General features: G+C 37.8%; 6 protein-coding genes and 1 pseudogene across 7 annotated transcripts; 3 read left to right on the plus strand and 4 right to left on the minus strand.

Moving 5' to 3' along the window:
- Positions 1–515: 515 nt before the first annotated feature.
- LOC115979081 (myb-like protein A) lies at positions 516–4901 on the minus strand. Of its 2 annotated transcripts, none has more exons than XM_031101053.1 (2): positions 4044–4901; positions 516–1224 (listed from the first exon to the last, which is right to left on the minus strand). In XM_031101053.1, exons 1-2 carry the CDS (start codon positions 4768–4770, stop codon positions 1205–1207), a joined length of 747 nt encoding a protein of 248 aa, XP_030956913.1. In that variant the 5' UTR covers positions 4771–4901; the 3' UTR covers positions 516–1204. The 2 variants fall into 2 exon arrangements, with proteins under 2 accessions (XP_030956913.1, XP_030956917.1); XM_031101057.1 differs by lacking the exon at positions 516–1224 and adding an exon at positions 2422–3433.
- A 15636-nt stretch (positions 4902–20537) lies between these two features.
- Positions 20538–24054, plus strand: LOC115979096 (40S ribosomal protein S14-3-like). The gene is made up of 6 exons (XM_031101064.1): positions 20538–20672; positions 21446–21565; positions 21667–21712; positions 22997–23082; positions 23237–23366; positions 23750–24054. The coding sequence occupies exons 1-6, from the start codon at positions 20670–20672 to the stop codon at positions 23815–23817; spliced, it is 453 nt and encodes a 150-aa protein (XP_030956924.1). The 5' UTR covers positions 20538–20669; the 3' UTR covers positions 23818–24054.
- A 2484-nt stretch (positions 24055–26538) lies between these two features.
- On the plus strand, positions 26539–27168 carry LOC115983482 (germin-like protein 9-3). Its single transcript, XM_031106213.1, has one exon. It carries the CDS (start codon positions 26539–26541, stop codon positions 27166–27168), a length of 630 nt encoding a protein of 209 aa, XP_030962073.1.
- A 1899-nt stretch (positions 27169–29067) lies between these two features.
- LOC115986153 lies at positions 29068–29669 on the minus strand (annotated as a pseudogene).
- An 8469-nt stretch (positions 29670–38138) lies between these two features.
- Positions 38139–39551, minus strand: LOC115995123. Its single transcript, XM_031119563.1, has one exon. It carries the CDS (start codon positions 39549–39551, stop codon positions 38139–38141), a length of 1413 nt encoding a protein of 470 aa, XP_030975423.1.
- Positions 39552–48783: 9232 nt separating this feature from the next.
- Positions 48784–50890, minus strand: LOC115995132 (peroxidase 60). Its single transcript, XM_031119573.1, has 4 exons — positions 50669–50890; positions 49900–50079; positions 49484–49646; positions 48784–49363 (listed from the first exon to the last, which is right to left on the minus strand). Exons 1-4 carry the CDS (start codon positions 50888–50890, stop codon positions 48951–48953), a joined length of 978 nt encoding a protein of 325 aa, XP_030975433.1. The 3' UTR covers positions 48784–48950.
- Positions 50891–53689: 2799 nt separating this feature from the next.
- Positions 53690–54437, plus strand: LOC115978787. Its single transcript, XM_031100697.1, has one exon. The coding sequence runs from the start codon at positions 53798–53800 to the stop codon at positions 54350–54352; it is 555 nt and encodes a 184-aa protein (XP_030956557.1). The 5' UTR covers positions 53690–53797; the 3' UTR covers positions 54353–54437.
- Positions 54438–60817: the final 6380 nt, after the last annotated feature.

Genomic DNA, 60817 nt, shown 5'->3' on the forward strand with positions numbered 1-60817 from the left:
ACGCCCTCTATGTAAATACATGATTTCGAGTTTTATTGAAGATTTGTGGTTGATCATAGTAGACAATTAGTATACCAATAAAAAGAGTAGACAATTAAAAGTTATTGTTATTTATGCTTATTGAAAATTTATTCCTCTATATATATATATATATATAGACAAATGATTGATATATGTGTGTGTGTACGTATATTACTGTCTATATATATATATGAGCAAGATGAGTAGTAGAGATCATGAAAATTTGACAACTAATTAATTTTGATTGTATCTGTTGTCAAAATTTTAGTGTGAAAACCAAATTCATTCTTGGTTTTTTATTTATAATGATTACATTAGTTAGTTTACATAATATACATGTTTTAAATTATACAGGAAATATTTTTTAAAAATTGAATACTAAATACCAGAAAACATTCTCAAACTCATTTTCAAGATCGTTACCAAACACTGGAAAATGAGACAGTTTTCTAGAAAATTCTTTGGAAAATGAATAATTTTTCAAAAAACGCTAATACTGAAACAAACAGAGCATTCAACCAAAACTTTAACATGCTGAACAATAGCCTCCTCACTGCAAGTACAACTACTATGGCTACTGGCATTTCTTTCACTATGAACTGCATATAGCTGATCAGGAAGCTTCAAAATAATAGCTTGTGCACTTCTCTCTTATACAATCAATATCCCATTGCAGCTCTTCATTCCAATCTCCAATCTGTCCAACTAAGCAAAGAGATCTCTGTAGTTCCTTCCAAATTATTCTTCAAAACACAAACAAATGGTCCCTACATTCCAACACCCCACCACATATGGTATCTACATTATAACACTTGTGTTACAGGATTATTGATCCCCGGAGTAAATGAATTCAAATCAACAATCTTCCAACAGTGCAAATCCTCAAACATTGTTTGTAGACATATGATTCAAAAAAGGACACCTAAAAAATATAAATAAAAATAGTGGGAAAACAAAATAAAAACTTTACCATCCCCCCTTTAGCAGTACCAACTATGCCGGGAGATTTCATTCAAAACAAGTTATCATATTCGCCCTTCCTGGTATACTAAATCTCAGAGTTAACCAATTCAGCCTGAACCTTATCACCTCAATGAATACGATAATAAGTTTTCTCTGGTATGTTCTTTTCCCATTTTAGTATAACAACAATCCAACGTTCTGCCAAGTGCCAACTGTTCCATTATATTTTGTATTGCAGACCTGAAAGGGATAAAGACCTTAATCAATAATTACAAGTACTCTCATACTTTCAAAAAAAAAATGAATTTCTCTTTCTTCCACTTAGGATTAAAAGCTTTTGCATCAAATGCAAAAGGAATGAGCATAAAGAAACATATAACCACTATCCATGGGAAAGGAGAACACAGCCACCATCACATTCATTTTACTTTTAAAAGAAATCATCCCAGTCACAAATGAAGGTCCAGGCTCCACAAAAAGACTACCGATTAGTCCACAAATTCTATTTCACCAATCCCAGTCTGTGATTAATAACTAAAATGCAATCTCAACTCTATATGAGGTTGAAACGCAAATCCAGAATGCAACCACACGATACAGCCAAATACAAGATTGAAGTCCATAACATCTTGAAAGCTATATGAGCAAAAATGCAGCCCAAATCCCCCACCCTTCCTTCTCCCATTGACTCAACTGCAAGAAGACATCAACTGCAAACTTTATTTTGGGGGGACCAGCAGCAGCCATGGGCCACCAGACAATTTACAAAAATTGTCAGCCTACCAGACACCAAGAACTCTTCAAGAAGACCCCTGTTGCAAACGGAACTGCAGTGCAGAATCATTGGGTGGAATATTAAGAAACAAAAAGATCCTTTGGTGAACCATCTCCCAAACAACAGTGACATGCGAAAATGGATAAATAACTAAACCCCCCATCCCAGTACGTTCTTTCGGTTATTCTTCTAAGCAGTCCCTTACCCCAAAAATTACTGTTCTTCACTGAATGCCTGAAACTCTCAGTGGAGTTTGTATAACTAGTTCAATTCCTGTCAAGCTAACCTGAGTTATACGTATTCAGTAAAAACCATAAACATGAAATGAACACATGGAAGATTGGTCATGCATTACCAGAACTGCATATCTGCTTTAAAGTTGGCAAAACACAACTGAAGTAATTAAGGATACACAACACATCAGTTGAAGTGTACATTGTTATCTCTCAAGCATTTGCACAATTAGGTATAATGAACAAACTAAAATCCAACTTCAGTTCAAATTGAAGCAAAGTAAACCGCAAGCATATGTGACTATAATGAGTCCTGCACTTGAGTTGGCCATTGATAAACTTCTGTATTTCATACTTTTGAGACTAGAAATTACATGATAACCCCTTGCAAAAATAAAAGATTAGGGGAAAAGATTAAAACAAAAGGCATAACAAATATAAGGTCTGTGTAACATTACATACTTGTTTTTTAAGTTAGGAGATTACACACAAGTAATTGACATCTTCATCTACATCTAAGAAGATAAATACTAATATATTATAGGTCGATATACGTTAAACCTAAATCTTTACATGCTACAATAAAAGGAGTAGCGTAGAAAGAAAAAAAGAATTGTAACTGTAGCTCATCAACAAGGCCATATTCTTACTACTAAAGTTTGAATAAGGCCAAATTCTTATGGCTAAACTTTGAACATTCAAATTTCCAATGGAACTGAGATGTAGGTATGATTTGAAGGGGATGGAACCACAGCAAAGTTGTCTGGTGATACCAAACAAGGATGGCTCAAGCTGAGGATCTAGCTTCCTACTAAGGAAAGAAAAGCCTTCAGCACAACCAAGGCCAACTGGTGGGGTTGAGTTGACTATAGGTGCTCTCTGATGGTTAAGTCAACACACTAACCCAAAGTGGATTCCAGCCCACACTCCATGAGACCTCCCAGATCACCTCAACGAGTGTACTACCACTAGACATTGTCCACCGTCAATCAGTACGGATTCACTCAAAAGGAGAGCGCTCTGAATGCCACTGACTCCTCATGTTAGCTTTTAGTGAGCCTCACCAACTTTCAATCATGTTTAGTGCTATTGAACTTGTCCCCCCCATGCTTAGGGCTTTAAGAAAGCCATCCTAGCACATGTCCCCCAGCCAACCAAAGAAGTCGCCTAACAAACCCAAAAGCCTACTTTTGGGAGATTATTCCCGCCAAATCCAGAGAGCTCCCCCATTCCACTGACTAAGTTATGTCATATCTAGCTACTGTTACTCTGCTACTCTAAAAACCAAATCAAAGCACCTTTGATCAACTCCACCAATTGGCCATAGTTGCACTAAAGGTTTTTCTTTCCTTGGCAAGAAGCTAGATCCTCGACTCGAGCCATCCTTGTTCTGTCTCACCGTTAAAATTTTCTCCGGTTCCATCCCCTTCAAATCACCCACCTACATGAAGGCATATTAATCATATGTAAGCAAAGGGCTCCACACTCTTCCACCAAAAAATATTGGAACAAAACTTATAGGCCTATCGCCACTGAACCACTTTTGTTTCTTTGTCATAGTTCAAATTAACAAAATGTAACTTATGTTTCTCGCATATGCTGTAGCTTTGCTCACCTAAAATTATCTCAATAAGAAAAAATGTCACTTCATCCTCTCTATCCAAGTCATTTAAACTACAGATTGAAATCCAAACTCTCCACATCAAATTCCTTTATCCAAAAAACTATTGGTCAAATTTCCATCTTTATCCCAATTGGCAAACATTGTTTAAAAAATAACATTCAAAAGCATAGTTTTCTCACCTACCAAACAAAACAAAAGGAACAAACAGATTTAAAGCCATTCACAACTGAAAGTGAAAGCAACAAGTACCTAAATTTCCATCTAAAATCGAATACTTCTTCATGCTTAATTAAACCAAACACTTACACTTTGCACAAAGAAATTGTCAATGAGCCCAAAAAAATATTAAATAAAAAAATAAAAAGACAAATTTTCTTCATTTCCCCAGAGAAATTGGAGGGAAAGCGAAGTCATCAGTCGAGAAAACCTGTTCGGCGCCACACTGCATTGCGAACCCGCCGGAGATCCCTTCCTTTGAGGGTCCTCCCGGCGCCTTCGAGCACCGAACAGGCCAGCATCGGCGACTGAGCTCTCGCCACAATCTCGTGCGGCGGCAACATCTCGCCGTCCACGCCGTCATCGTCGTCGTTCACGTCGTCGAATTCGTGCGGACTCCGCGTCGCCTGAGACATGACCGGCACGTTCACCGGCGCCGACTGGTACTTGACCGAAGAAGGCAGCGGCATTCGGTCGACCGGAGGTTTAGGAATCGCCGGAATCATGCGCGCGGAAGAGGAGGACGAAGAGGAAGAAGACGACACGGAAGCCTTGTGGTAAAAGTGCGAAACGTTTCGGAGGCTCGGCGAAGACGTTTCGTTCTCGGGAAGCGCGGCGAGGATGCCGAAACCGTTGGCCTCCGGCTGAGCGAAGCTCTTCTGATAGTTGAGCTGGTGGTTGTTGCTGTTGTGGTGGCGAGGTGTGGAAGGAGAGGTCGAGTGGTGTTGGTTGTGGTTCTGGTTTTCGTCCGGTTCGGAATAGCTTCCGGTCCAGAACACATCGTCTTCGTTGAGCTCCACGGCGGCGTTAGATGTGGTCGCGGTGTTCGTCGTGGAGAAGCTAGGGTTTTCGTGAGGCGCGTGGGTAAACGCGCCGAGAAAGCGTTCGCTGGATGTGGATTTACGAGGTCGAAACCGGGTCGGGCCGTTGAGCTCCATGCGGGTCGGCCGGTCGGGTCGTAGAGAAACTGGTAGCTTTTTTTTTGTTTTTTGTTTTGCGCAGAATTTGTAGCTTTGAGATAGCGGTGAAGAGTAAGTGTTGGAAACATATAAATAATCAGCTGATTGGGTAAATTACATCCTACATGAAATGTAGGATATGTGCAGAGATTTTATATAGAAGTGCGTGAGTGACGTGGCGGTAAATGTAGGGATCGGATATGGGAATTGGTAAGCAATGACATAAACGTGACAAGTTTACCAAAAAAAAAAAAAAAGACATAAATGTGACAACAGTGAAGCCTGAGAAAGTCGAGAAATGCTAGAGATACATATTTTTGCGGCGAATTGTGATTAGGTAGAGTGTATTAGTGGACCATGTAGAGACATATTCTAACCAATTACAACTCATCATGTGACGAATTGTAATTAAAGTTGTACAAAAATGTGTGTTCCAAGCATTTCTCGAGAAAGTCGGTTACTTTTTTTGAGGGGAAGTGGGACCATGCAAGGATCTTTGATTTTGTTGATGCTCTCTGGCTGGTTGGCAATTTTGGCATTGTATGATAAAACAATGGAGAAATTTTATTTATGCTAAATTATTTATGGACAATAAAATTGGAATTTCTGGAAACAAATAAAAACTGTTTGGTAGGGCATTTCAAACATCTATTTTCAGTTTTTAAACAGTATTACACATATTTTCATACATTTTTTTCACTCACATGTATTTCAAAAAACTACAAACAACACTACTCAAACTCTTTTATTCAAAACTTCTTTGAATGGAGAGTCTTTAAAATTGTTTTTCTATATTTGTTTTTATTTTTTTATTTTTTATTTTTTTTGCTTCTCCCACATACTTTGATGGGAACAATTTATATTTTCTCCCTCAATCATGGAATTAATGTGACAGCCATATTTAGGAAACTAAAAGGACAGATTGAGAGTGACCAAACAATTATGAGAAGAGATGATTGAACACAAATTATAGATTCCACATGTTGCTTACAAAAATAGGACTATATAATAATATAATACATCTTTTATGTGGAACTTCCAAATCACAATGGGATGGGGTGGGGTCGGATTTGGGGTGTCTCATTTCTTTTTTGGACCATGAAAAAATTGAACAAGACGAAAGCGGGACAAATCAAGATGGGGAAGGTTAAAGGTGATTTTGGTACAATGAAAGAGAAAAATGAGAGATAGTTATGAGAGTAAAAACAATGAAAGATATACAATATGTTTAGAGATAGTAAAAAAATTATCCTTCAATTAAAGCATATTCTTACTTTTTCAAATTCATAGCCCTTTGGTTTCTAAATTATTGTGGAGATTTTTTTTTTTTCTTTTTTGGATAGTTGGTAGAATTATATGTATGATTCTTTCAAACAAATTGATTTTTTGTCACACCCTTTCATGATCATGTAATTTATTGTCATGAAATTTGCATGTGTACTCTCCATTCAAAGAATGTTTTGGGCTATCTTCCAAATTAGAGGTTTAAGCCCTTTATTGACTTTTTAACTTTTGAAGATGTTTCCAATTAACATAGACTAGTCTTCCAATTACAGCAAACATTGAGATGTTATCTTCTTTAAAGAAATCAATTGGAAAATCACAGCCATTGGTTTTTACATATCTAGTCAACATTTGGGTAGTTTTTAACTGCTTTAATAGCTAGCCTAATGGCCTACTTCAAAACGTCCGGAGGAACAAATTATTAGGTAGAGTTGTTGTCCTCCAAGGATTAGGATGTCTTTCTAAATCTGGAAATTCTGCCAGTGCCATTTCTTCCTGTTGGATATAGCTTCTTTCTTCTTCTTTTTTTTCTTTTTTTTTTGATGAAAGATATAGCTTCTTTCAATTCCTTGTTTGGTAGGAGAAGAATCATTCTCTCAAAACTTGCCTTTTTTGCAACTTACAATTTACCTATTTGTGGTTTTGCTGAAATTTAAGTTGCCTACCTATAATTTAAAATTTGACACTTTACCCACTTGAGATTTGACCAAAATTTAAGTTGTCTATATGTGATTTGAAATTCCATGATACAAGTGTTTCAATAGATTTTTTTTTTCTTATTTGATCTTGCTTTTTTATGTATGTTTTTTTGTGTTTTTGAATGAGATAAACATAAAAATGGAGTAAAATTACATATTTGACTTTGTTTTTAATAGAGGAGGGTTATAGAAATCTAACTGAGCTAACCTTAAGTGGATAAAATGTTAAATTTTAAACTAGAGGCAGGCAATTTAAATTTTGACCAAATCACAGTGGATAAATTGTAATTTGCCATATATATATATATATATATATAAGAAAAGACAAAAAAAAAAAAAAAAAACTTTTTTATATATGTATATGTGGGGCCCAATAATTTGTGGCCCTGGCCCATTTTTACATTGGAGCCCAAGGCCCGAGCCGAGAAAGGGTATAGCCGAGGATGGGTAATAAAAGTCCAAACAGTCTTGAGACACAGCCGAGGATGATTCTGTCCTCGGCATATCCGAGGTCCCCCTAGAAGAAAGGGCAAAAACGGTATAGGAACAGTTTGGGAAAAAATCTAAAATATCTATGTCAATAGAAAAGGAGACGCTGGATAGTATAACGACAAGGACAAAAGGAAAGCTGCCATTACTGCCATTCAATACTCTGCACTTGACAGAGCCATACTCTTCAGCTTTTACAACCACCCCCAACCACTCTAGGTATGAGCTGACAGGACATGTCTTAAATCCTAAGAAAGTGAGCTTATACGTGGACGCTGGTGAGAGGATAAATGCCCGTATAAAAGGATAAGAGAGGCAGTGTGAGAAAGCGGGGGGACAACCCGTCCTCCCAGCCATGGTGTCCTAGAAACGAGGAAAATAATAAGAGCATAGAGCTCCCCAAACTCCTCGGATGAGATTCACTGACCGAAACCAACCCGAACTACCGTCCGGTGACCAAGACCTAGCATTTCAAAGCGCTCTATAAATGATATTGTTTGAGCCTTTTTACGTGCGAACCCAACATTATTATGGGTCGTTACAAATTATGTCCTTACAATTGACACCGTCTGTGGGAAAGACTTGTGTCTTGGCACAGGTGATGGGTTAAGAAAATCCCTCACATCATTTCCAACAGCCGGATGTAGTGTTCTAGTGTATAGTTCCACTAGGGGTTACGTTTCTTCACTAAGGACTGCGGTTCGTAGCGTCAGCAGCACGGATGGTTCTAGGGGCTTGGCCGAGGAGCTAATCCCCCTAAACCAAGGTCCCACGCCATAGCCGAGGGGTTAATTCCCCCAACTATTTTAAAAATCAAGTTTTGGACAGAACCAAGGTATTGCATGGTCCTCGGACTCAAACCTATGGGGAAACCAACTACTTAAAAAATCAAGTTTTGGACAGAACCAAGGTATTGCATGGTCCTCGGACTCAAACCTATGGAGAAACCAACTACTTAAAAATCAAGTTTTGGACAGAACCAAAGTATTGCATGGTCCTCGGACTCAAACCTATGGGGAAACCAACTACTTAAAAATCAAGTTTTTGACAGAACCAAAGTATTGCATGGTCCTTGAACTCAAACCTATAGGGAAACCGACTACTTAAAAAATCAAGTTTTGGACAGAACTAAGGTATTGCATGGTCCTCGGACTCAAACCTATGGGAAAACCAACTACTTAAAAATCAAGTTTTGGACAGAACTAAGGTATTGCATGGTCCTCGGACTCAAACCTATGGGGAAACCAACTACTTAAAAATCAAGTTTTGGACAGAATCAAGGTATTGCATGGTCCTCGGACTCAAACCTATGGGGAAACCAACTACTTAAAAATCAAGTTTTGGACAGAACCAAGGTATTGCATGGTCCTCGGACTCAAACCTATGGGGAAACCAACTACTTTAAAAATCAAGTTTTAGACAGAACCAAGGTATTGCATGGTCCTCGGACTCAAACCTATGGGGAAACCAATTACTAAAAAAAAAAAAATCAAGTTTTGGATAGAACCAAGGTATTGCATGGTCCTCGGACTCAAGCTTATGGGGAAACCAACTACTTAAAAAATCAAGTTTTGAACAGAACCAAGATATTGCATGGTCCTCGGACTCAAACCTATGGAAAAGTCAGCTACTTAAGAAGAATTTTAAGTCGCTCAGTCCTCGGACCAAATATCAAAAAAGGCTAAGGCTATAAAGGTCATTAGGCAGATGGCGAAACGCCTTATTTCTCAACGACCTGCAGGGGCTGTTTATTTTGGGTTATATATCCTCGGATGATTACTTCCTACATAGCACCGAGCATTCGGCCATCATCTCGTTCGAGTTTGGGGTATACAACCCATTTTCAGGTCGGTCTTATTGTACACGATAGCTCCAATAAGTTCATAATAACATCTTTTTTCTTGATAAAGGATTTCGGCCCTAAGTATTGTTTTCTCAGGTCGGCGTTATTATACCAGACAACTCTAATGAACTCATCATAATATCTTTTTCTTTTTTCTTAGTAAGGGTTTCTGCCCTAAGTATCATTTGTTCAAATCAGCATTATTATGCCGGATAGTTTCAATAAGCACAGAGCAAGGTCTTTTTATTAACTGGGATTTCGACCCTAAGCATCGTTCGGAATGTAAAAAAAAAAAAAAAAAAAGTCATATGGTAGTACGTCTATTCACGACATAACCATTTCAAAAAGAAGAGGTAGAATATACGAAATAAAGCAATGATGACTTTTATTAATATAAAGAGGTATTGCAGCGTACAATGAAGGGCTTAAACAAGCCTATATAGAAAACGAATTACAAAAACAATAAAAAAAAAAAACAAAAAACAAAAAACAACAAGACAAACAAATAGCCAAAAGTATTTGTAAGTTCTGCTCCGAAGTCTTTCCAAATTCTATCCCAGTAGCACCCATATTGAGAGAAAGGTCTCCTTTGGTGGAAGAGGAAGAAGGAAAAGTATCAGGATGGATCTGGTGACGGGAAAGAAGAAGAGGGGGAGGCAAAAGGAGACACCAGTGAAGGAAGAGAGGAAGAAGCAGGGATACTTTGTCCCTGCGTCAGTCTTGACTCCTAACACGCTGGTGCCATGTTAGCTATGCTCATAAGAGAGCGGCTGGTACTGATAATGGGTGACCCCAGCTCAGTCGCACCAAAATTTTGTCGCGACGAGCCCCTGTTTCGGATTTTGGCTGAAGGGAGGATGAGAGGTATTTTGAGTCTCTGCCATCCCTGTCCTGACCGAGCCATCTTAAGTTTCGGAGGGACAGAACGCTTCTGAGAAGGATGTGATATTTTCATCCCTACTTCTACTTCAAATGTGTCACACTATAAGTTGTGGCTATGCTGATAAGGAAGACTTAGAGCACAGCTTGAAGGTTGAGGCTTTAGGAAGATTAAAGAGTCTTTACGCGAAGGGAATACCCTCTCGTTTGGCTTCTTATATGGAAGGTGAATTCAGTGACATTTAATCCGTACATATTTCCAAGAAGATCTGCAAGTAAGGTAGCGTATGTTCAACTCCCCAATGTCATCTGTAACAGTCATATTTGATTGGCCTCGTAAAAGAAATTTATTAAAGACGCGCCTCGTACACTGAAACGATGGGAGTGCATCATGTGTAAATCTAGAAGAATGTCTTATAACCCGGAGGATGTGATATTTTCATCCCCACTTCTACTTCAAATGTGTCACACTATAAGCTGTGGCTATGCTGATAAGGAAGACTTAGAGCACAGCTTGAAGGTTGAGGCTTTAGGAAGATTAAAGAGTCTTTACGCGAAGGGAATACCCTCTCGTTTGGCTTCTTATATGGAAGGTGAATTCAGTGACATTTAATCCGTACATATTTCCAAGAAGATCTGCAAGTAAGGTAGCGTATGTTCAACTCCCCAATGTCATCTGTAACTGTCAGATTTGATTGGCCTCGTAAAGAAAATTTATTAAAGACACGCTTCGTACACTGAAATGATGGGAGCGCATCGTGTGTAAATCTAGAAGAACGTCTCATAACCCGGCGCATTTCCTAAGCAGATGAAGAGACGCCAACATTAATGAAGGGTAGAGCTAAACGAACCGTAATATAGGCTTGTCATCATCAAAACCCTCCTCTCCGACCAAGTGGTCAGACAGCAGGATTTTGATGGGCTATTGTGGGGCCCAATAATTTGTGGCCCTGACCCATTTTTACATTGGGGCCCAAGGCCTGAGTTGAGGAATGGTATAGCTGAGGATGGGTAATAAAAGTCCAAACAGTCTTGAGACACAGCTGAGGATAATTCTGTCCTCGGCATATCTGAGGTCCCCCTGGAAGAAAGGACAAAAATGGTATAGGAACAGTTTGGAAAAAAATCTAAAATATCTATGTCAATAGAAAAGGAGACGCTAGATAGTATAACAACCAAGGACAAAGGGAAAGCTGCCATTACTGCCATTCAATACTCTGCACCTGACAGAGTCATGCTCTTCAGCTTTTACAACCACCCCCAACCACTCTAGGTATGGGCTGACAGGACAGGTCTTAAGTCCTAGGAATGTAAGCTTATACGTGGACGCTAGTGAGAGGATAAATGCCCATATAAAAGGATAAGAGAGGCAGTGTGAGAGAGCAGGGGGACAACCCGTCCTCCCAGACATGGTGTCCTAGAAACGAGGAAAATAATAAGAGCATAGAGCTCCCCAGACTCCTCGGACGAGATTCACTGACCAGAGCCAACCCGAATTACCGTCCGGTGACCAAGACCTAACTTTTCAAACCCACGCTCTATAAATGATATTGTTTGGGCCTTTTTACGTGCGAACCCAACATTATTATGGGTCGTTACAAATTGTGTCCTTACAGTATATGAATAACTTTGCATTGAGTTACCCTCTGGTAATCGAGATCAAAAAATTGGATGGTCTTCTCAAAGAGACATAAGAAGGTTAGTTTTGAGTATAAAGTTTTGTAGGGCGAAAAATTTGTAGCCCAAGCCCAAATTATATGGAGTCTTGGTCCAATAAGCCCAATACAATTAATTTATAGAGAATGAGTCAAAGAACTAGGTTCTAATGAATTGAACAATGGCTAGAATTGGATTAGAAGACAATCAAACACAAGTAAGAGATATTGACGTCAATAGACTTTCAGTCCGAGGAGACCACAATTATTATATATTGATCAAGTTGGATACTAAGATAGTTTAGATTGTTACAGCGTTTTCTCTTTATTTTTCCGATCCTCTTCTTATGGGGGTTCTTCCACATTTTATAGTTCATAATCTTGACCCTACACTTGTTGATCATCTGAATCCACACTTGAGTGCCCATCCCATCAAACACCCCTTTCAGCCTTCTGTGAGTTGTGGTAGTCATAGCAGCACTGTTCAAAAATCTTCTCTACATAAATGCAGTCAGAAAAGTAGCTGCAATGCATTTAATACGGTGGTAGCAGCTTTTTCTTAGATATTTTGAGTTTCCTTCCTTCTCGTATGTTCACAGGGCACATTTAGCGTATACTTGGACTACACTTGCCATGTCTGAGGAGGTATTCCTCCTCGGATATCCTTCTATGCATACCCCACTTGCGAGATTTCAATTGGGATTCCCTTAGTAGCTATTTGTTCCTCATCGGACTTGTCTATGTCCTCGGACAAGACCTAAGACCCAATACGCAACTTTGGGCCCTAGTCCTTACAAGTTTATTATAGTCTAGTCAAACAATTGAATAACTTTGTCCATATCCCCTTGGTTTGTATTTTGGAAACAAAACTAGCCATCTAACAAAATTTTGCTAGATTATAACTAGAGTTGTCCATCAAAGACTTGGACCTAAGAAATCCATCTAACCCAAAGCCATCTAAATCGAAACTCACTCGATTCGGGTAGTGTGGCAGGGGGTAGTAGGTATGTGTCAAGAACATCTGATATTGGCAAGTCAAGTAAAAAATTTTTATTGTATGAGACCTAGTTGGACAAATTAGATCAAAAAACCTTGTCAGATCTATAATAGATTTATCATATTCGCCAAATATGGTGAAGTTCTCCATCAAAACTAGTGAGATATCGATCATATGAGTTTCCATCGTGTCATGAGGCATTGATAGCCCATCGTGTTTGATAAGATTTCGATTGATCCAATTGTAGGATTTACAAGGTTTTAGTGATTAGTTTTGATGGAATCAGCTATCGGCGATAGGTCTAGAAGTTCAAAACCAGAAGTTATTGGGTTGAGTGGTGGGTTCACCCCAAACCCAAGCTAACTTGACCCATTAACACCCCATAACCAATGGGCACATGACAACATTTTTTGTAGAATTTGAGCCTATAGGTTATTCCATTTATTAATTGAAGAACCATCTTCAATATGGAAACCAAAAATTTTCAATTCATTTTTTTGAATGGAAAAAAACAAACAAACACACATATGAACAACTTTACCAAAAAAAAAAAAAAAAGGAAAAAAACAAAATAAACACTCACAAAGTTCTTTTTGATGACCTATTTGCAATCCCAAATGCATTTCTACACCAGTGACTAACTTTAGCATTAGGGAATTTTAAAAATCTTCTTCCTTTCGAGTATATTATTTTCAATAAAAGCACCCATTCTCTATCGAGGTCCTTCATTCCCCAACAAAAGGCTATGTCAATAAGACTCTAATGAAATTATAATAAGTCCTTCAAATTTCAAGGTCTTCTAGCATTTTAAGTTTACAAATAACCCTTCGTATTATCATTAACTCCTTCAATCCCCAAGAAAAGAAAATGAAAGAAAAGAAGAGAGGGGGAAAAAAACCCTCACTAAGCATTAATGAGCTTTGAACTTTTTTCAATGCTACCACTCATTAACTTTTATTTAGATATTTTTTATATTACTTGTTAGATTTCATTGTCTTCTTTTACCTTTCAAGCTTGCAAAATGTTAACATAATCGAAAGATCAATAGCTATCTAATTTGTAAAAAGTTTAAATTTCTAGATTTGTAAAGACACTAAAAACAAGCATCATGCTATATAGGCAGAGCTTTAGCAAAGCGAGGTAGGTAGCTTTCACTTGGCATTACCTAAATGAAGTATCCAATTGATAGAATGACTCCATAGATTGGCTCCCTTTAAACCCTTTAGTGCCCCAAGATGGGAGTGGGGACAGCCCTACATGCTCTTGTTAGGTACGTGTTCGATCCTTCTAAAGAAACTTCCGGGTAAGTAAAACAACTAAATTATTCACAAAACATAAGTTTATCAATAAAAAACTAAAATAACATATGATTGATACAAAAATTAAAATATTACATACCTATTAAGGTACATATATAACATGCAATCTAATTGTGGATTTTGTTTAAACATTAACCAAATAAAAATTATGGTGTAACATTAAGGAAGAATTATATTGTATCATATAAAACACAATTCATATAATATATTATATGAATTAAGACATTGACTTATTTAACATGTAATTTTATTGTGAATGTTTTGATGGCATATGCCTATTTATTATATAACATTACAACTCACATATAGTGTAGCAAAAGTCTCAAAATTTCATTTAGAAGGATTTATTTATTTATATTTAATTTAGATAAAATTTAGTTACAATTTATATGAGTTTAATTACTTTTGTGGGTCCGGGAAGTTTACAATCTGGCCCAAACTCTATCTGGGCCCATGGCTCGTGCCGAGGAGGTCTCTTGCCGAGGACGAGTGATCGATGGCCAAGGCAAGGGGGAGCGGCTGAGAAGCTACCCTGTCCTCGGCACTCCTGAACTTCGATGGGAAGATCAACGTCCTAATGAAGGTAATCCCTAAACAGCCCCCTGAAGGGGATGTGAGTGGAATGGGGCCCACGGGGAAGCAAAGTGTAAAATTGGATCAGAGAAAATGCGTCCCTCCTTCAGTAAATGCGACTGCCAATACCCAGAGTTGATTAATGGGAAAAGACGTTTGGACGGTGTAAACTTCGATCCCCGCAACTAATAGAAAGTAAGAGGGGACGAGTGATGGGATGGATACAGAAATAAGCACCTGCCTAACCGACAAGTGGAGGGCTAGGATCAATCAAGACAGACTATATAATAAAAAGGTAGGTGCACAAATTGGGGGGCTGGGAAAAATGGCCAAAAACCAGAGCCTCCCAGCCCACCTCTAGGAGAAAGACTCCAGGGGTGAAGGAAACATAATAATATACGAACACCATGAAAAACCCACCGCCTGGTGACTAAGGCCTAGCCTTTCAAACCCACGCTCTACAAATGACATTGTTTGGGCGTTTTCCCGTGCGAACCCAACACTGTTAGGTTCGTCACGAATCGTGGCCTTACAATTGGCGCCGTCTGTGGGGAGGCTTGTGTGTTGGCATAGGCGGTGGGTCGATAGAGTTTCTTTGTTATTTTTAACCGTTGGTTATAGAGTTCTAGTATAAAGTTCTGCTAGGGGCTACGTTTCTTGACTAGGAGCTTGGCTGAGGAGCTAACTCCCTTAAAGCCAAGGTCCCCCGTAAAGAGCAAACTAGGCACTTGGTAGCGTTAATCGTATGGATAAACTCTAGGGGCTTGGCTAAGGAGCTAACTCCCCTAAAGCCAAGATCCCACACAAAGAGAAAACTAGGTTTTGGACAGAACCAAGGCATTGCATGGTCCTCGGACTCAAACCTATGGGAAAACCAACTACCTGGATGAGGAAAACTAGGTTTTGGACAGAACCAAGGCATTGCATGGTCCTTGGACTCAAGCCTATGGGAAAATCAACTACCTGGATGAGGAAAACTAGGTTTTGGACAGAACCAAGACATTGCATGATCCTCGGACTCAAGCCTATGGGAAAACCAACTACCTGGATGAGGAAAACTAGGTTTTGGATAGAACCAAGGCATTGCATAGTCCTCGGACTCAAGCCTATGAAAAAACCAACTACTTGGATGAGGAAAACTAGGTTTTGGACAGAACCAAGGCATTGCATAGTCCTCGGACTCAAGCCTGTGGGAAAACCAACTACTTGGATGAGAAAATTGGGCACTAAACAAGACCTAGCTACTATACGCGACGTCGAAAATGGTTCCTATATCTCCGTTAAACGATGGTTAAAAATGATTCTAAAGCCTCTACGGGTGCAAATAAACTAAAGTGTGGGAAACATGATGATAAATGTATTACATACATAGATATTCGTACGTGTTAAAAATGAATCAGCATAGAATTTATAAACAAAAGTGCGTATCAACGAGGGCAGCTAACGATGTAACCAGAAGGAAAAAAGAAAAGTAAGATTTCATATATACATGCTCAAATGTTTGCACATCATCAATAAATTAGGAAGTTTTCGAAATAAAAAGAAACAAGTTAATCGTTAAAATAGATACGAATACAAAAGCCTAGCCTAGACTTCTACTTTTCTGCTTTTTTGTCAGTCACATCTTGGGAGATAGGAACAGGATCAGGTTCGATGCCCGGAATGACGGTCCCTTCTGGGGAAGGCTGAACAGGGCCAGCACTGGTACTCTGAGGGACCATAGTAAGGAGAGTGGCCTGTGGTGGCTGCGTAAGTGTGGCTGGCTCTTCTGTACTGGACACCTGAATGCCAACCTTGGGCTCAGTAACCTCTGTAGGTGCCTCAGGATCCGCATGCTGCGATATCACTATCACATCCTGAAGTTTTCCCTCTTTGGGCGCCTTGCTAGAGGAACCGCTGGCTTGTAAGTTTTCCGACGGGGTGACCTCTTCTTCGGGTTGATCATCCGTAACCGCAGAGCTGGTGGAAGTGGTCTCGCAGATGGCCGCCAGATAGAATATGCTCTCCGCCTTCCACAAATCTGATGAAGCATCCACCCCAGCTCGCTTCAATGCTTCTTCCCAGACCTGGGAGCAATAAAACCTGCATACTCCAGGAATCTGCGCCTTAAGGGTGGCCTGGGTTTCGGCCACACCCATGTTGTAACCGTCATCCTCGGCCGTATTCTTAGCAGCCTCTGCCTCATTCCTGGCAAACTCGGCTTCCTGCTTTGCCCTTACGGCTTCATCACGGGCATATTCTGCCACTCCTTTCTCATGCACAGCCGCAGCCAGCTGCTTATTTAAATCCTCGATCAGGTCTTTGGCTATTCGCAGTTGGTCCTCGGCTTCAAGTGCGCGCTTGGTTTGGTCCTTGGCCTGTTTTTGGGCACTAGCTAGGCCCGCCGAGACGTTATCCCTCTCGCGGGTAGTTATTGTTAAGTCAGCCTTGACTTTGGCGAGTTCATCCTCGGAAGCTTCGAGAGTTTTCGAGGCCGTTATGCGCTTCTTGCGTTCGTTCTCGGCTGCCTTACTCCTATCATGCACTTCTTCCTCCATCCTATAGGTGGCCTGGAGAGCCTGTCGAGAAAGATGAGCGTGTAGTCAGTGACAAACCAGTGGCATGAGTTAATAAAGTGTTAGGTTTTAAGAAATCTTACCATGCCCAAGTACCTCTTGGTGCTGAGGAAAACCTCCTGCATCCTCATTCTCCTCAGTTCATCCATGTCATTAGAGAGTAACATAGTTCTCCCTAATGCATCCGCCACGTAGCCACCATCGCCGTCTCCAAGGTCCCTCAGAGAGGCCGTCTCCAGTAGTGGACCCCCGTGAAGTATTGGGGCAAGAAGCCAGACATTCGGTAGGGACTGGGACTCAATCCCCTTTCCCTTGCCTTGAGAAGTTTGAACTTCAGTTTCTTTGCCTTTGCCTTGGTGTCCGATCTTCAGTTGCTTTGTGCGCGGAGTCTCATCCTTCTCCTTAGGAGGTTGGGATTTTCCCTCATCCACAACGCCCTTGCCCTTGGGGCTCCTCTTTCTCTTGGAATCAGCCCTTTCAGGTCGAGGAGGCCGAGCTGGTTGGGAGGAAGTGGAAGGTTCAGGGCGGGTGAATGGTGGCTAGAACTTGGTGGAGGATGACCTGGTTTGGATAGTAAGGGGCCGAGGTGGTGGAGGAGGGGCATCGGGTTGTGGTGTTTCCTGTGTATCCTTCCCTGGTTGGCCCTCGAGGAGTTGGAGAAGAGGGGTCAAGGGTATTCTCTTGACTCCCATCTCGGCTTGAGAAGAGGTGCCTATGGACGACAACTTCGCCTCGGACAAAGCTGGGTCACCTATGTCACCAGGAGGATCCTCGGATTGGTAGACTCGGTCAAAAACCTCAAAACCTTCCTCGGGCCGATCTGGCTCGCTCTCGTCCTCTGCAATCTGATGAGACGAGGAGGGACCCACCTGCGGGACGTTCTCGGGGATAGCTGGCTCTTGGGAGATTAAAAATCCCTTCTCAACTACGGTAATTTTGGGAAGCCAAGGACGGCGGGTACTGATCACGTGCTTTGTGTCCCCAAATGACTTTTGAACAGGAGGGTACCCTAATATTTTGTGAGCTGCTCGGACTTGGCCATCACTGTCATTCATAAAAACCGCCGCTTGTAAAACGGTCTCCAAGTCCGCCCGATTGACTAAATGAAAATGCCGTGTGTAGGCGTGTTCATCTACAAAAGCAACAAACATATATGCATGGTTAGTTATCGAACGACATTAGATTAGAATGGTTTAAAGGGTTATCCCTCTTCCATTCCCAGTACCCCACCTGGTTCTCCTTCTACTACGGGGCATGGATCGCCATCGTGCCATTCCCCAGAGACGATAAGGAAATTCTTATTCAGTCCCTTGTTGGAATCTGGGAGGCACTGGATCAACCGAACCCTGTCGTCCCTCGACCTCATGTAGTAGGTTTTCCCTTTCAATTTCTGGAGGTTATAGCACCAGTTTACATCATGGTGGGTCAGTCTTAAATCCATCTTCTCATTTAAAGCGTCCACGCAACCCAAAATCCTAAAAACGTTGCCGGCGCACTGGGTAGGGGCTAAACGGAAATGCCTGAGGTAACCCCTCGTCACTGGCCCTATAGGGATTCTCATACCTCCCTCTACAAAGGTAAGGACGGGAATTACAATCGCGCCCGTTCCCCTCTTAATGTGCCATTCCCCTATCTTACAGTGCTCCAGACTTACGTTGGGGGGAATCCTATAATCAACGATGAACTTATTCATCGCCTCTTCGGTATCGACTAATTTCCTCAATCTCAGTTTAGTCATCCTTGTAATTTACTAAAACAAACCCGACCCGTGACAGGAAAGACAGGGAGTCAAAGGGAAATAAACTCGGAAAAGAAAAAGTACGAGTTAATGGAGGTAGGGAACTTACATAAGAGAAGAATTACGCTTCGGATAGACTTTATGTGCTTGAGATAGACTCGAATTTGGGCGGAAGATCAGATGAACCCAGGATACACGCACTAAAACTCTTAAGTGCAGAACTGAAGAGACGGATCCATCTCCAAAAAAAAATCTTTTATACTTTCTAGGGTAACTGCTCACCATTTCCCGCCCAAAGAGGCCAAGAGATCAACACCATTCGATTTCCATTACACCGTTGAACGTGGTAAGCACAAAGCCGCCCGTATTTAATGAGGCCACGTTTCGCCTTCCAGGAGCTCTAGGAACGTGCTTTGGGCAGGTGAAAGGCCTCGGGAACCGATAGGTGATAATGACTGACAGGTGTTGGCGGATCTCTGATGTCATCAAAACCCTCCTATCCGTCCGAGGAGACGGATAGCAGGATTTTGAGGGGCTATTGTGGGTCCGGGAAGTTTACAATCTGGCCCAAACTCTATCTGGGCCCATGGCCCGTGCCGAGGAGGTCTCTTGCCGAGGACGAGTGATCGATGTCCAAGGCAAGGGGGAGCGACTGAGAAGCTACCCTGTCCTCGGTACTCCTGAACTTCGATGGGAAGATCAACGTCCTAATGAAGGTAATCCCTGAACAGCCCCCTGAAGGGGATGTGAGTGGAATGGGGCCCACGGGGAAGCAAAGTGTAAAATTGGATCAGAGAAAATGCGTCCCTCCTTCAGTAAATGCGACTGCCAATACCCAGAGTTGATTAATGGGAAAAGACGTTTGGACGGTGTAAACTTCGATCCCCGCAACTAATAGAAAGTAAGAGGGGACGAGTGATGGGATGGATACAGAAATAAGCACCTGCCTAACCGACAAGTGGAGGGCTAGGATCAATCAAGACAGACTATATAATAAAAAGGTAGGTGCACAAATTGGGGGGCTGGGAAAAATGGCCAAAAACCAGAGCCTCCCAGCCCACCTCCAGGAGAAAGACTTCAGGGGTGAAGGAAACATAATAATATACGAACACCACGAAAAACCCACCGTCTGGTGAATAAGGCCTAACCTTTCAAACCCACGCTCTACAAATGACATTGTTTGGGCCTTTTCCCGTGCGAACCCAACACTGTTAGGTTCGTCACGAATCGTGGCCTTACAACTTTCACTTAATTGTGAAATTTAAAATTTTAAGATTTGATCAGAAACCACTATAAACCATAAAAGGAATTATATAATTTATCAAAATTTTAATAAAAAGTAGCCATTTGACGTAAATAAAGTTTAACAATTTGCTATAATAAAAAGATAATCATTTCACACAACCACAATATTTAGTACTCAAATTTTTGTTATATAACATTTGAAATACATTATATGATTAAATGGATTTTAAATTATTGTTTTTTTAAAAGCAAGTTTCAAGTTTCAAGTTCTAATATATATATATATATATATATTTTTTTTTTTTAGGAAAAAGAAAAAGAAAAAGAAAAAGAAAATGTATAATGAGGGTCCAAGGCTTAAAATGAAAAAAACACGACAAGTCAGGGTGCTATTTAACAATACAAGTAAAATGCAGGGACCTACGCATCAATTCACAAAAACAGTTCCCGAACCCTTAAAACCCTAATCCCCACCTTCTCTCACATATATAAACCCAATATCGCGACCTGTGTCTTTCTTCTCCATTTCGTCTCGAAGCCAAAGCCGCACTCCTCAGCCCATCAATCACTCTCAGCACACTCTTTCATCCGCACGAAGCAGCCATGGTAAGCAGATCCAATCCCATCCCTAATCTTTTCTGCAAAATCAAAACCCTTATGTATAATAATACTTTTTTGTTGTTGCAATGCTTAGCCAGTGTTGTATACTTGATGAAATTTTGGGTTATACTCGTTAAAGTGATAGAGCTATATTGGGTTCTTACAAGTAGACGTTTTTATTGTGCAAAGGTTAATGGGTTTGTCACATTTTCTGATAGTTGGTGGTTTATACGCAATTGCCAAGGTCTTTCAATGTTTTATCTGAAATACTGTTTGTCTTTAGTTTTAAATTTTTTTGGAATAGCTATTGAGAGAAATAGATGCATCTGGGTGTGCTGAGTTTATAAGCTCACACAAATATGATTCAATGCCATCTCTGTCTCTAGATACGGGGAGTTGTCCATCCGAACTTTTTGTGTCATTTTATGTGTGAAGCACTGCTAAATTTGAAATGGTGGTATAGTTGGACCAGCAATTGAAGTAATTGGACTGTGCTTTTTAAATGTTACTTCAAAAGATTTCGTTTTTCGTAAGTGTTCTAGTACTTCTGGTATATGCTTATTAAAGCCGTGCATTTGTTCTCCTCTTCTGCGTTATCGTTACTGCTTATGTTATGCACTTATACGCTCTTTTGTTCTGGTTTGAGTTGCCCTTCCCCTTCTCCTAGTGATCACTCCAAAACGAAAAAATGTGACACTTATTAGTATCTGAAATCTTGCTTTTTGAGAGATAATATACTAATTTTCAAATTTTCCTTATATTTTGATGGGGTTTCATAGTCGAGGCGAAAGCAAAGGGAGCCAAAGGAAGAAAATGTGACCCTTGGGCCTGCTACTCGTGAAGGAGAACAAGTTTTTGGAGTGGCTCACATTTTTGCATCCTTTAATGATACATTCATTGTAAGTATCATTATTCATTTTTGTAAAGAAGATATTTGCTTCTCTAATTACAGTGTTCAGAACCTGATTATAAATGTATTTTTTTTGCTTGAAAAATACAGCATGTAACTGATCTGTCTGGCAGAGAGACACTAGTTCGCATCACTGGTATGGCTATCTTACTTCCGATTCTTTAGTCAGATGCCAATTTGTCTCTAATTGTATTTTTAGTCATAAGTTCTCGACAATTTTGATGCTTTTTAAAATTTGAATCATCCTATTTAATCAAAGAAAACTTATTAAGGGTTCACTTTGGGCTGTCAGTATAGGCCTAGGTTGTGGGTGGTTTGTAAGAATATGTTTTTGGGTATCTAGTTAACTTCTTTCATAGTGGATAAGTTTTTCTTCTTGTTCTCTATCTCTCTCTCTCTCTCTCTCTCTCTCTCTGCCCCCATGTGTCTGTGGGTGGGCACCTCTTATTTTTGGGAATTGATTATTCTCCATTTCAGGTGAAATAGAGAAGAGTGCATTTTAACTGTTAGGATTTTATTTATTATGTCAATAGTGTATATGATGTCACATCATTTTAAATAATGTAGCACATACATCTTTAGATTTGTAGTATTTAATTTGAATATTGAAATGGAACCATATCAATTGGAGAGGATCCTTTTCCTTATTTTTGTGTACCACTAGAGACAAGTTTTTTCCCCCTATGAGGGCATTGATGGGCACTCTTTTTTGGTAGGGGAGGGAGGTTGTGTGGTCTGTTAATCTACTGCAACCCTCTTCCCTTTTTTTGGCTTGGAATCAAATTGCAAATGTAAACAGAATATGACACTAAAAATATATTAACAAAAGTAGTAAAATTGTAAAAAAAGTACATGTCAATTACTGAAGCATCATGGAGGTATGACTTTGGATATAATAGATTGGTGTAAAAGAGCATGTTGTTCACCCTGACTAGTCTTTTAAGAATCGATCCCCAAATTTTGGGACTAAGGAATTGTGGTTGTTTTGTGTGTTGGGGGGGGGGGGTTGCTTTTTTGGGCTAAGCATGGCAGTTGGGTTTTTGTGTTGTCTTTCATGCATTTTTTAGTTACAAGTTGTTCGTTTGTTTTTGTTATATATATATATATATATATATATATATTTTTTTTTTCTTTTTTTCTTTTTCACATGAATGCTCACGTGCATGGCTTGGTTGTGTTTTTCTATATGCCTGGGCATTCTTTTGATCTTCTCACATCAGTAAGGGCATCTATGATTACATCTAGAATAATTGACATGTAGCATGTGAGTTTTTTCTCTCGTTTAAAATCTTAGCAAAAAAAATGATTTCTTTATGTTTGCATTTATGTGCGTGTAGTATAATTTCCTTGTGTCCATCTGATTAAATTTCATTCTTGGTGCCTCATGAAAGGTGAATATTAATATTTCTTTAAAATGTAGGTGGTATGAAGGTAAAGGCCGATAGGGATGAGTCTTCACCCTATGCGGCTATGCTTGCAGCACAGGATGTATCGCAGAGATGCAAGGTTTTGTTTCTGTCCTTTTAGTTTACTACTTCATACTATAATAAATTTATTTTGAATTGAGCCTTGCTAAATAGGTTTCTTGGATTTGTTACCAAATAATAAATTTCCTTATAGTGTTTGTTACATTGAACAATTCTTGTTCAATCCTAAGCAGGAACTTGGCATCACTGCTCTTCATATCAAGCTCCGTGCTACTGGAGGAAATAAAACCAAGACACCTGGTCCTGGTGCTCAGTCTGCACTCCGGGCCCTTGCTCGTTCTGGAATGAAGATTGGTCGCATAGGTAAATTTCTTACTATTCGAAATTCATGAAATGTAAGCATTGCCGTTCTTATTTACGTTTCGTTGTATGCCATAAGTACCTGCTGGGAGATGTGGATATCTTGAAAGTTTCTGGTATAAGGTTTTTGCAAAAATTATTGCAACGGTGGATGAATTTTTTAGATTAATTCCAATTTGGGCTTGTTTTACCTAAGTCCTGCATTGGTTTTACCAGTTCTGTTTTTGTCTGGATGGGCATCTGCCTTACTTCAGCTTTCAGAGATTCTTGGATTGGGCTATACATATCCATCCCAGGAAAACATAATTTTTTAAAACTCTAGAACCATGCAACTCTTTGGAATCATAATGTGGCCTTGAATCTTACATTGTGTTTTATGTTCACAGAGGATGTGACTCCCATCCCTAGTGACAGCACTCGAAGGAAGGGTGGTAGAAGAGGTAGAAGACTGTAGGCTGGCTTCTTGCGTCAATCATCTCATTATTCAACTTTGGTGCTGGTAATGAAGTTGCTTGGCTACATCTTGGAAGGGTATTAGTTGGCATATTTTTGTAGTTTTTGAAAATGGTTGACTTTTGCTTTATATCAAGCTTATTAATGTAGAATGAAGGGTGTGAGATTATCTATGGAATTTGTGTTCACATAAATGAATTTTTTGACTTGATGTTTCCAATTAGTTTATGTTTCTCTATTGCTTAGTCCATGCTTCATTGTTGTGCATTCATCATGACATGCGATGCTTACTGAGATTGCCCTTTATTTCTAGGTGTTGACTAAGGCAAGTCTTATGGCATACTTCATCCAGTAGGCCTAGAGTTTAATCCAATTATGAGTTAAAAAACAATTAATGTGGCCGATACTCTGCATGGGATAAGGGTCTTTGCTTAGCTTGTCTATTTTGACTGAAACTCATTGGTGATAATTTCATCATCCTTAAATGCAAATATATTACGTGGTGCTTTGTATTTTCTTCTTTTATCTGGTACAGTTCCGAAGTTTTGAATTAACGTTTGGTGTTGGGATCAAAGTTATCAATTTTGTGCTATGGTTGCAAAATTTCGCACTGCTTGCCAAATTGGTATGTTTGAGCCCTTCAAAACGTGTTGGTCTGTTTTGATTTGTACTGACTATTTCAGCTAGTTATGGTAATTTGCCCCATTTTCTTCTTTGTAAAGTTGGCCTGGAAGCAGTGTCGTAAACGACGTAACCTAACTTTGTTAAACACTGAATTATTAAACACATATGATCACCTATCAAAGATATTTCTGGTGCTGGTCAAAGCCATCCCCTGAAATTAGCTCAGCTTTGGAATTGTAACAATTGTTGGTCAAACTCTAAACCGGAGTTTTAAATTGAACCATAACATAACAGCATTGCGGTTCTTCCTATTCAGTTTACTGGTAGCACTCTATGAACCCAGCTTGAAGAAGTAGCAGAGCGTGTTTAAACCATGAGTGAACAGTTACGCTTTACCCACATGTTGCTTGGGCCAGTTTAATGTTGCCCAACTGGCTGTGGTTTGAAAAAGTGTCACTAGTTAGTTCCGATATTTAGGTAACTCACCTAGCTCTTTTCTGTTTGAAAAAACACTTTTAAAAAATAAAGTAACTCACCTAGCTCTTTTTTGTCTGAAAAAACACTTTTAAAACATAAAAGAAAGCGAATATGAGACACTCTCTAGAAACCCCGTCATTCATCCAATCATTAGTCCATTCCTCCAACACTCGCATCGCCTACATCACCTGGGACATCTACATCAATATGTTCAACTATCTCATCCGTATTATCATCCAAAATAGATTTTTCATCTCTCATATTCTCACTATTTTCCCCATTATCATTTACATTTTGACCTAGCATTTCCACTAAGTGACTCCTTGTCACTTTCTACGTACGATGTTATCTTATCGGTTGGCCATGCAACATGTATCTCACACCCTTATATTACACATCATCATCGCCAGTAATCAATCTTAACCCTTACTCTAAAATACCCCCAAGGATTAAGTTATGAAACCTAGTAGTACTCTTTGCCCCTTCTTGAACACACGTCTTGTATTTCAAAATAACTCAAAAGGTTAGGATTAACATTATAAACAAAACTCACTTTTCCACCTACAGAAACTAGATCTAGGTTCCACTCAAAAGACCCATCTTTATAAATCTCAAATGAAAATCATAAATCAACCATCTACTTACTAAGAATTCCACATTAACACAATTAAAAAAAGAAAAAACCATGTTAGGAACCATAGACTATAGTCATCAGAAAAGTAAGGGAACACTGAGAGTAAAAATCCCTAAATGTGGTGTTAGGGGAGACAAAGCACATGGGGGAAATTAACAATTCATCATAGAAGCCACAATCAACACATGCAAGCTCAAATGTTCTCTAGATGTTAAATAAACAAGGGAGATAAATAAAATGGATATTATTTCAAATTTTTTAACCAAATCTACAAAATTATAAACAAATTTCATATGTCATATTTATCAATTGTTTTGGAAAATTGCAAACCCTAAGTCAAGAACTTACCTCGATTCTACGTTAGCGATGCAAATGAGATATTCTTGGTCATAGTCAGTAGAAATCCCAAATTCTTATGCTGATGAAACCCCACTGCTGCTTCAATCGAAAGAATTTGGGTACACATTCCTCAATTTCATAATAGTGAGAGAGAGTTTTTCTAGAGTGTCTTACATTTTTTTTCTTTAATTTTTTATGACTTAAAAGTGTTTTTCTTACGAGAGAGAGAGAGAGAGAGAGAGAGAGAGAGGTGTTTCAAGGCTGCATAATAGAGCTAATTTTTGGTGGGTAAAGTAACATTTTTAAAATTATATGTAGGCAATATTAAACTGGCCTAAACTATAGGTGGATAAAGTGTAATTATCCCAATCATAAATCATATGTAATATATAAACTGCCAAATGACAAAACTAAACAAAACTGCAGCTACAACAAGGACTTCGATAGTTTCCATCTCTAGTTGTCAATATCAACAAGGCCTGCAAAAAGAGTACACTGTACAAAGTCACCTTTCGGTAAGATTCTATACGGACAACACCCTATAAATACTGGCCCTTCTATTAAGCCCAAGCACCTCATTCCACCACAATAACCATCATCAAAGTATCATATTAGCCTTTCCATTCTCTACACCTCAAGTTCTCTTCCATGGCCTCCAAAACTTTCACAATGAAATTCTTCTCACTACTAATTTCTTCATTTGCTATTGTCCATATGGTAAAAGCCGGAGATCTAGACATTCTCTCTGATTTCATAGTCCCAGCTAATGTCACCACAGTTGATGGAAATTTCTTCACATTTACTGGCATGCGTGTCCTAGTCAAGGCAGCCCCTCCCACTGCCTTCAAGGTCTTGAAAGCAAGCATGGCAGAGTTTCCGGCTCTCAATGGACAGAGTGTTTCCTTTGCTGTCCTCCAATTCCCGGCTGGCACCCCTAACCAACCCCACACTCATCCTCGTGCTTCTGAGCTCCTTTTCCTGGTTCAAGGTACCCTTCAAGTCGGGTTTGTTGATACAACCAACAAGCTCTTTACTCAAGCACTACAAACGGGTGATATCTTTGTGTTTCCTGGGGGACTTGTGCACTTCCAGTATAATGCTGATGCACAAGTACCGGCTCTAGCGATTTCAGCTTTTGGGAGTGCAAATGCTGGAACTGTTTCAATTCCCAACACTTTGTTCACTACTGGCATTGACAACAATGTCTTGGCTAAATCCTTCAAGACGGATGTTGCCACTATTCAAGCTCTAAAGGCTGGTCTTGCCCCCAAGCCTTGAGGATAGCATTCATTACAAGGAGCAGCTTCTTTACGATATCTAGTTGCTCTTTGGTGTTTTATGCTTTTATTTTTATTATTTATTCTTCTTGTTTATAAGGGTGTGTACTATGTATCACCAAGTTTGTCAGCAACGCATGTTGTTTCTCTTATCTATCTATCTAAGCTTTTAAATTTTCCACATTGCTGTGGTTAACTTATGAATGCATATGCATCAAGGGTCCAAACTAATATAGAGTAAATTGCAATGTTCTTGTTATCCAAGTATATGCACTTAATGTTGATTAACTTGATTGGGCCATTTAGCATTCGTAAGTTGGAGTCATACTATGGAGCCAAAATATGTGCTGACTTACACAGATATTCTCCTATTGAATGAGATGAAAATATTAAATATTCATAGGCGGTTTTAGTAACCTGACAATTGAATTGTGAAGTAGTTACGAGGCATAGTAAAGTCCTAGTGAGGATTTTAAGGGGAAATATGGTGATGACCTTACAGAAATGTTTGAACTCTGAACTGGAACAAGGTGAGGCATGAAATATAAATCCTTCATGAGCTGCTAAATTATGCAAAAAATAATGAAGGCACTATGCGCAGTGGCCAATTGCTAATTCTTTTTGACACCGGAGGGTCTCATGAATAACAAATAACTTAGTGACAATTGAACATCAAATTAGTGAATTCTTAGCAGAACCTCACATAATTTTTTGGGGTCATTTTTAAAATTTATTCCGAAATGATCCTGAAAGAATTAACTAGTAAGTCATGGAAAATTCTATATCTCTAGTTTTCAAGTATCAAACAGTGTGCAATTTGGAGTTTTCAAGAGGAGGTTATGGCTATAGATAATTTTGAATTCTATTGCTTGTAGTCGTGTCTTTTTGCTTTCCAAAGTGCATTTTCCAATTCCTAAGTCCTGTCAGTTGTGTTTGAATATTTGGTCAAGTCTTTGGTATTTATTATGGCTTTTGTTAACGAGTGTCCTAAGGGCATATTTCAAAAATTTAAGTCAAACTATGCACATGTCACTATTTTCTTATTGATCTCGGTCCATTCAGTCCACTTCGATCCATGTTGATTCAATTCGGTATAGTTGGTCCATTCAATCCACTTTAGTCTATTTCGGTCCAATTTAGTCCATTTGGTCCATTTCAGTACATTTACTTAAAAATGGACAAGGACAAGTTTGGGTTGAGAGTACCTATCCTAAAGATATCTCTAATACTATTTGTAGTGCTATACCATCATAGCCTTGATAGTTGAGATTTGGAGGTGCAGTTTTTTCAACGAAGCTCCCATAAAGTAGAATTGATGCATTGCATTCTGTTTGTGTTTGAGAGAGAGAGAGAGAGAGAGTACATTAATGTATATATGATGTACTAATTTTATAACCATGAGATTTATTTGGCCATGACTTGAAGTATAATTTCAGTTCATTGATATATAGGGGCTAAGGTACTTTTTGGACCCTTTAATGGTATTTTGAACCTTTATCTCTTTCCATTAGGATGTGATGTCTCCAGATTCCAATCCCTCTTCTTTGGTATCGGAGAAAGGATGGAGAAGACATTAAGCCAGCTCATTGCATAACATTTAGTGGTGCCTTCAAGCTCATATAACTTCATCTATTTAATGTTCTACTTTATCACGCTAAAGTGACGTGAATTTAAAAAAATTTGGATGCAAATAGCTATCCAACAATGTCGAAAAGCATAAAAATTGATATATCTTTGATGATAGATAAGAGAACAGCATTTAATGCTGATAAGCTTGATGATACATAGTCATACCCTTCTAAACAAGAAGGATAATTATTCCCAAAAAAAAGAAGAAGAAGCACAAAACACGAAATAAGCAGGAGATATGGTAATGTAGTACTCTTAATGAATGCTATCCTCAAGGCTTGGGAAGAGCAAGACCAGCCTTAAGAGCTTCAATGGTGGTAGTATTGGTCTTGAAGGATTTAGCCAAGACAACATCGTCAATGCCAGTAGTGAACAAAGTGTTGGGAATTGAAACAGTTCCAGCATTCGCACTCCCAAAAGCTGCAATTGCTATAGCATGTTGATTTGCATCAGCATTGTACTGGAAGTGCACAAGACCCTTTGGGAACACACAGATATCACCCGTTTGTAGTGTTTGATTAAAGAGCTTATTGGTTGTATCAACAAACCCAACTTGAAGGGTACCTAAAACCACAAAAAGAAGCTCAGTAGCGCGAGGATGAGTGTGGGGTGGGTTAGTTGTGCCAGCTGGGTATCCAAGGACACCATAAGAAACACTCTGCCCATTGAGAGCGGGGAACTCAGCCGAGCTTACTTTAGAGACCTGGAGGGGCCTCCCCTGTAAAGCTCACGCAAGCCAGTGAATGTGAAGAAAGTCCCATCAACGTTGGTGACATTTGGGGGGACAATAAAATCAGTGAGGATGTCTGGGTCTCCAGCCATTGCCATTTGGATGATGGCAAATGAAGAAATTAGTAGTGAGAAGAACTTCATGGTGAAAGTTTTTTGAGGCCATGGAAGAGAGAACTTGAGGTATAATATGGTACTTTTGACGATAGTTTATTATGTAGTGCAATGAGGTGATTTGGGGTTGATAGAATGGCCAGTATTTATAGGGTGTTGTTATGCGTATGAAAGGAAATGTTAATCGAATTTTCACCCCTTCTGCAGTCCTTACTAGAATAAACATCTAGAGATAGAAACTATGAAGCCATTCTTGCTGTAGCTGCAGGCAGTTGTCTGGGTTTGTCGTTGGCTTATACACGACACCCACAAAGTACTAAACTTTTCTTTATCTTTGATAATTGATAATACAATAACTATCAACTACGTGCTCTGCTACCCCTTGTAGCAAGATTGTTAGGGTGATATCTGTAAAATGAAGACCCTAAATTTAGTGTTGAAATGAAACTCAATAAATATCATAAATACTAACTTGTTCAAACTTTGTTCATTTTTTTTTTTTGGTCCAACAAACACGTGGTTTCTTAAAAATTACTTGATGTACTTATTATTTTCTCATATAAAGTAAATGCTATAATTAATATTTTTTAGGCCTTCGCTAAACTATGTTAATAGTTTTTTTTTTCTTTTATTTTATTTTCTTTTTTTCTTTTTAATTTTATAATTTGATAGTTGAAAAAGAAGAGATTTAAACTGTGGATGTCTCTGTTGGAAATGCCCTATAAGTCTTTGAAGAAAGGAAATGAACGCTTTGCCCTAGCAAAGATGCATGAGAGAAATTCACCAAATTAGGGACATGAAAAAGAGTTAGTCAATCTGCAAGGCTCTTTGCAAATCTATGCTAATAATTAATACTAACTAATTAAATTATATTGAAATTATTTTATTTGAATTAATTAGATTTTATGATTTTTGTTTGTGAACTTATCAAAATTAGATTCACCAACCAAGTATTGTCAAAATTTTAATAATTTTTTACTACAAAATGAACTATTTATATAATCAATAGATTTCAAATAACTAAATAATTATTTGATATCTTATGATGAGCTAATTTATAAATTTACACAATCTAATTCCCGGGCTATATAATATAGTATTATATATCTATAGTATACCTATGATGAGTCATGAGCTTGTTCGTGAATATATTATTATGTATGAGCTTTACTCATTTGTTAAATAAACAAAAATAAATAAGCTTTATCTTGAGTTGGGTCCGATCTTCATTGGGAATTCCAACAAGCAAATGCGTGATTGTATCTAATAGTTTTAGTTTATAGATAACTGATTCTTTGCAACCCTCAAATCTATAAGGAATATGCTTAACAATTTTATTATAAAATACATACAAATTGACTTAACAGTAAATATTATTGATATCACATCATCATACATAATAAATAAATTTCTCAGGATCTTCTTTTCATCTTTTGTTTTGTATTTTAGAAGTTGACGTTATTATGTAGCAGTAAAATTTGCCGTATCTTGGATTAAGACGTTTTGCAAGTCATGTAATTTGATGCCAAGTTTTGACTGTAACACTTCTTTTATATGCGTGAGCTCTGATCCAGCTCAGAAAATGTAATAGATGAGATTTAAGCAAATACATTTGCATGAAAATATTGGAGTGTGCCAGTTATCTCATTTTCTTTGGGGGCATCATCTGGCTCATTTCAGCAATCCAAAAATACACGTCCACAATTTGGGATATAGCTGAAGAAGAGCAAGATCAGAACAAGCTTACAATGAACATTATACCCAAGCTAGGGACTAGTTTATCAATTGGTTTTTTCTCACTAGGGGGAATGCTAGTAAACCAACATACACACTAGCAGACCTGTCATATCTGTATCTGCTTCTGGTAGTGCAAATGCTGGAGCTATTTCCATCCCTGCCAATGATTTTGCCACTGGCATTTGATAATGTATGGCTTTCAGATTGATACTGGGGCTTAGCACTTAAAACTGCCCTCCAATTTCTGTGGCTATTCACTAAGAAAATAAGATGTGGGTGCTATTTGAAAATTCAATTATCAAGTACTAAACAATTAAAATTCAACAATAAAACTTATAGATAATAAATAATCAATAGCTTATTGCTACGAACTCTATGACTTGTGAGATCACAACTTCAATTATATTCTATATATACTCTCAAATAGTAGATTTGAAATCGCTTTTGAAAGAATTGGGATTTGTCTCAACTTTTTAAATTTATTTTATTTATATGAACTTGTGGTTTGAAATTTAGCCATTTCTTGGTTTTGGATTACAGGTTTGGCCATATAGTGGATCACACTAGCATTTCATCGGTTCTTTCTCTGAAAGATAAGGCTTCTATTTCTACCGCAAGAACTATTTAGGTATGTATCCCTTACAAGCATACATGAACTTCAATTGTCTTTTAATATATGCATGCTTTATTATTTTCCAATAGTTTTCCCGTGCATCGCACGGGCTAGTGACTGGTTAGTATTGTTGTGCTCATTGTTGGTTCTGTACCCTTTTCTTTTAACTGGTCTCCTTCTCATGCCACATCTCTTCATTGATAGATTTATTGATAGATTTAGTTGCGCTCCATGTTTTCGGAATTACTGTTTTTCGAGTCTCTCATATACATTTTCAATGCATGATGTCTGAATCATTGTGATTGTAGTATTTCGGGTTGCAACTGTTTTTGGGGGAAATATCACCTCACAAGTAAGATAAAAAAACCCTTTCAAAGTGACACAATTTGGAAAACTAGTTGTGGGGGAACTTATTTCTATTTTGTTATTCTCCTATTATCTACAAAAACAATTATCTGTCCCATGAAAGAAAAAGATTTTGATTTTCGTATTTCCATGGACGAAAACTTTTTCAGTTTAACTCCATCTATTTTAATATCAAATTGCTGAAGAAGAGTTAATATTAGTATATATTCTAAAACGTTCACCCTAAAAGACTTTGTAGAAAATTTTTAATTCTAGATAATTTATTTGAGAATGGATTTCATTTAAACAGGAATAAAAAAATTAAAAAAAAGACACTGTATGACCGGATCTAAAGGAATTTATGGAGGCATTGTGTTCATCATTGGCCAATTTGGTGTTTGGTTTTAAGGGAATTAGGCTGCTTGAAGTGGTAATTTACGCTACTTTTTCCCTAAAGTAATTTACGCTACTCTTATTTAGAGGGTATTATGTAAACAAGTTTTCCATGTAATTTACGGTATTTTTTTTTTTTAAAATGTAATTTATGCCACTTTATTTTAGAGGGTATTATTATATTATATATTTGAGCTACTAGATGATGTTACCCAATTTAACCCTCACCTGAAGTGGTTGTTATCTAAGAAATTGTTGTAAACATATTTATTTTGTAACATAAATTATATTTATCATTTGTATAATTCTATGTGAAATTCAATTTACATTTCCTCTTTTATAGACTATTACTTTACTGCTCCATTAACAATGTTACGTGCATTTTCTCAGTTTTAAGGGTAATTGATATCTTTGAAATCTAATCTCTTTTTAAGTTTTGTTATGGGGGTGTAGTAAGTGGCTAACAATTATTGATTCCTTCACCGGTGAAATAAGTATATTTCGAATTTCAACTCTTTTTCACTTTTGTTATGGATGTGTAGTAAGTGGGATTTTTTAAAACGTGTAGTTTTTCTTATTTTTATAAACTTTTAAATAAAGATAGGGTCACACGAATTCCCCACTGTAATCTTAAAAATTTCCCTAAATATAAGGATATGGATGGAAAAGTGGAAACACAAAACAAATCATTGACCGGAAACAGGAAACGTAGGTATTAATTATGAAAAAAAATCTATATAACATTCATCGAAAAGTATAAACGTGTATGAGTACAACAAATTTAATCTATCAAATACAACTATAAACTAGGCTTTCAGCATGCGCGTGCTCAGAGTCTCTTCAATTTTTTGGGTAAGGGTTAATTTACAGCATTTATTGTAATTTTGGATTACTACATTTTCCAATCATAAAAAATCCCAAAAAAAAGAAAAAATGAAACAAATAAAAAAAACGTATGGGTGTGATGAGTATTATGTGCGGTGAATCACAATGCCGTACTTTTTTTTTTTTTTGTTTGGAAAATATAGTAATCCCAAATTATGATCAATGCTTTAAATTAATCCTTATCCATAAAATTAGAACAACCTCTGTGCACGTGCGTGCTCAGAGGCTAGTATGTGTTTAATCTACTTTTACGATCTCTTTTTATTTTTTTGGTGTAGCCATTGCATAACTAATCGATAATGCATATAACGAGGTAGGTTCCTTTCTGTTATCATTTCAATGATTGTAGTTTTTCTTCAAATATGCATATGTTATTAGTGAGGTTACCTTATCAACATTCCAGTTGAAGGAAAAAAAGAAAGAAAGCAAATGATCATTCAATATAAAAGTCATCACACATTGTGAATATGGTCATATTATCATAAAATTAAAACCATGTTTGTGGACCTTGAAGAGTACATATAATAATATACAAATACTTGAGAATCACATTAAAAAACTTTCATATAATCTATGGAAGCTACAAATTAACCCTAAAGCTCCTACGCTACAATCCCTACTTCTCCAATCTGTTATGTATTGCCAAAGGCAATCATCAAGAGTCAGATGGTGGCGGAGGTGGAAATGCACTGCTGTACTCTGAAAAATCTGCTCTCAACGCAGCAACCTCAGCAATAAGCCCATCTAAAAGCTGTCCATGAGCTGCTTGAGTTGTCATAAAGGTCTCCATCATAGCACGAAGAGATAGGGGAGGAGGAACAGTGGGGTCTGCAGCTGTGCTGTGAGCATGTACCCCATCGTCACCAATGTCAGCAACGGTACCTGTAGGATCAACAGGACTCTGCTCAGCATGATCGTCTCTAGTGGTGGACTGTACTCGTGGCCTTTTTGATGACCCAACACTCGGTCCAACATTCCTCTTTTGTGCAGTCCGCTATTTGAGAAAGGTGGCTCCTATAGGGGCTGTGATGTGGATCAACTCTAGGGAAGGAAAGTTCTCTACCCCTACATAGCATAGAACCCTATAGATGAAAACTGGGAAGAATAGACCATGCTTCTTACTCTTACTCCTATGCGCCCCAACAAGCGTTTGATAGAAAAGGGAAGGAAAACAAATGGAGGCATCAGTGACGAGGGCATACAAAAAGAAACACCTCTCTCTAGGAATAGTATGGACATGGGAGATGGGGAAGATGTTGTGACAAGCTATCCTAAATAAGATATAATTAAGCTCGGTTAAGTCACTCGAGTTAATTCTTGGCTCAAATCCCAATGTCATTGATCTTCCACAAAGAAGAGTCATAACATTAGATATAGGAGGACGGTCCGAATATGGATAAGTAGGTGTTCTAACACGAGGTACATCAAGAGCAATGGATATATCATTCTTAGTTATGACAAAGTATCGACCTCAAATCCAAGTAGCCAAATCATCATTAGAATGAATTTCGAGATTGGAATAGAACTCTCTAATCAGTGCAACTGGAGGGGGTTGTAAATCTTTACATAGAGACAACCAGTTCCTACACTGTAGATTCCTATGGACAGCAAGTGGTAATTCATCTAGATTGATTTCTCGTTCCGGCCAAATTTTCCTATACTGAATTACATTTTCAAACCTTTGCGCCTTTGTAACCATTTCAAACGTTGTTTCATCAAACACAATTGCAGGCTTAGATGAGGAGGTAGACACTCTTTTGGCAGGCTTAGATGAGGAGGCAAACACTCTTTTGGCTTTGGTTTTAATGGTATTAGACTTCTTAGGAGCCATAACTAGGATCTACAGGTGGGAATGAAAGCACAACAGAAAACCAATATTTAGAACTGCGTTAGAGACACATAAACACAATGTACATATGCATGACAAAAAGACTGCATGATATTGATGCACAATAAGCGTCAATGAATGAATGCATTGAAATGAAAAATTTTCTGTATGTACATGAACATTGACCCATACAGTCAAGTTATTTGAGAACCATGCAAACCCACAGTGTAAATTGTGCAGCGGGTGTAAAACCAGTCACTACCATCCATCAAACTTACCATGTGGTCAATTTCAGGCAATTATACCCAATTCAACAAAACCCCAAATTCCACGAAGAACAAGATTGGCGAATGAACCAACATGCATACCAAGATGTGAAAATTTTGAATATAAACGATAGAAAACATCTCGCCAACATGCATACACAGCAACCTATGAACCAGTTCAGATCAAATGAAGCAATACATCAAAATCCCGAAATTCCCAATATGAAGACATGAACTCTAATTTTTCATTTCTCACAAATCATGCGTTCTTTGCAATTAAAGGGTAGAAAACGTGTGTACAACATCCATACAAAAAAACCCATTACCTATTTCACGCCAAAACACCAACACCCATGAAAATCCCCAAATTCCATATTAACACATGAACCCTAAATTGAATGGGCTTGTAGAAATCAGCTATGTTTATGTAATTAAAGGCTACAAATCGTATGAACAACATGCATATGTAAAAACCCATGACCCATTTCAGACCACAACACCCAAAATCATGAAAATCCCCACACTTGCATAGTTCGAAATTTCAGCTTTCACAGGGAGATTAATGCAGGATTTGAAATTAATTTGAATGGGAAGCAAGGGTAAAAGAGTCATACTACAGTTGAGGATCGATGTTTGGAACCCGGGAAGTCGCTTTCGAGCTTGAGGAATCAAGAGCAATCGACTGCTGCTACCGTGGGGAGTCCTGTGCAGCAATCTAACATCAGCTATGCTTTTTTTTTCTTTTTATGAAACAACAGTTAACACTGAACTGTGTAAATAAGGAACCACATAACTCGATAATGGAAGGATCGAGTACCATATTACTCGCTTAATATAAAACCGAGTTACATAATTTGGACCGATCGTGCACTAATCAAGTAAGAATCGATTCTTACAGACAACTTTGGCTGGACTTGTGATGGATCGCAAAGCTACTCGCTTTCTGGGAGAGCGAGTACTTCAATGTTACTCGCTTTCACGGACAGCGAGTAATTGCTACGTACTCGATAATTTAGTTATCGAGTTACTTAAAGTAACTCGCTTTCTCGGAGAGCGAGTACTTGTTGGTTATATTATTTCAGACACCAGTTAGTACTCGATAATTATATCATCGAGTACTTAAGTAACCCGCTATCCGCAAAACTGAGTTTTATATTATGACCAATCGAAACCAATCGGACAACAGTCGGTTTTTTCAGACAATCATGGCTGGACTCATGACTTCCTCGATTGGTCGCGCAGCAATCGAATAACAATCGATTCTTACAGTCACACATTGCTGGACTTATGCATTTCGATGGGTCACAACCAGTTCGACTGATCAGTTATTCTTCAGAAATACTCGATTTTGTTGAAGTCGAGTTACATATTGAACTCGCTTAATAGAAGATCGAGTAATATCTTGTTGCAGTACTAATTCAGAAACGACTACATGGTACTCGATTTTTCCACTACCGAGTTATTAATGTTGAAATCGAGTTTTGTAGAAAAACCTTCCGCTACATATTACAACTCGGCTTGCATGTTTTTTCCTGTTGCAGCTCAGTCAGTTTTATACACCAGATATGTTCTGTTTATTACAATGTTCATGAAGCAACAAGTGCATGGCATGCAACACACTTGTTGCTTTTGAGATTGCCCCTGCTATATAAATATGAATGCAACAAAGTTGGAGAAGTTGGAAATCATACTAAAACAGCTTAGTGAAACCCCATTGCAATAACTTCGTTTTTACATGTAACTGAATTGTTTGCTTGACCGGCTTAGTAAAACCCCCATCCATTACATAACATTAATGCCACTAACAAAGAGCATGACTACATAAGTACAAACTTTAGTATCAACTTCTAAGCAAAAATTGACCAATATCATTTGTCTTCTCATCATGGGCCTGTTCAACTGGTGACGTTCGGTTGCTTCCAATTAAAGAGGTAGGGATCATTCTGGCTGCGCAACGTATGTCCGTTAGCACCCATCCACCTTGGCTGTTGTACCTACTGTAAATAGTTAAAAAATGTTATGTACACTGGACTTATATGAGTTATTAACACGCAACATAGGCAGAACAGGAAAAATTTACATGACTTACGACGAATAGTGTAACAAAACAACTGAACAACCTCATTTGCCTATACATGCATGAACACCAGTGTTTGTTTCATGACTAGTCCAAATACTTTCTATGGCAATAGAGAACAAAGACACTACTACTGAGTTCTTAATAGTGCCAATTTATATGACAAAAGTTATAGGAGATATATGACCTTTACCTATGATGCAGCTCCACCGCTAGTTGACTCCGCATTTCGAGTAGGACATGTTCTACAGTTGTGCCCCTCTTGGCGACACAACCCACATCTTGACTTGGGTCCATTCTCAATCCATAGGGAGGTCGGCAACTCCCTATCATTCTCGTCCATCTCATTGCGAATTCATGTGGACTTTGGCCGACCTTTGTTTCGGATCAGTTGCGGATTAGGCATCACTACTCTAGTTTCTTCCAGATCCGGCCATGCTAATCTGTCTTTCAACGGTTGGAATATCGGTTCATAGCTATGGTACCTATGACTCATGCTATAGCAAGGATCAATAAACTGCTGCGCATCGTGCTTATACTTAGCACAAATTGCTATTACGTGTGAACACAGCATCTTGTATGCTTCCCATTTTCCACATGTGCATGTCATACCCCGAAGATCAACCCTGTGCATGTGTTGTTCGCCCCCATTACTTAGAGGATTACCCGGTGTGTCAACCTGATATAACCGCGCTTGTGTGCACATCCGTGTCACCATATGGTCCTTTGCCTTCGCTTGGTTTTTTTCGAACTTGTCCATGGCATACTTGCACCATTCTTGACCCGCTTCCAATTGCTCTAGAACGAGATTACGACGAGCGTCAAAGTAGGAGTTCACTTTGAAGAAGGTGTACCTCACCATTGCCGTGATTGGCAAGCTGCGTGCACCTTTCAGCACTCCATTAAAACACTCTGATAGGTTGGTTGTCATTGCTCCGTATCGACGCCCTCCGTCGTGTGCAAGTGTCCACTTTTCTTTGTTTTCATTTTCTAAGTACCTGTGTGCAGCCGGTTTGACATTGCGAATTAAATCCAGTGTGGGCTGAAACTTTCTAACTTGATTCGCGCTTGCTGCCCTCCATACCATATTCTTCAACTCCGGAATTTTCCATTTTGTGTTAACATTGCTAACTACATCGCGGAGGCAATACCGGTGATGGGCCTGGGGAGGCTGCAACCAAGTCATCCTTATGTCATCAAAGCAAGTTTTTATACCCGAATGTCGGTCAGAGATGATGCAAAGATTTGTCCGGTCCGTAACATATCGTTTCAGGCATGCCAAGAACCATCCCCATGTCTCCTTGCTCTCACTTTCAACAACGGCAAACGCGAGTGGATAAACCTCGTTGTTAGCATCTGTTGCCATTACTATCAACAACTTCCTCTTGTACTTGCCATAGAGGTGCGTTGCATCGATACTTATCACCGGCCTACAATACTTGAACCCTTCTATACACGGACCAAAAGCCCAAAAGGCACAGTTAAATGTGCAAGTTCCCGGCACACTACGGTGGTCGCACTTCAACTGTGTCACTGTGGTTGGATCTACATCTTTTAACGCTGCCAGGAACCGAAGCAATTCTGCGTATGACTTATCGAAATCACCATAGATGGTTACAACGGCTTTCTGTTTTGCATCCCAAACCTTATAGTGAGACGCCCAATGGCCATGCTTCGCATGAAGAACACTACGCAGGGTTGCTACTGTTCTTGAAATGTCTTCCCGTACGTATGACTCAAGTGTGATGGCAATGAACTTCGAATCCATGATCCTTCCATCATGATCCACTTGGAGTGACGAGCAAGTGTGAGGACCCTTACATGTTGTGATCATCCACAGCTTGTGCCTTTTGCTGTAGATAGCTCGAATTGACCACAGACATGCATCGTGTACACACGTTACAACCAATCTCTCGGGGTCTGACTTCATGTACTTAAATTTTTTATTGAGCCTAACAGAGAACATGGTTGAAGCGTGTTGAACCGCAGCTTTATTCTTGAATAGCATCCCCTTGCTCGGTTAGTCCCCCGGTCGCCAACTCAGCAGACCTGTTTCCAGGGAAGGTGATGGGTCATCAATGTCATCCCATGTGTTTGACGTGAACCATTCGGGGTTAGGGTTCGAATTATTTTCTGGTTGTAGTTCATCTAACAATTCTGGATTCTCTACCGGTCCATCGTTATCAATGACCTCCTCATACACATCTCGAGTGTCATCCATTTCGGTTGCCTCGTCCAAGTAGGTTTGGATATCTTCATTTTGGTGAGTATATCCTTTATCCTCATGGGTATGGATAGACCCTAACACTTCGACGTCTTCAGTATTGTCCATAGCAACCCTATTCCATGGTTGACAATTGTAGGGCAAAGATGTCTCGGGTGTAACTGACGGGTACACAACGGTTACAGGAACTGATTCTTGCTCTCCAACTCTACTGCCATATTGCGAACCCCCGTCGACATTGAACCAGTGTGGACAGTTACATACAAGTCAGAACCTATGAATTGCCCTGCCCGCTTTATCACTCCCCACATTATATTTGCATCATTGTCACATTGTAACAGAATTGAATTGTAGAATACTTGGGTACCTACTAGTTGCTGCGAAGCCCGAAATACAATGGAGATGTCGTGGGTATCCTTGTCTAACCCCATAGTTGACATTATCTTCCGTTTAAGTTTTCTCGTGTGTATCCTACGTTTCACTTCAATAAGCGTCTGCTTTTGGTTCGGACCTCGGTATGATAGCCCGTGCAAATCATTAATATATGCCTCCCCGTCGTAGTAAACATAGAAGTAATGTGGACTCATAACGAACCTAAACCACAAATAGTAATAATTGTATCATGCTGCGTAATATTGTAAAAGCATAGGCTAACTATACATGCCCTATGTTTGGGTGTTCATGGAGGTAAACAAACCTAAGCAAATTATGCTAAACATGCTAAAAAATACTATTGAATAATTATATCGTCTACTCCATCAGACTTCATTTCGATAACGAAAATGTTTGCATAATGTGGTCGGGTTTCATGCTGGATATTGTTCAACAAATGAGAACTCAAAAGCATTGCAAATAAGCGAGATAATTCATACCATGCAATATGGACCACATTATTATGGTCATATACCTCCCATTGAAGACCCACAACATTCAACTAATTTATGTTCTCAAAAATTGTACCACATTATTATGTTCAAATACCCCCTATTGAAGACCCACAACATTCATATTATTTGTGTTCTCAAAAATTGTCCACAATAGTATTATGTTCAGATGTCCCCATTCAAGACCCACAACATTGAAAAAATTCGTGTTGCTCTAAGGGAGATAATTCATAAGCATTGAAATAATTCCTAGCATGCAAAAGCATTGCAAATAAGGGAGATAATTCCTAGCATGCAACATGTACCACATTATTATGTTCAGATACTTAGCATTGAAGACCCACAATATTGAAATAATTTCTGTTCTCAAAAATTGTACCACATAATTTTGTTCAGATACCCCAATTCAACACCCACAACATTGAAAAAATTTGTGTTGCTGTAAAGTGTTATCAAGTATTATTTACCTATCAACTGAGATGTTGACAGAACAGAGATGAAGTGCACTTGAGAGAATTAGCGTGCTTTGTGCAGATGGTTAATTGAAGTTGAAGCTGGTACTAGCTGTGACACAATGGTTGCAATCTCAGACCGGTCCACATCCAGAATTCAGAACGATAGTGTCAAATATAATTGGTAAGTGGTCCCAGAAAGTTGGGCGGGTGGGGGGTGTGTTATGGTTGGACAGTACTTGGCTCAAAAGAAATCGAGTTATGTATAACTCAATTATATAGAAGCCGAGTACTATTAAAACCTTGTACGTCATAAAACTAACTCGTCCCTGCACAAATCGAGTTACATATAACTCGATTCTTCAGACACCGAGTACTATTAAAACCTACAACTACCAGCAGAACGCACAGTGATTCTGAAATGGAGTTTAATAAAACTCGTCCCTAAGGAGACCGAGTATTATTTACTTCACCAAACTGGCCGGTAGGATAGTTGTTTATACTCGCCATTGGGAAAGGCGAGTTATATGTTGTACTCGATATTTTTACAATCGAGTACTACAGATATTCCACTTTATATAAAATGACAGCTTCCTCTCTTTCTGTTTGGGGGTATTGGCAGAGGAAAACATTCAGACATGGAGAAGAGAAGCCTCCTTCGCTTCTAGAGGTAACATGCCCACCTTTTTTTGTACTTGTCATTAAATAATTTACCACTGTACAAACCAAATGCTGATTATGCAACTGTTTGTCAGATCTTTGAACAAGAAACGTCAACGTTGCTGCAGTCCACTGGCACCTGTTGGTAGAGCAACATGGTACATGTTTATCTAATACCTCAGTATCGAAACTTCGTAAGTTCTAACCCTAGCACAACAAATATGGTTTTAACATACAGTGTTGTTGTACGAACTCTTTTAGGGTGGCAGATACTATGTTGTTTTCGTTGGTCGTGCTCCTGGCATATACGACAATTGGACAGAAGCAAGTAGACAAGTTCATAGATTCGCGAACGCTGAACACAAGTCATACAAGGATCGACGGGAAGCAGAATCTGCATACATGGAATTCATGCAACGTAATGGTAGGAACGTGCAGTATGGTGCTTCCCAATCGTGGACATCTCCTACCATGTTGCCATCAAGTTTTGAAATGGCGTCTTAAAGCGAAGGAACCAACTATTGTGATGGAGACGTTAGGAACAGATTGTTGAGGTATCAGTTAAACGTTGCCATTGAGGAGCGTGACCACACAAGGAGGATTGCAACCTTGAGTACTAACATGCTAAGTGAAGTGGTAGCCCATGTTATGGGGGATGACGAAGTTCATGATTCGACACGACAAGGAAGCACAAAATGAAGGTGAAACTATGGCTCTTGCTTGTGGCATTTATGAATCTAGTAATACTAAATATATGTGTTTTTATGACCCCTATGGCTCAAGTTTGCAGTACAGATGGGCTAAAGTGTTGTTGAATATCTTTTTTGTTTCCCTTTTGAACGTTAATTTGGAATCTGTCTTAGCCTGTTAGCCTGTAATTGCTTGTATTGTTGTTAACATTGGGTATGTTGTTTTGGTAACTGTACTTGGCTTTGGATAGCCAATAAGTATTTTCTCTATATATTTTTTGCGTAGGAAAAACAAAAAAAAACTTGTATATAATTAAGTTGCGAATATAACGAGCAATAGGTTAGTTGTCGTAACGCTAATGTAATATACCCCGTGTCAGTTATGATTTTGCAGCATGACATTGAGCCATATTGGAACATAAAATCCAGATATGCACACCACCTAGCAATGAAACATGTATGGGCATTTGCCAAACTGTTTCATTACGTAATATGCAGTTATTCGACCTTAACATATAGAAATGTACATTTCCAAATAAATTTAAACATACTTGGGAAGAAAAAGACCATTTCATTCCTTACTTCGACAGAATTGATCATTTGACTCAGCGTCAAATAATGTTGACCATTTTTTCTAAGGACCTTTTGCAGATGAGACATGAGGATAAGGATAGACAGAGTCAAATAATATTGTAACTGATAGACTGTAACTGTTTCATGATAATGGGGAGTTAAATTTTATTTTCTCTGTTTTATATGAGGAGAGTTTATACTTGTACGTAGGTAAGAAAGAGTGGATGAATTTTTTGAAGGCTTTTTTATTTATTGTTTTTATTTCTTATGGATTTATTTTATTTTATTTTATTTTATTTTTTTTGTAATTGTTCAAAACATAATTGTTGTGATAATTGGATTGAGATAAGAATTGTGCTACGATTGACTCTTTTTTTTTTTTTTTAAATAAAGGTAATTGATTTTTATTTTTTTTTCAATAACGGCAGATGTGTGTGTTCTTTTTTGGTACCACATTATTATAAATTTTTTTTTTATCAGTTATCATGGCAGATGTATTCACAAACAAACGTGTTTGTTTTAATGAAATTTTTTTTATAAGTGAATAAAGTAATTTGAATACCATCAGGAGAGTAATCCTATTTTGTAGGCAATGTTTTAGTGCAAGTTAGACATGTATTTTTACCTCACTATCTTTCATTCAATAGTCACAACTTAAATATAGACGTTAAGGACATTCACTTAATTAATAAAATGGGGACTCCAAACAAGAGAAACCCCTTAAATATTTTAATACATAATCTTAAAAAAACCTCGGGTTGAGTACAAGATGATAAAAACTCAACTAAATACTAAATTTTATAATATTTTATTTTTTGAGATTGCCCCTGACGTTCAGGGAAAGAGCTAAACAACTAATGAAAATTATGAAATACCCTTAATGTAATAAACTTATCTTTATCTCTAATTCATAAGAAATGGTTTAAACTCTTAAATTGATAAAAATTGAAAACAAACAATGTAATGAAAAAAGTGAACTTCTATAAAAAAAAACATATGTACCACGTTTATATTTTGAAAAAACAATAAATAAATAAAAACTATCTCGGCCTGTTCTCTGTTGTTTCAAATTCAAAACATAATAATAATAAAAAAAATTACACTTAACACGTTTGAATTCCACTCCCACATTGTCGAATAGCCTGTTATGTTGCCCATGTATGTACATTCAGAATTCAATCATAAATCAAGTAAAAAAAATCAAAATAACAACAAATGCAAATACTTCGGCAATTCTTCCACTAAAACAACTAGTAGTCCAAAATGTTCCACACTCCATACTAACTAAACAAAAATACCATGTCAAAGTTCCATAATAAATAACCAAGTAATAAATTAGATGTCATTTTCAGGTCCATATCAAAAACTAAAACACATAACAGATTAAGATAATAAAAACCCAAAATGATTACATGGCATATCAAAAGCCAAGCTGGAACACCAGCGTGGCAAGCACCTGCCCACAACTTGGTTTCTTCATAGTCGAGTTATTTAAGTAACTCGCCTTTACAGTGATCGAGTATTTAAACAGGGGCACGCCCCTATATAGTTTCGAAACAGGGGCATTATGCCAAATATTTTTCCCAGAAATGGCAAAAAGCCAGAATCCTCCGCATTTTCTTGCCAAACAGTGTGAGAGAAAGAAAAACTCCTAAAGGAGCTTGCGTGGACTAGGTATCTTTTACAAGGTGACCAAAAGAGGAGGAAAATAAAGTACACGTTTGTAGAGCCTTGATTATTGTTTCTGAATCTCCTTCAAAGTGTGGCTGATGTATACCAATTTCAGTGGCAAAAATTACAACTCGCCTTGCCGCTAACATTTCCAACAACTCACTGTTGCAAGGTTTCCCCACCTTTTCGGCCAAAGCAACTATGACCTGTCCTGATGAATCACGCACCACAACACCAATCCCTGCCTCCTCGCTCTCATTAAACATCGCTTCATCAAAATTTATTTTATACTCACCTGGTTTTGGAGGCATCCATCTTCGTGTTTGTCTCGGTTTTATCGGTTTTCTGCTGCATGGGTAGTCTCGGCTCTGCTTGAAAATCTGCCGAAATTTGCAAGCCGCATCTCTAATCATCTCCAGCGGGACTGTGTGCTCTTGGAGTCTGGTCTTGTTTCGGTGAAGCCATTTATGCCAGGCAGTTGTTAAGAACAGCTCAATCACTCGAGGTCGCGACAATTGATGAGATATATCCAATTCCATTATATGGAAATGTCAGACAGTGGTCCAAGTACCATTCTCAACAATTTGACATGTAGCCAAAGAAGAAGAAGAACAGAGCAAGCTCTTGAACTGCAACCCCCCGACTGAGGATAGTTTATGAATTCATTCACTAGGGAGAAACACCAAATATCCCATTTTCAATTCATCATCAAAAGCCTTTTCTTCAACTATGCATTTGGGAGGGAGATGCAGAATGTGACCACACAAAAAAAAAAAAAAAAAAAAAAAAAAAAAAAAAATGAAAAACTATTTTTGACCCCGATGTGAGGATGGCAAAAAATTTTTGCCCCACTTGAGGTGTCCTTACCCGTTCTGCCCCTACAAGAAATTTTATCGCTATATAGGTAATGGGATGAGACTGGGTTTTGCTCAACCCACTTCATAAGTGCATCGGAAAATTCTTCTATGAAAAGATAATATTGTTTGTGTTTAATTAATCAATTCAACCATGTATTTGAATCTTATAGTGTATCAAATATCACATCATTTACAATTTTAAATGTTGTCCAAAAAATAAAATCTTATCGCCTCCCCACTCTCCCTCTCAACTACGCCATATGTAGGTCTCTCTCCCTCTCACATGGTTCAACCCTTGGATAATTGGTGAGATGCACATGAATTCTATTTGTGTTTTAACGGGAGGTTAACAGAAGTGTTAATTTGGCAAGTGTGTAAAGTTTATGAAGTTAGCCAAAATAAAAGTTCATGGGCTGTATGGGCATGAACTAGATTCATCACACACACACTAGATTCATCACATATGCTTTACGCGTACAATAATGCTCTTTTTTATTTATTTGTTCTTTTGGTTTAGTGTTGTAATGTTTATAAGTGATATATAAATAACAGCGTTTTTTTAAGAAAAATGTAAGATAACATGAAATAATGTTTAAAAATGAAATAAAGATAGTGTCCTAAATTTTAGGCTGAATGGAGAAGATAAAAGAAAAAACCTAAAACTTAAGAACAATAAATTATTCTTTTAACCCGTTTGTGTTTTTTAATTTAAGATTATTTAAATAAAAGATAGGACTATTTCAAAGAGTTTAAGAATTTGTAAGGGTATTTTAGAACGCAAAATGTTGAAAACCAATCAGGGAATCCTGTTATTAATAGTATAGATATATATTCTTGGAATCACTTCTCAACCATTGTGGTTTCTTGTTGATAAATGAATGCATATCGCCAAACTTTATTTTCATATTAGTTTGGGATACATATATAAAATAACAGAGAGTATTGCCAATTTTAAATTTTGCACTAACAGTGCTCATTAAAAAAAAAAAAAAAAAACCTTAATTTTGAGCTTTAACAGGATTTGATTAAACATTGACGTTTGGAAGATAGTTGTACTTTTTTTTTCCTCTTACATTGATATCTATAATTTCTTAAACATTGTAAATATATTTGTCTAATTACACTTCTACAACTCATGACAAAGGATAACCACTTTTGGAATAAAAAATATGTCAAGGCACTAGGTTTAGTTTGAAATTAGTTTTCATAAAATAAATAAATAAAAACTTCTTAGATTAACCGTGACTAACAATAATAGTATTGATGAACCCAATGTAGCATAAGATAATTTCTTACAAAATTTTTCGAAATGCACCACACATTGCTAAGGATATCAATTAGTACATGTTAAAAGAAATTGTTTGGTACATCCACATAAAACTATCAACAATTTTCTTATAAGAGACAGCGATAAATGGGTTAAGAAATTAGAATTTACTATTTGGCATCAGTTTCAACTTTTAGCTTATAGCTTTTATTTTCTATGTACAACTTTTAAAAACCTCACTTTTCCCACTTTTTTGAAGGTACAAGTATACTTCAACACATTTTCAGTAAAAAGTTTTCAACAAAAAGCTAAATAAGTTGTTTCTAAATAGACACTTAGTCCAAATAAAAGCATTATTAAGAGACCATTTCACTCTTATTTCATGCTAGTTTTATGCCTAATGCTCACTTACGCAATCCTCTAAATGCCTATCAACTTGGATTTATTTTTGTTAATTTTAATGAATCTAACAAACTTTTTTTGACATAAACATAAACATAAAAATATATATATTTTAAACAAATGAAAGAAATTAAATAATTCTACACATTAGTTCCTATGATAGGCATGAAACGAATGATAATCTAAAGTCAATTCTAAAAATATCTCAATCAATGGTAATCTAAAGTCAATTCAGAAGTTTTTCTACGTATGATGCATTTGATAACTATTTTTGACCTCGATGTGGGGATGGCAAAACCTTTTCGCCCAACTTAACTTGTCCTAACCCATTCTGCCCCCATGAATTTTTCCCACTATATAAATGATGGGACAGAGATGGGTTTTGCTCACCCTACTTCATAAGTGCACTGAAAAATTCTTCTATGAAAATATATTGTTATTTGTGTTGCATTAATCAATGCAATCGTGTATGTGAATATCAAGATATATCAAATACCATATCATTTAAAATTCTAAATGTCATTCAAAAAATAAAATTTAACCATAAAATGTACTCTTTTAATTTAAAGCGAAATAGAGAGTATCATTCCATTTTTGGTAAGTTTCATAACATCCATTTCATTAGTATGTCAATCTGTATTAAGGTACCACCGCGCACTCTTGGCGTAATGGTCACTATATAAATACTAAGTTCATGTGGGGTTGGGGGCAAAGGCCGGGGTTCAAGTCTCCAGAAGGGAAATTCACACACATATACACTTAGATTAGGTTAAAATAGAATTTTTATCTAGTATAATAAAAATAAAAAAAAATAAAAAATTGTATTGAGGAAAATTATTGGATACACCAAATTCTGAAGTACAACGATGTGATCCTCTCTCTTTTCACATGAATGATAGATCTTACCAAAAATTTATTTAGTGAGACCTACTATCATATTAGATGAAGTACCACATCATTGTACTATTGGGAGTACTAAATATTTGCTCATGTTAGCTGGGTTTAAAGCATCAAGTTTTAAGTCACTAATTAGTAATATCTCCAAGCTCTACTCTAATTGTCTTGAGGACTAAAAGATATTTATTGCAATTTCCAAATTTGTCTAACCACCAAGCAACAGAAATGCACGCACTAGCTTAAATGAACTACTATAGCTTAGTTCAACAAAAGTATTACCAACTACCAAGTACCAACATAAATAAATGCCAAAACCCATTTTTAGGAGAAATTACAATTGAATTTTCTAGATTTCAATAATTATGTAGACTCCTTGAAATACAATTGATAAGAAATAACTTTTTTTTATTGATTGGGACTCGGGAGAATCATGTGAATATCCTCGTCATACAAAAAATTACAGGGAAACAAAGAGAAAAGAAAAAACAAATGAAATGAAATAAAACAGAGACAGTTACTTAACACAATTTAAGACAAAACAAACCAAGGCATAAAATCAATATTAGAACTTATATAGACTTTGCATTACGACTAATTTGTGTTAATGGCTCGGCATGATTTCCTTATTTCCCCTTGTGTGCCAGTAAGGACTTCAACTGCTCCCAACTTAACCATGGCCTGACCAAATTTAGATCGAAAATCGGAAAATAAAGCTATCCCTTGAACCGTGCTCCTAGTTAGTGGGTCCAAAGCTAGCTCTTGATCAATTTGGAGAATCCCATTACGCATTAAGATTTGCCAGTAGTATGACTTGGAGATGAACGAACTTTGAGAACTCTGGTCAAGATTAACGGTGTTGCTGCCTGTTGAGTTTTGGGGACAGATAGGTCTTAGCTGACTGGCTAACCATGGATTCATGGTAGGGTCAGGTTTCCCAGTGTTTTGGAAATTGTAAAGGCGATCTTGGAAGAGGGAACAATGTGCAACTCCAACGGTGTGACCACCTATACATCATGAAACATGGCATATATATTAACAAAAAGCTTAAGTGGTTTTACAATGCATAAATAAGAATATATATATATAATAAGATAAGTAGTAGTAAGATATATATTGTTTAGTACCAAGAAGATAAACCATGTCTGTAGCACTAAGTCCTTTTCTAGCGAATGCAGCAATGGAGTCATTCACTGATATCCTAGGACTTGGAAGATCAACGTTTTGGGCAAGGGATACCGAGCCATCTCTTCTCCCCGTTTGTACATCGTATCGGCATCCTTCGTTAATCTGCATCATCGAATATTATCATACTCTATTTATTTATTTATTATGTTATCCATCTAATTACCACATGTTATTGTCAACACAGTTGCATATCATCACCAGGAACCATTTGATCTACTGACTACGTACAGGCCATTGTATATTGAAATTTATGCTTGGCATTTAAGTTCATACTATGATAATGGAGCTAGCTGACAATGATAAAATTATGTTCCAATTAAGTCAATATATTGAAGAGAGTATATCTATTCATTACCAAAGCAAAAACGTCCCTGGTAGCCATAGAAATAATATCAGCGCAAGAGACAACTCCTGGGCAGACGGCCTCCACGGCATCCTTTGCTGCGTCGATAACTTCAAAGCCCCTCACACTTAGATTTGGAGGTGCAGTTTTCTCGGTGTTATTCCCATCCAGTAGAATCGATGCATCACATCCCTTTTCATGTTAAATATAGCGTTAGCCCATGTTGTGCAAACAAAACAAAAAAACAAAAACAAATACCCATAAAAGCTAATAATAATTGTAAATAAAAAAAAATTTGCAATGGGAGAATTATTAATTTATATAAAATTTACATTGTAAACTAAATAAATATATACAATATACATTTGCATGAAAGTGTACAATGTTATACACATTTGCATAAACTAATAATTTTCCTCTGCAATATTATTATGAAGAGCGCCACAATAACAAAAATTCTGGCAACATTTTATTTTGGGTTTGTGGTATTTCCTAACATCTAGAATGCATTAGGGAGCATGAACTTCTATATGACACTACATAGAATGTGAAGCCATTTAAAATTTTAAGTGAGATCACACTTTTTACATCTTTTAAAAAAACATTATGTACATATCAATCCTAATCGCACAAAAAGAGAGGTAGAATGCCACTAAGCCACATAGCTATAACTGAAAATAATATATTTAATTGGTATATATGTTAAACAAAATGGAGTACATGCATGTTAACCATTTTGTGGTACCTAGATATAAAAAGTAAAGAAATTAAAAGAGCTCACTTTAACAAAGCAATCGTGGAATTGCATGCGAATGAGAGCTGGCGCAATAGTCGGGTCCTCATTGAATTTTGCCGCGACAACTTGGGTTACAATTGCCTCAACATCTACCAAACATTTTTCCCTGTAAAATCCTACCTGAAGTTGACCATAACAATGGCCTGTGAAGCTCATCAAGATGAACCCAAGGCATAGTGCAACAGCAGATGTGCTAGATATTTTCATGATCTTCACTCACTTTGAAGAAGAACTACAAAAATACACATGAAATAAGGGACATCTTTCTTTCCTATTTGTAGGGAAGAAGATATAGACTATGGAGTCCTAGCCTACTACAAAAACTTGATGGTTTGCACGACTTGCATTTAGGTGGGGTTTCTTTTTTCAATCACAAGGTGTTCTAGATTGTGACAAAACATGTACATATAAGGAAATATTCAATTATTGGGTGATATATTGTAAAATATGTAAGAGGTGCCGACTTGGTTAATATTTCTATATTGGAATGAGAATCAATAAAATCAAAGAAAATCATGGATGAGTTTAGAGTTCAGATCATCTGACTCCTTAATAATTTTAGTTTTAATTGGCCGCGTTTTCAACAGGCAGCAATAATTAATTATTAGATCATGAACTCAATGCAAATTAAGTCCCAAGCTGCAAAATCTGATCAACCACAACCAGTAACAAACAATTTCACCTAACATCAACTATGCTAAAAGAAAATTCCGTGACTTAGCAAATCTTCTATTCAACGTGAAGAATCCATATACATTCCCAAATGAAGCAACCTATCTCTGATATCAACAATTAATACTTATTTATGTACAGCATTTTCATATTATGCAATCTTCTTTTTATTTCAATCCAAAGATGATATGAATGTGCAGGCCAAGCCAGTTTAACAGAACTAACTATTTTTCATACAACTTGTGCAGAATTGAATTCCACTGCCTTGAACTTTTTAGTGTTTCACTTAGAAATTTAATTAGAAACCGTATCTTCTACTCTTTTCAATGCTATTCTTTTAGTGTATGTGTATCGAGGTTGATGCTTTTGCCCCATTTGATGATTTCTCAATGCAGTTTCATGGGAAAATGACTTAGTTGGAGTTGGAGCTATTAATTGTTAGAATTATGTTATTAAATAATTAAATTTATCATTTTCTAATAACTTAAGTATTTTTAAAGAATATGTAATTTAACATAGTATCAAATGTCTTCACCACACTACTTCACATTTAAAACGTATTGAGTCTTACCTATGTAAAGAAAATTGTTAAAATTATGTAGTTAAATAATTAAATTTATCATCGCCTAAAATCCAAATAGCTCAAACTTTTAAAAGAATAAGGTAATATTTAACATCAATATAGATTTCAGTTATCAAAAAGTGAGTCTTTTGAAAACAAATGAAAAAAGAAGCTTAGCGAATAGTACCAAATTACTAATAGGTCAATTCAGAAGAAAGAAAAGAATGATAGGATATATAATAGAGAAGTTTACAACTTTCCTTGGCCAATATTTTTATTTTTCTTTCGTTTCGTATTATAAACTTGTTGTGGCTCTCTTTCATCCACCCGCGAAAGGTTGACGTCTATGGTCATTTGTCGGCCTTGTTTCATAGTTAGCTAGAAAACATTTTTAAATAATTATTGGGCATAAAATGATGGGCCCAAACAAGGATTAATAGCCCATTTATTTTTCAACAGTTTACATAAACACTTATTTGATTTAAATTTCCGTCAATGTCACAATTACTGTTGAATTTTATGTTACCGTTGGTTGTTTACGTTGCAGTACAGTTAATCTCACTTATTTGACATTGATAGAAATTTCCAATTGAATTATGATGAACATTTTTATTTTGTCATTGTTGAACATCGAGAGTTAGCTTTTGATAATCTCTTTATATTATTTTGCTAAATCTATTCGATAGCAATGACGGATTTTTTCTATTACTTACTGAACATGCTTACTCGGATTTCATTAAACAAATTTGACCATAATTACTAGATGCCTTTGCTCTAATTTTAATTAAAGTTTACTTTGACTTCACTAACATTTTCTCATAGCTTTGCTAGATGAATAGCACTTACGTGATTAAATATGTCATTTTAAATTTGTAAAGCATATTACTTTTAATCTAAGTCTTACTAAACACGCTGATCCTATTTTTCTAGCATTATTAGAACTTAGAAGTTAATCCATGTTTTTGCACACATCCTTTGACATGATCTAACTGTAAATGATATAAATCTCTACATAATATTGCTGCTGAATACTTTATCTCATAACTACAGTTACTACACTACACCACCTTTTATCTTATTTCACTTATTAATTATATTATTTTGTTGTTCAAGCGAAAGCACAATAATAACAGTCCATATATGACCCATTGGCATGAGTTCTATGCTTGTCTTCCTCTCTTAAGATCTTTCTAACTCAAAACAAATCAAAGCACAACACGTGTTCAAACAACAAAAATCACACTAGGCAAAGACATCGACTCACAGTAGTAGCATAGGAAAACCTACCTCGACCCCAAGTTCAATCCAAACTCTAATTAGCAACCAAAAAGTAAGTAACACACACTTTTAACACTTTTTTTAACACAACTTAAACACAAACAAATGATGATTTAATTACTTTTTTTTCTAAGATCCAATGGTAAACCTGTGTGTGAGTAATATTATTCAATCACCCGTTAACAAATATGCAAATCGTATCAATATCAAAATGTGTGTTCATAAAAGAACCGAGTTTAAGAACCCGTTAAACACATGTTTTTAGTTTTTAAACAATATTATATGTATTTCCACATACCCATATATATTTCCAAAAAATACAAACAACGTTATTAGAATAATATTTCCAAACCGCCCTAACAGTTCAGACATAAACGACTGCCGACACCTGTCCACATTGCTTTGATGCTTCATCCTAGTCAAATGACCAACAGTAACCTCTAATGTAGCTAACCTACAAAAATACACCGAGGGCATTATTGTCATTTAAACCATCCACCCCTTCTCTACTTGAAGCTCTCTGTGTCCTCATTTCTGAACTCCAAGAAACGAGCAGCAGCACCGTTTCTGCCTAAAAAGAAGGAGAGTAATTTGGTGTAAAAATGATGGGCAAAAAGGTAAAATGGAGCTGGAGCTCCGCTCTAATCGGAGCGGCGTCGGCGGCGGCAGCGTCGGCGCTGATTTCAGCAAAGCCGAAAGACCCGACTTTCCACGTGATATCAATCAGCCTCACCTCATTCAAGCTCAACCTGCCAGTCCTCGACGTCGAGCTCACCCTCACCGTCCACGTCACCAACCCCAACATCGTGCCCATCCACTACTCCTCCACCACCATGTCCATCTTCTACGACGGCTCCCTGCTCGGCTCCGCCGAGGTCCAGGCCGGCTCCCAGGGTCCACAGTCTTGCCAGACGCTCCGCCTCCCGGCTCGGCTCGACGGCGTGGAGCTCGCTCACCACGCCGTCAAGTTCTTGGCTGACGTGGCGAGGCGCGAGATGGTGCTGGACGCGACTGTGGATATCGGTGGTACCGCGAAGTTGTTGTGGTGGCACCACAAGTTCATGGTCCGCGTGGACAGTCGGGTCACCGTTGATCCTGTTTTTCTTGATGTGATTGATCAGGAAAGTACGGCTGAGATGGAAGTCTCTCTTACTTGAAAAAGCTGAAACGCACGTTTTGTATTATATGAGAATAGAATGGAACATGAATGAATAATAATATTTTTTTAATGTTTTTGGTGAACTTTTTTTTTTTTAATATTTTCTAGAGTACTCGCTTTGTCATTTTAGACTATGATATTAGGGGTTTTGAAATTAAAATCTCATACTTTTAAAAGTTTCAAATTAATCTTACACTTTTTTAAATGTTTTAATTCAATCCATAAATCTATTTATATATATATATATATATATTTTTGTTTTCTGGTTAAGAGGTTGAATTATATGAACAAAGTTTATTTCTAAACTAGTTTGGAGAAAAACTCTTCAAACTTCTCATATATTTTTTTTTTGGGTGTGAATTTTGAAAATCTAACCATTGAATTTCATGTTTCTTATGTTCTTAACATGCATATCAAATTTCGCTCAAATCGAATATTATTTACTATTTGATCAATTAATTTATTTTTTATATACAATTTTAGATTACAAAAACTTGAAATTATAACATTTATTTGATGACATAGCAATTGATTTTTAATTTTCTTGAAATTTTGTAAGTATTAAGGATGTAATAAGAAAATACAATCTAACAGTTAGATTTTCAAAATTCACGCTCATTATAAATATATACGATGAGTTTGGAGAGAAGTTTTGTTCGAATTATATTAGATTAACTAGTCACAAAAGGCAGCGTATTGGCGATAAGCCTTAGGGTGTATTTGATACCGCTTATTTTGTTGAAACTGAAAAATTATTGTTGAAAGTATAAATGTAAAAGTTAGTTGAAATAGTACAATGGAGCCCATAAATAGTGCAAAAAAGTGTAATGAGACTCATAAATAATAGCAAAAATAAGCTGAATGGTGAAATAATTTTCATTTTTCATCATAACCCAAACGCACACTTAATCTATTTATATTTTATAAGGTCTATGATGGTTGTTTCCCAACAACCTTGCCCTAATTGGGCCTAGACCCCAAATTAATTTGTATTCTAAATTAGGTCTGGCTCATAATGGGAGATCCAAGAAGCAATTCAGATGGTGTTTTGATAATGAGCTACTTGGAAATTTGGCTAGCCAAGGATACTATCACGCGGCCAAGTTACCATTTTTGAAATCCAAGCTGGACTTTCTTATCCTCTAGATTGCGTTCTACCCTTAGTCTTTTCTCTCGTGTTTCCTTCCCCTGGATTAGGTTCCACCCCCTTTTTCTTAACCCTCCCTTCCTTTTTATACCTTTGCCTCAGTGGATCTGTCATGATAAAAGAATATCATGCGTGTACATGGGTCCCTCCACTCATAAAGTTTGGGTGGTTTCTTGAGTCTGGGTTATTATTTTAATGTGTCTAATCATGTACCAAAGATGGGAAACATTGTCCTACTATTGAAATGATTTTCTAGTAACTTGTGTTTGAGGCCGAATCCTGTGTTCAGCCAGCAGATTCCCTCAAGGCATTAATTTATGTCCTCGGCTACAATGGATATTTGTTGAAGTGCTTTGTTGAGGTGGGGTCCTTCACTTAAAACATCTCAATACTCACCTAGGTAGTGTGGCCCGTGTGGGTCTGTCTTGGGCCAACCTAACCCTAGATGGGCTTGAATTGGTTTGGGAATGGGCTGGCCTTTTTGCCCACCTACTAGGTCATTGTTAATGAAAAAAAATGTTCAAATGAAACAATGGTGTGTGATTTCAACAATGTGTCATGCATATTCACTCTCAAGTAGGTGATTTCAACAATGTGTCATGCATATTCACTCTCAAGTAGGTGATTTCAACAATGTGTCATCAACAATGTGTCATGCATATTCACTCCCAAATACTACGTTATCATTTTATTTACATATTTGCTATTAATGTTATTATTCGTAATTAGTCTATGATTTAAATTGATGCATTTTGTAGAGTAAAAAGTTTGATTTGAAAGTTTGGAACCATCCTTTAATTTTAGGTTTTCAAATGTAATTTATCCATCATTCTATATTGTTTCGATTTTGCTTATCCAGTTGTTAAATAAATTTTTTTCCTGGATCTATTAAGTTAGTGTCAATATGTATCATGCCATCTATACTACTATTTAAAGGGGTTTCCCAAATTTGGAATCTTCATTTTTTTTTTTGTTCAAAAATGTTCATACTCCCCTATGTTTAAGTAGAGACAAACCTAAAGTACAACCTAGTAAAAATACAAGTCTAACTCTTATTGCCTAAAAAATAGGGTTACTTTCCTGTTGATTTTTAAATTTATCCACTTATAAATTAGATTCTCAAAATAAAAATTATATATAAAATATAAAAATTATTTATTTATGCTGGTGTTTGAATTTTTTTTCCTCTTCACACCTATTTGTACTACCTGTTTTTTCATTTTAATGAATGTATTTTCTATGTCCAAAATAAAAATCACTATGTGTGTGGTTTAATCAAATAGAAGAGAGAAACGTCTCAAATTGAGATGAATGGAAAATTATGACACTAAACCTAAAAAAAGCCTCATCGCACGCGCGAAGCGCATGTCACCTTTTACTGTATTGGAAAAGGAAGCAGCTCAGACCTTTATGCATATAATCTGGAGTTAATCTTCTTTTACTATATTACCAAAAAAAAAAAAATGTCATGACCTCTGTAAGGACGCGATTCGTGGCGGACCGTAACAGTGTCGGGTTCGCACATGAAAAGACCCCTAACAACATCATTTGTAGAGCGTGGGTTTGGAAGGCTAGGCCTTGATCGATAGGCGGTGGGTTTTTCGCGGTGTTCGTACCAGTTTACGTTTTCCTACACCCCTGGAGTCTTTCTCCTGGAGGTGGGCTGGGAGGCTCTGGTTTTTGGCCATTTTTCCCAACCCCTTTCGTTAGGTTACTTATTTTTCCTTTTATACTCGCCTGCGTCCACTGTCCTTCGCCCACGTATAGGGTCAATCTTTCCAAAATTGATACTTGTCCCATCAACCCATATTCAAAGTCGTTGGGGGTGGTTGTAAAAGCCAAAGACTGCGGCTCTGTCAGGTTCAGAGCATTGAATGGCAGTGAGAGCAGCTTTCCCTGGATATTTTAGATCTTTCGTCCTGATTTCGGTCCTATACCGTTTTTACCCTTCCTTCAGGGGGGGGACTTTGGGTCTGCCGAGGACTGAGCCGTCCTCGGCGATATCCACAGGCTATTTTGTCGAGCTTGGGCCATAGCCCTCCTCGGCTTGGGCCTTCGGATTTTCCCCAGGTAGATGGGCCTGGCCCGTAAATCATTTGGGCCCCACAATAACCCCTCAAAACCCGGCTGTCTAACCTCTTGGTTGGAAAGGGGGGTTTTGGTGATGCCAAACCTCTTCCTACGGCCCAATCAATTTGGCCTTTTAATAATGCTGGCGGCTCCTCATCTGTCCAAGAAACGCGCCGGTCTATGAGACAGCCTTTTGATTTCGCGCTTGATGCGCTCTTATCGTTTGGGTATCCCAAAACGTGCTTTTAATGACCACTATTTACGAGACTGCTTTAATTCGGCGGTTTGTTTTGATGGGGTGGAGAAACGAAACCGGCATGTTCGTGTTGGCAGATTCCTTTGGATATCTGAACCTATTAAATGTCTCCCACTCCACCCTCAGTATAAGAAGGAAAGGCGGAGGTTATTGTTTTTGTAAAGAATTCCTTCTCATCTTTCTGAGATTTGAAATATTTGGCCTCCCCGAGGGTTCATTTTACCCACTGGTCCACAAACTAAATCGTGATACACTTTATCATAACAACGAGTGATGCAGGAGCCAAACCCCTTCCATAGACGCCATGTTCCAATAAAGCTCCTTATGGCTCGATCGGGACAGGGATGGCGAAGACTCAAAATCAACCTCACCCTTCTTTCAATCAAAATCCGAAGCAGGGACTCGTCACGTCAAACTTTCGGCGTGACTGAGTCGAGAACACCCATCATCAGTACCAACCGCTCTCCTATGAGCATACCTAGTATGGCTCCAATGTGTTGGGAGTCAGGATCGAGGCCGGGACTAAGCGTCTCTACTTCTTCCTCTCTTCCTTCACTGGGGCTATTCTCTATCTCCCTTTCTTAGTCTTCCCAGCACCAGTTCCATCCTGGTGCTTTCACTTCTCCCTCTTTTGCTCCTTTTTCTTTCTTTTCATCTCTTCTCTCTTCTTCTCCTCCTTCTTTACTCATGTCCTCCATCTTCTTCATTCATCTCCTCCATCTTCTTCATTGATTTCTTCCTTACTATTTCCTTCTCCGCCATTTCTTCCCAAAGAAGGTTCTTATCATTATATGAGCAGTATCGAGGCAAAGATTGGAGAGACTTTGAAAACGAGTTTAGAAGACGCCTGGGAGTTTAGTTATCTGTACTACGGATGTAACTATCGTTTAGGCAGTTCGCATTTTGTATAGGCTCGTTCGAGCCCTTCTTTGTACATTGTAATAATTTTTCGTATTAATAAAAATCGTTGTTATTTTATTTCGCATATTTTGTCTCTATGCTTTTTTTTCTTTTGGATCTACAAACGCTGCTCGGCATATTAATATAGCATCTAAATCAATGACGGCTAAGACCAAAAGATTTGATAATAAAAAGACGTCGCCATAACTTTAATAGAAATGCTTAACATAATAAGGCCGATCAGTGAAGAGTAATACTTACCCCATGCTAGCCGAGGAGAGAAACGAAGGCTTGATGTCATGTAAGGAATAACCATTTAAAGATATAGCACCCACCAAATGAGCGGCCTTTTTATATGACTAAGTGCTGGGGCTTTCCACCCCCTTCCTTACACCTTTATTGGCCTTAACCTTTTATGGTGTTTAAGCCGTGGATGAAGTGACCTGACATTTTTACCAAGTAACCCATCTTACGGGATTCAAACCTTTTCTTATCCAAGTATTTGGTTTCCCCATTGGCTTGGGTCCGAGGACCATACAAGGCCTTGGTTCTGTCCAAAACTTGTAATTTTTATAATTTTTTATACTTGATTTCCCCATAGGCTTGGGTCCGAGGACCATACAAGGCCTTGGTTCTGTCCAAAACTTGTAATTTTTATAATTTTTTGTACTTGGTTTCCCCATAGGCTTGGGTCTGAGGACCATACAAGGCCTTGGTTCTGTCCCTGGGCCCATATGCTGAACGGGCCTGGGCCGCGAATTTACTGGGCCCACAAATTAAGAGGTGTTTCCATAACCTTTGATCACGCGGTACCTTTTGGCGTCCCAGTGTTCGAGGTGCACCCTCTCAAGACTCCTTTATTCTCAGGGTTGCAGACGACGTTGGAAATCGAGCCAGAGACATTTTTTCTGTAGCGTTCCTTGGGACGCTGCGCGAATTAAATGCCATCGGTTTACTTCTGGGTATAAATGGGATAGGGGATCACTTTACTTGCACATGAACTCTCCCGTTCCCTTCAGAACTATATTTCTTCCATATCCGCGATCTCTCTTTCTAGTGCCACTGCCCCAAAGCAAGATGTTTGAGGCTTGGATAGGGATGAAAGGTCTCCGCGTGCTTCAGAGGCACCGAATCCTCAAGGTGATATGGTATGGACAAGGATGGCACAGATTCAAGCCAGTCCTCCGCCTTGACAGGAGGAAGATGGTATTCCTCCTTCTTTTAGTCAAAATCCGAAACAGGTTCTGGTCATGCCAGATTTTTGGTATGTCAGAAAAAGGAATTTCCGCCATCAGCGCCGTCTGCCTTGTAGTAGGCAAATTTTTGCGGGGGCTTCCCAACTTCCGGCTCCCTACACCTTTTCTGTAGATGGTGTTAGCCTGAGGTCAGGTTTCCTGCACCTTTTCTGTACCGGTGCAGGCCCCAAGTTGGGTTCTTTTGCTGCCTGAGTTATGGGCGTGCAAAAGCATGGAGGGGGAATAAGGTCTCGAGGCAGTAGCCAACCTCTCCTCTGAACTGCCTCCTCGGCTTTATCTTTACTCTCTTGTATTCTTCGTTACTTACGTAGTTAGCTTCGATGTAGACTTTGTTTCAGCTTTCCATTGTACACTGTACTGTTCCTTTGTCTTAATAAAATATGTGTTTATTTCTCTATACATATCTTTCTTCTCCGTAACCACTACTTTATGCATGAATATTAAATATGAGTTTGCCCTTAATGATATTCTAGGCAGAGAAAGGCCTTAACACAGAGTCCTACTAGTTTAGACTTACAAATATTATCAAACATAACAAGGTTAGTCATCAAATAAATTAAACTCTTGGAACTAACCGGGATAACGGCTGAGTGCTACGCGATGCATGCAAGAGCGATGTCCGAGTACGACAAACTCTAAGTAATTCGTCCGAGAGGGTAGCCGAGTAGCGAGGGGCTTTGGTTGTGCTTCTGGACAATATGTTACGCCGTATCGCATCAACCCCTTTGATATTGGGGGATCAGAGGGTGGACCGAGGAATCCGCGCAATCAAGGTATTAACCCATCTGTTAACGCGGAGCTCTCTTCGGATGAATTTTGAGGTTTATGTGCCAT

This window comes from Quercus lobata, chromosome 1, assembly GCF_001633185.2.
Source record: "Quercus lobata isolate SW786 chromosome 1, ValleyOak3.0 Primary Assembly, whole genome shotgun sequence".
Classification (NCBI taxonomy): domain Eukaryota; kingdom Viridiplantae; phylum Streptophyta; class Magnoliopsida; order Fagales; family Fagaceae; genus Quercus; species Quercus lobata.

Excerpts from the sequence above, each read along its gene's own strand:
- LOC115979081 (XM_031101053.1), bottom strand. The coding sequence starts at position 4,770 with ATGGAGCTCAACGGCCCGACCCGGTTTCGACCTCGTAAATCCACATCC. Across the intron at positions 1,225-4,043 it reads TGCAGTGTGGCGCCGAACAG|GTCTGCAATACAAAATATAA; the intron begins GTTTTCTCGACT and ends TATCCCTTTCAG.
- LOC115979096 (XM_031101064.1), top strand. Across the intron at positions 21,566-21,666 it reads CCTTTAATGATACATTCATT|CATGTAACTGATCTGTCTGG; the intron begins GTAAGTATCATT and ends TGAAAAATACAG. Across the intron at positions 23,367-23,749 it reads AATGAAGATTGGTCGCATAG|AGGATGTGACTCCCATCCCT; the intron begins GTAAATTTCTTA and ends TTATGTTCACAG.
- LOC115983482 (XM_031106213.1), top strand. The coding sequence starts at position 26,539 with ATGGCCTCCAAAACTTTCACAATGAAATTCTTCTCACTACTAATTTCT.
- LOC115995123 (XM_031119563.1), bottom strand. The coding sequence starts at position 39,551 with ATGGATTCGAAGTTCATTGCCATCACACTTGAGTCATACGTACGGGAA.
- LOC115995132 (XM_031119573.1), bottom strand. The coding sequence starts at position 50,890 with ATGAAAATATCTAGCACATCTGCTGTTGCACTATGCCTTGGGTTCATC. Across the intron at positions 50,080-50,668 it reads TCCACGATTGCTTTGTTAAA|GGATGTGATGCATCGATTCT; the intron begins GTGAGCTCTTTT and ends TAACATGAAAAG. Across the intron at positions 49,647-49,899 it reads CCAGGGACGTTTTTGCTTTG|ATTAACGAAGGATGCCGATA; the intron begins GTAATGAATAGA and ends TCGATGATGCAG.
- LOC115978787 (XM_031100697.1), top strand. The coding sequence starts at position 53,798 with ATGATGGGCAAAAAGGTAAAATGGAGCTGGAGCTCCGCTCTAATCGGA.